Genomic DNA, 72,089 nt, shown 5'->3' on the forward strand with positions numbered 1-72,089 from the left:
GGCAAACAACAGGCAGAAAACCCTGACACTGACTGCCTATCAGCATTTAGGGGACATGTACATACAACGCTATAAGAGAGCTCATCTTGAAGCCACGCGTACCCCTCTGAGAAAGCGTATGTGAAACGCAACCGCGTCAGGGGATTTTTTGTATTTTAATCAATCCTCCAGTTGTTAAAAACAAATATTAGAAGCTCTTGCTGACTTAGTTTAAAACTTATTTTTTTAGCGCTGCGGAATCTGTTGGCGCTCTACAAATAACCGATAATAACTATAAAATACTTTCTGCCGTAGTGGGGTATGCTCTTAGTTACACTATGAGCGGGTAACATCGGTAATATTGTGTTTTGTCTGAAGGAACCATTGCAAGCAAGCTTACGATATAAGCTGCACTAGAGATAGATAAGACATTTAAGAGTAGACACAGTTTTCAGTGCTAACACTGGCACATTTATTAATCTCTTATTCAACTGATTGTTGTCAACATTGGTTACTATTTAATTTATATATATACACTGGTGGAGTGTTTTTAAGTGTGTGTGAGCAACAAGCAGCTCTCATGGTAAAACACATATTTCTTTTTTTTTTTTCAAGGAGAATCTAAATACAAATTTTCACGTCTGTAACATCGTCTGTTTTTGAAATATAGGTATCCCCATAAATCAGCCCCCCCCTTTTGACCTCCCTTAAGTGGATTTTGGGGAAATGGCAAAACACGTATTTCTTTATTTTTCAAGGAGAATCTAAATAAAAATTTTCACATCTGTAACATCGTCGGTTTTTGAGATATAGGTATCCTCATAAATCAGCCCCCCCTCTTTTGACCCCCCTTAAGTAGATTTTGGGGTAATGATAAAACATGTGTTTCTTTATTTTTCAAGGAGAATGTAGATAGCAATTTTTACATCTATAACATTGTCGGTTTTTGAGATATAGGTATCCCCATAAATCAGTCCCCTCTTTTTACCCCCCTAAAGTGGATTTTGGAGAAATGGTAAAGCACATGTTTCTTTATTTTTCAAGGAGAATCTAAATACCAGTTTTCATGTCTGTAACATTGTCGGGTTTTCAGATATAGGTATCCTCATAAATCAGCCCCCCCCCCCCTCTTTTGACCCCCCTTGAGTAGATTTTGGGGAAATGATAAAACACTTGTTTCTTTATTTTTCAAGGAGAATGTAGGTACTAATTTTTACATCTATAACATCGTCGTTTTTTGAGATATAGGTATCCCCATAAATCAGCCCCCCCTTTTTACCCCCTTAATTTTAATTTGGGGAAATAGTGAAACACGTGTATCTTTATTTTTCAAGGAGAATCTAAATACCAATTGTCACATCTGTAACATCGTCGGTTTTTGAGATATAAGTATCCCATAAATCAGCCCCCCCTTTTTACCCCCTTAATTATATTTTGAGGAAATAGTGAAACACGTGTATCTTTATTTTTAAAGGAGAATCTAAATACCAATTTTCACGTCTGTAACAGCGACGTTTTTTGAGATATAGGTATTCTCATAAGTCGCCCCCCCCCCCCCTCTTTTTACCCCCATTAAGTGGATTTTGGGGAAATGGAAAATTACATGTTTCTTTATTTTTCAAGGAGAATCTAAATACCAGTTTTCATGTCTGTAACATTGTCGATTTTTGAGATATAGGTATCCTCATAAATCAGCCTCCCTTTTGACCCCCCTTAAGTGTATTTTGGGGAAATGGTAAAATACGTGTTTCTTTATTTTTCAAGAAGAATCTAAATAAAATGTTCATGTCTGTATCATTGTCGGTTTTTGAGATATAGGTATCCCCATAATTCCGCCCCCCCTTTTGACCCCCCTGTCACGGATACCAGACGGCTAAGGCTACCCCCCCCCACCCCCTATAATCTCACGCCTGTTGTTTCTCAGTGGTTTCGGGCTCCTCAGAGCAACCACCATCTCTGGAAGCTGTTTGTTTGCTTTGTTTTGGCTTGTTTTTGTGTTCAGAGAAGAGTTGGTTTATGACCAGGAAAACCCTCCTAGGCTAGCCGGGCTCCTGGAACTCCCGGTCGGCGCCTTACAACGGACACCCGCCTAACCCCTCTCAGGCTGGCCAGGCTCCTGGAACTCCTGGTCAGCCACAGGACAGCAGAACAACCGCTAATTTTACCCCTGGTCGCTCGAGTAACCATGTGCCCCAGAGCTCCGCTCTTTTTGGGGATTAGTAGCCCCTAGGGAGGACAAGAGGTGGGAGAATAACAATGGACTGTAACTCCGGTCCCCAGCAACGAATCATGCTGATTTTTGGACTGTGGCATCTGGGGACCGAGAGCTTTAAAATAACACCATGGAAGTGCCGCTCCACCGGGATCACCCCAAAACCGCCAACCCTAGGTACTGGGATAATGTGGGACTGTGGCTCCTATGGAGGTGCCGGGCTGTCTGGAGGGGCGGGAATGGCAGGAAAATTGTGGGATTGTCCTTTGTGTTATCAAGATGAGCTGTGTGTATAAAAGGAGTGTATGTTTTACAATAAAATCAGTTCTTATTTCACCTGAATGCTAGTCTGTCTAGTTATTTGAGTGAGCTCCAGCTAAAATCACTTTCCTGGGCTACATAGAAATCACTTTCCTGGGCTACATAGCAGCCTGTTCCAGGCAGAGGAAGGACACTCTGGCAGAGCTACCTAGTCTGGGTAGCTGTAGTCTGCCACAGGGTGGGATCCTGAGTACTGGTGCTGTCGGGCATCAGGGGTGGCTACAGGCTGTGGTCACTTGCCAGCTACATAGCTGCAGTCGACAGGGAGGAAGCAGGACCCGTTTGGCGGAGCTACCCAGTCGAGGTAGCCGGGGTATCCATCACATTGGCTGGCAGCGGTGGGATCTGCTTCTATCACACAGTTTCTGCTGACAGAGGAGACGTGCCACAGTAGCCAGTAACAATGGGAACCAAGCTACTAAGGAGAGCAGAGGAGGCGCTGGCCCAGCTGGACAGTCCTAGTTCGTATTGGGACATGCTGGCACAAAAGGACCTTGTCCGCTGGCGAATCTGGAGGGAGACTCTTCAACAAGAGCAGGGCTATCTAGTAACAACCCTCTCCCCTGATGATGAAGATTACTGGCTCCAGTGGAAGTTCTGAGTACCTTGCCTGGGAGGACAGCCCCGGGCAGAATGGCTGTCTGAATTGGATGGACTGGTCCAGGAGGAGATGGTTCTGGATGACAGCAACAGGGCCCTCCAATGGTATGCTATGCAAGTGTGGCCATGGCTGGGTGATGGTGTCCCCACAGAGGGCTTTGGCTACGGCGGCCCTGGATTACTATTTGAACTAATGGCAGAGGACCCAGATTTTGAGAGTCAGGAGGAGTGGAGACTTAAGGACATTTGTGAGTACTGAGGGAGCCTGCTGAGTCTCTCAGGGGTACCCTGGCTGCAAGCCGATTTGGATTATATATGTGGCAAGGAATTGGAGATGGAACAGAGATACAAAAGACTGATAGATTGCGTTAAACAGCATGCCACAGAGCCTGCAGGGAGCTATGATAACGCAGTCTGGGAATCATGGAGGTTGGCCTTAGAGAATTGGCAACAGAGCATAAGCGACAACGAGCTGCTAGATACAGATCAGCAGCCGGGTCCCGAGCTTATGGACTTGGACAAGGGAGAGATGGATGTCGATAATTCTCCCTAGCAGCAGAATCCCTTCCTGGGAGAGAAGACAGTTGGTCTCTCTCCCCAGCGGCAGAGCCAGGAGCTGGGAGAGGAGACAGTCGGTCTCTCTCCCCAGTGGCAGAGCCATCCCCTGGGAGCGGAGGTAGTCGTCCTCCCTCCCCGTAAACAGAACCCCTTCCCGGGAGAGGAGGCAGTCGGTCTCTCTCCCCAGCGGCAGAGCCAGGAGCCGGGAGAGGAGACAGTCGGTCTCTCTCCCCAGCGGCAGAGCCACCCCCTGGGAGCGGAGGTAGTCATCCACCCTCCCCGTAAACAGAACCCCTTCCCGGGAGAGGAGACAGTCGGTCTCTCTCCCCAGTGACAGAACCCCTTTCTGGGAGAGGAGACAGTCGATCTCTCTCCCCAGCAGCAGATCCATCCTTCAGGAGCGGAGGTAGTCGTCCTCCCTCCCCTTACAGAGAAGTCCTTGCAGGGAGAGACGGGTATCGATATCTCTCCCCAGCGGCCAAATCCCTTTCTGGGAGAGGAGACAGTTGGTCTCTCTCCCCAGCGGCAGCACAGTTTCCCATGGAGCAGAGGTAGCAGACCTCCTTCCCCAGCGGTAGATCTCCTTCTCGGGAGAAGAGACAGACAGACTCTCCCCTCAGTAGCTTGGCAGGGTCTCTACCCTTTTCTTGTCCCGGAGTATTTCTCACAGGGGGCAGGCGTTGCATTGGGCAAGGAGGATAAAAGTGTATTCAGTTGGTGCCACATGTTTGGGCACCCGAGCTTTACCTGCCCCACCAAGGAGCAACCTCCCCCTCTGGTCTGGGGTGGGAATACAGCTGGGAAACTGGCACTAGCTTTGTAGGGGGGTGGGGGGTAGCCTTAGTCGTCTGGTATCCGTGACACCCCCTTAAGTGAATTTTGGGGAAATAGTGAAACAAGTGTTTCTTTATTTTTCAAGGAGAATCTAAATACCAATTTTTACGTCTGTAACATCGTTGTTTTTTGAGATATAGGTATCCTTTATAAATCAGCCCCCTTCTTTTGACCCCCCTTTAGTGAACTTTGGGGAAATGATAAAACACGTATTTCTTTTTTTTTTTTCAAGCAGAATCTAAATACCAATTTTCACATCTGTAACATCGTCGGTTTTTGAGATATAGGTATCCTCATAAATTAGCCCCCCACATTTTGACCCCCCTTAAGTGAATTTTGGGGAAATGATAAAACACATGGTTCTTTATTTTTCAAGGAGTATCTAAATACCAATTTTCATGTCTGTAACATCGTCTTTTTTTTTAGGTATAGGTATCCTTAATAAATTAGCCCCCCTCTTTTGACCTCCCTTAAGTGGATTTTGGGGAAATGATTTTTGATGTTTCTTTAATTTTCAAGGAGAATCTAAATACCAATTTTCACGTCTGTATCATCATTGGTTTTTGAGATATAGGTATCCCTATAATTCAGCCCCCCCTTTTGACATCCCTTAAGTGAATTTTGAGGAGATGGTTAAACACTTTTTCTTTATTTTTCAAGGAGAATCTAAATACCAATGTTCACGTCTGTAACATTGTTGGTTTTTGAGATATAGGTATCCCTATAAATCAGCCCCCCCCCCCCCTCTTTTGACCTCCCTTAAGTGGATTTTTGGGAAATAGTAAAACACATGTTTCTTTATTTTTGAAGGAGAATCTAAATACCAATTTTTACGTCTGTAACATCGTTGGTTTTTGAGATATAAGTATCCTCATAAGTTGGCACCCCGTTTTTTTCCCCGCTTAAGTGGATTTTGGGGAAATGGTAAAACAAATGTTTCTTTATTTTTCAAGGAAAATCTAAATACCAGTTTTCACGTCTGTAACATTGTCGGTTTTTGAGATATAGGTATCCTCATAAATCAGCCCCCCTATCTTTTGAACCCCCCTTAAGTAGATTTTGGGGAAATGGTAAAACACATGTTTCTTTAATTTTCAAGAAGAGTCTAAATACAAATTTTCAAGTCTGTATCATTGTCGGTTTTTGAGATATAGGTATCCCCATAAATCAGCCCCCCTTTTAAGCTCCCTTAAGTGGATTTTGGGGAAATGGTAAAACAAGTGTTTCTTTGTTTTTCAATGAGAATCTAAATACCAATTTTCATGTCTGTAACATTGTCTTTTTTTTTAGTTGTAGGTATCCTTAATAAATTAGCCCCCCTTTTTGACCTCCCTTAAGTGGATTTTTTTTTTTTAAGGAGAATTTAAATATAAATTTTCACGTCTGTATCATCGTTGGTTTTTGAGATATAGGTATCCCCATATATCAGCCCCCCCTTTTAAGCTCCCTTAAGGGGATTTTTGGGAAATGGTAAAACATGTATTTCTTTATTTTTCAAGGAGAATCAAAAATACCAATTTTCACATCTGTAACATCGTCGGTTTTTGAGATATAGGTATCCTCATAAATCAGCCCCCCTCTTTTGACCCCCTTAAGTGAATTTTGGGGAAATAGTGAAACAAGTGTTTCTTTTTTTTCAAGGAGAATCTAAATACAAATTTTCACATCTGTAACATCGTCGGTTTTTGAGATATAGGTATCCTTTATAAATCAGCCCCCCCTTTAAAGCTCCCTTAAGTGGATTTTTGGGAAATGGTAAAACATGTATTTCTTTATTTTTCAAAGAGAATCAAAAATACCAATTTTCCCGTCTGTAACATCGTCGGTTTTTGAGATATAGGTATCCTCATAAATCAGCCCCCCTCTTTTGACCTCCCTTAAGTGGATTTTTGGGAAATAGTAAAACATGTGTTTATTTATTTTTCAAGGAGAATCTAAATACCAATTTTTACGTTTGTAACATTGTTGGTTTTTGAGATATAGGTATCCTCACAAGTCTGCACCCCGCTTTTTCCCCGCTTAAGTGGATTTTGGGGAAATGGTAAAACAAATGTTTCTCTATTTTTCAAGGAGAATCTAAATACCAGTTTTCACGTCTGTAACATCGTCGGTTTTTGAGATATAGGTATCCTCATAAATCAGCCCCGCTGTCTTTTGCACCCCCTTAAGTGGATTTTGGGGAAATGGTAAAACACATGTTTCTTTTTTTTTTTTCAAGAAGAATCTAAATACAAATGTTTAAGTCTTTATCATTGTCGGTTTTTGAGATATAGGTATCCCCATAAATCAGCCCCCCTTTTGACTCCCCTTAAGTGGATTTTGGGGAAATAGTAAAACAAGTGTTTCTTTGTTTTTCAATGAGAATATAAATACCAATTTTCACGTCTGTAACATTATCAGTTTTTGAGATATAGGTATCCTCATAAATCAGCCCCCTGTCTTTTGACCCCCTCCTTAAGTGGATTTTGGGGAAATGGTAAAACACTTGTTTCTTTATTTTTCAATGAGAATCTAAAAACTAATTTTCATGCCTGTAACATCATCGGTTTTTGATATATAAGTATCCTTGTAAGTCGGCCCCCCTCTTTTGACCCCTCTTAAGTGGATTTTGGGGAAATGGTAAAACATGTGTTTCTTTATTTTTGAAGGAGAATCTAAATACCAGTTTTCACATCTATAACATTGTCGTTTTTTGAGATATAGGTATCCTTTATATATCAGCGCCCCTCTTTTGACCTCCCTTAAGGGAATTTTGGGGAAATGGTAAAATGCGTGTTTCTTTATTTTTCAAGCAGAATCTAAATACAAATTTACAAGTCTGTATCATTGTTGCTTTTTGAGATATAGGTATCTCTATAAATCAGCCCCCCCTTTTGACTCCCCTGAAGTGGATTTTGGGGAAATGGTAAAACAAGTCTTTCTTTATTTTTCAAGGAGAATCTAAATACCAATTTTCACGTCTGTAACATCGTCTTTTTTGGAGATATAGGTATCCTTTATAAATCAGCCCCCCTCTTTTGACCTCCCTTAAGTGGATTTTGGGGAAATGGTAAAACACGTATTGATTTATTTTTTCAAGGAGAATCTAAATACCAATTTTCACGTCTGTAACATCGTTGGTTTTTGAGATATAGGTATCCCCATAAATCAGCCCCCCTTTTGACCCCCCCTTAGATGGGTTTTGGGGAAATGGTAAAACACATGTTTCTTTATTTTTCAAGAAGAGTCTAAATACAAATTTTCAAGTCTGTATCATTGTCGGTTTTTGAGATATAGGTATCCCCATAAATCAGCCCCCCTTTTAAGCTCCCTTAAGTGGATTTTGGGGAAATGGTAAAACAAGTGTTTCTTTGTTTTTCAATGAGAATCTAAATACCAATTTTCATGTCTGTAACATTGTCTTTTTTTTTTTAGTTGTAGGTATCCTTAATAAATTAGCCCCCCTTTTTGACCTCCCTTAAGTGGATTTTGGGGAAATGATAAAACACATATTTTTTTTTTAAGGAGAATTTAAATATAAATTTTCACGTCTGTATCATCGTTGGTTTTTGAGATATAGGTATCCCCATAAATCAGCCCCCCCCCCCCCCTTTTAAGCTCCCTTAAGGGGATTTTTGGGAAATGGTAAAACATGTATTTCTTTATTTTTCAAGGAGAATCAAAAATACCAATTTTCACATCTGTAACATCGTCGGTTTTTGAGATATAGGTATCCTCATAAATCAGCCCCCCTCTTTTGACCCCCTTAAGTGAATTTTGGGGAAATAGTGAAACAACATAATTTATGCTTACCTGATAAATTTATTTCTCTTGTAGTGTATCCAGTCCACGGATCATCCATTACTTATGGGATATTAACTCCTCCCCAACAGGAAGTGCAAGAGGATTCACCCAGCAGAGCTGCTATATAGCTCCTCCCCTAACTGCCATTACCAGTCATTCGACCGAAAACATGCAGAGAAAGGAAAACCATAGGGTACAGTGGTGACTGTAGTTTAATGGAAAAATTACCTGCCTTAAAGTGACAGGGCGGGCCGTGGACTGGATACACTACAAGAGAAATAAATTTATCAGGTAAGCATAAATTATGTTTTCTCTTGTTAAGTGTATCCAGTCCACGGATCATCCATTACTTATGGGATACCAATACCAAAGCTAAAGTACACGGATGACGGGAGGGACAGGCAGGCTCTTTATACGGAAGGAACCACTGCCTGAAGAACCTTTCTCCCAAAAACAGCCTCCGAAGAAGCAAAAGTGTAAAATTTGTAAAATTTGGAAAAAGTATGAAGAGAAGACCAAGTTGCAGCCTTGCAAATCTGTTCAACAGAAGCCTCATTCTTAAAGGCCCAAGTGGAAGCCACAGCTCTAGTAGAATGTGCTGTAATTCTTTCAGGAGGCTGCTGTCCAGCAGTCTCATAGGCTAACCGTATTATGCTACGAAGCCAAAAGGAGAGAGAGGTAGCCGAAGCTTTTTGACCTCTCCTCTGACCAGAATAAACGACAAACAGGGAAGACGTTTGTCGAAAATCCTTAGTTGCCTGTAGATAAAATTTCAGGGCACGGACTACATCTAGATTGTGTAGCAGACGTTCCTTTTTCGAAGAAGGATTAGGACACAAAGATGTAACCACAATCTCTTGATTGATATTCCTGTTAGTGACCACCTTAGGTAGGAACCCAGGTTTAGTACGCAGAACTACCTTGTCTGAATGAAAAATCAGATAAGGAGAATCACAATGTAAGGCAGATAACTCAGAGACTCTTCGAGCCGAGGAAATCGCCATTAAAAACAGAACTTTCCAAGATAACAACTTGATATCAATGGAATGAAGGGGTTCAAACGGAACCCCCTGTAAAACATTAAGAACTAAGTTCAAACTCCATGGTGGAGCAACAGTTTTAAACACAGGCTTGATCCTAGCTAAAGCCTGACAAAAAGCTTGAACGTCCGGAACTTCTGACAGACGTTTGTGTAAAAGAATGGACAGAGCTGAAATCTGTCCCTTTAAGGAACTAGCGGATAAACCCTTTTCTAAACCTTCTTGTAGAAAAGACAATATCCTCGGAATCCTAACCTTACTCCATGAGTAACTCTTGGATTCGCACCAATATAAGTATTTGCGCCATATCTTATGGTAAATCTTTCTGGTAGCAGGCTTCCTAGCCTGTATTAAGGTATCAATAACTGACTCAGAAAAACCACGTTTTGATAAAATCAAGCGTTCAATTTCCAAGCAGTCAGCTTCAGAGAAATTAGATTTTGATGTTTGAAGGGACCCTGGATCAGAAGGTCCTGTTTCAGAGGTAGCGACCAAGGTGGACAGGATGACATGTCCACTAGATCTGCATACCAAGTCCTGCGTGGCCATGCAGGCGTTATTAGAATCACTGATGCTCTCTCCTGTTTGATTCTGGCAATCAATCGAGGAAGCATCGGGAAGGGTGGAAACACATAAGCCATCCCGAAGGTCCAAGGTGCTGTCAAAGCATCTATCAGAACCGCTCCCGGATCCCTGGATCTGGACCCGTAACGAGGAAGCTTGGCGTTCTGTCGAGACGCCATGAGATCTATCTCTGGTTTGCCCCAACGTCGAAGTATTTGGGCAAAGACCTCCGGATGAAGTTCCCACTCCCCCGGATGAAAAGTCTGACGACTTAAGAAATCCGCCTCCCAGTTCTCCACTCCCGGGATGTGGATTGCTGACAGGTGGCAAGAGTGAGACTCTGCCCAGCGAATTATCTTTGATACTTCCATCATTGCTAGGGAGCTTCTTGTCCCTCCCTGATGGTTGATGTAAGCTACAGTCGTGATGTTGTCCGACTGAAACCTGATGAACCCCCGAGTTGTTAACTGGGGCCAAGCCAGAAGGGCATTGAGAACTGCTCTCAATTCCAGAATGTTTATTGGTAGGAGATTCTCCTCCTGATTCCATTGTCCCTGAGCCTTCAGAGAATTCCAGACAGTGCCCCAACCTAGTAGGCTGGCGTCTGTTGTTACAATTGTCCAGTCCGGCCTGCTGAATGGCATCCCCCTGGACAGATGTGGCCGAGAAAGCCACCATAGAAGAGAATTTCTGGTCTCTTGATCCAGATTCAGAGTAGGGGACAAGTCTGAGTAATCCCCATTCCACTGACTTAGCATGCACAATTGCAGCGGTCTGAGATGTAGACGTGCAAAGGGTACTATGTCCATTGCTGCTACCATTAAGCCGATCACCTCCATGCATTGAGCTACTGACGGGTGTTGAATGGAATGAAGGACACGGCATGCATTTTGAAGCTTTGTTAACCTGTCTTCTGTCAGGTAAATCTTCATTTCTACAGAATCTATAAGAGTCCCCAAGAAGGGAACTCTTGTGAGTGGAAAGAGAGAACTCTTCTTTTCGTTCACCTTCCATCCATGCGACCTTAGAAATGCCAGTACTAACTCTGTATGAGACTTGGCAGTTTGAAAGCTTGAAGCTTGTATCAGAATGTTGTCTAGGTACGGAGCTACCGCAATTCCTCGCGGTCTTAGTACCGCCAGAAGAGCACACAGAACCTTTGTGAAGATTCTCGGAGCCGTAGCCAATCCGAATGGAAGAGCTACAAACTGGTAATGCCTGTCTAGAAAGGCAAACCTTAGATACCGGTAATGATCTTTGTGAATCGGTATGTGAAGGTAAGCATCCTTTAAATCCACTGTGGTCATGTACTGACCCTTTTGGATCATGGGTAAAATTGTCCGAATAGTTTCCATTTTGAACGATGGAACTCTTAGGAATTTGTTTAGGATCTTTAAATCCAAGATTGGCCTGAAAGTTCCCTCTTTTTTGGGAACCACAAACAGATTTGAGTAAAACCCTTGTCCTTGTTCCGACCGCGGAACCGGATGGATCACTCCCATTAATAAAAGATCTTGTACGCAGCGTAGAAACGCCTCTTTCTTTATTTGGTTTGTTGACAACCTTGACAGATGAAATCTCCCTCTTGGGGGAGAGAATTTGAAGTCTAGAAGGTATCCCTGAGATATGATCTCTAACGCCCAGGGATCCTGGACATCTCTTGCCCAAGCCTGGGCGAAGAGAGAAAGTCTGCCCCCCACTAGATCCGTTCCCGGATCGGGGGCCCTCGATTCATGCTGTCTTAGGGGCAGCAGCAGGTTTCCTGGCCTGCTTGCCCTTGTTCCAGGACTGGTTAGGTCTCCAGCCTTGTCTGTAGCGAGCAACAGCTCCTTCCTGTTTTGGTGCAGAGGAAGTTGATGCTGCTCCTGCTTTGATATTACGAAAGGAACGAAAATTAGACTGTCTAGCCTTAGGTTTGGCTCTGTCTTGAGGCAGGGCATGGCCTTTACCTCCTGTAATGTCAGCGATAATTTCTTTCAACCCGGGCCCGAATAAGGTCTGCCCTTTGAAAGGTATATTAAGCAATTTAGATTTAGAAGTAACGTCAGCTGACCAGGATTTTAGCCACAGTGCTCTGCGTGCCTGAATGGCGAATCCGGAATTCTTAGCCGTAAGTTTAGTTAAATGTACTACGGCATCTGAAATAAATGAGTTAGCTAACTTAAGGGCTTTAAGCTTGTGTGTAATCTCATCTAATGGAGCTGATTCAAGTGTCTCTTCCAGAGACTCAAACCAAAATGCTGCTGCAGCCGTGACAGGCGCAATGCATGCAAGAGGTTGCAATATAAAACCTTGTTGAACAAACATTTTCTTAAGGTAACCCTCTAACTTTTTATCCATTGGATCTGAAAAGGCACAGCTATCCTCCACCGGGATAGTGGTACGCTTAGCTAAAGTAGAAACTGCTCCCTCCACCTTAGGGACCGTTTGCCATAAGTCCCGTGTGGTGGCGTCTATTGGAAACATCTTTCTAAATATCGGAGGGGGTGAGAACGGCACACCGGGTCTATCCCACTCCTTAGTAACAATTTCAGTAAGTCTCTTAGGTATAGGAAAAACGTCAGTACTCGCCGGTACCGCAAAATATTTATCCAACCTACACATTTTCTCTGGTATTGCAACTGTGTTACAATCATTCAGAGCCGCTAACACCTCCCCTAGTAATACACGGAGGTTTTCCAGCTTAAATTTAAAATTTGAAATATCTGAATCCAGTTTGGATCAGAACCGTCACCCGCAGAATGAAGCTCTCCGTCCTCATGTTCTGCAAATTGTGACGCAGTGTCTGACATGGCCCTAATATTATCAGCGCACTCTGTTCTCACCCCAGAGTGATCACTCTTACCTCTTAGTTCTGGTAATTTAGCCAAAACTTCAGTCATAACAGTAGCCATATCCTGTAATGTGATTTGTAATGGCCGCCCAGATGTACTCGGCGCTACAATATCACGCACCTCCCGAGCGGGAGATGCAGGTACTGACACGTGAGGCGAGTTAGTCGGCATAACTCTCCCCTCGTTGTTTGGTGAAATATGTTCAATTTGTACAGATTGACTTTTATTTAAAGTAGCATCAATACAGTTAGTACATAAATTTCTATTGGGCTCCACTTTGGCTTTAGCACATATAGCACAGATATCTTCCTCTGAATCAGACATGTTTAACACACTAGCAAATAAACTAGCAACTTGGAAATACTTTTCAAGTAATTTACTATAATATGAAAACGTACTGTGCCTATAAGAAGCACAGAAAAAGTTATGACAGTTGAAAATTAATAAACTGAAAAGTTATAGCATCAAATCTTTGTAAAAAACACAATTTTAGCAAAGGATTGCTCCCATTAGCAAAGGATAACTAACCCTGATAGCAGGAGAAAAAAAAAAAAAAATACAGAAATAAACGTTTTTTTTTTTTTTATCACAGTCAACTACAATCTCACAGCTCTGCTGTGAGTGATTACCTCCCTCAAAACAAGTTATGAAGACCCCTGAGTTCTGTAGAGATGAACCGGATCATGCAGGGAAGACAATAAACTTCTGACTGAATTTTTTGATGCGTAGCAAAAGCACCAAAAAAGGTCCCTCCCCCTCACACATAACAGTGAGAGAGATCAGTAAACTGTCATAAATTAAATAAAACGACTGCCAAGTGGAAAAAAATAGTGCCCAAAACATTTTTTCACCCAGTACCTCAGAAAATTAAACGATTTTACATGCCAGCAAAAAACGTTTAACATTAATAAATTGAGTGTTATTAAAAAGCCTGTTGCTAGTCCCTGCAAATTAGGCTAAAGTTTTATGCATACAGTATAATTCCAGTGAAGTGCCATTCCCCAGAATACTGAAGTGTAAAATATACATACATGACAGCCTGATACCAGTTGCTGCTACTGCATTTAAGGCTGAGTTTACATTATATCGGTATGGCAGAATTTTCTCATCAATTCCATTGTCAGAAAATAATAAGCTGCTACATACCTCTTGCAGATTAATCTGCCCGCTGTCCCCTGGTCTGAAGTTTACCTCTCCTCAGATGGCCGAGAAACAGCAATATGATCTTAACTACTCCGGCTAAAATCATAGAAAAACTCAGGTAGATTCTTCTTCAAATTCTACCAGAGAAGGAATAACACACTCCGGTGCTATTATAAAATAACAAACTTTTGATTGAAGGTATGAAACTAAGTATAATCACCACAGTCCTCTCACACATCCTATCTATTCGTTGGGTGCAAGAGAATGACTGGTAATGGCAGTTAGGGAGCTATATAGCAGCTCTGCTGGGTGAATCCTCTTGCACTTCCTGTTGGGGAGGAGTTAATATCCCATAAGTAATGGATGATCCGTGGACTGGATACACTTAACAAGAGAAAAGTGTTTCTCTTTTTTCAAGGAGAATCTAAATACAAATTTTCACATCTGTAACATCGTCGGTTTTTGAGATATAGGTCTCCTCATAAATCAGCCCCCCTCTTTTGACCCCCTTAAGTGAATTTTGGGGAAATAGTGAAACAAGTGTTTCTTTTTTTTCAAGGAGAATCTAAATACAAATTTTCACATCTGTAACATCGTCGGTTTTTGAGATATAGGTATCCTTTATAAATCAGCCCCCCCTTTAAAGCTCCCTTAAGTGGATTTTTGGGAAATGGTAAAACATGTATTTCTTTATTTTTCAAAGAGAATCAAAAATACCAATTTTCCCGTCTGTAACATCGTTGGTTTTTGAGATATAGGTATCCTCATAAATCAGCCCCCCTCTTTTGACCTCCCTTAAGTGGATTTTTGGGAAATAGTAAAACATGTGTTTATTTATTTTTCAAGGAGAATCTAAATACCAATTTTTACGTTTGTAACATTGTTGGTTTTTGAGATATAGGTATCCTCACAAGTCGGCACCCCGCTTTTTCCCCGCTTAAGTGGATTTTTGGGAAATAGTAAAACATGTGTTTCTTTATTTTTCAAGAAGAATCTAAATACAAATGTTCAAGTCTTTATCATTGTCGGTTTTTCAGATATAGGTATCCCCATAAATCAGCCCCCCCTTTTGACTCCCCTTAAGTGGATTTTGGGGAAATAGTAAAACAAGTGTTTCTTTGTTTTTCAATGAGAATATAAATACCAATTTTCACGTCTGTAACATTATCAGTTTTTGAGATATAGGTATCCTCATAAATCAGCCCCCTGTCTTTTGACCCCCTCCTTAAGTGGATTTTGGGGAAATGGTAAAACACTTGTTTCTTTATTTTTCAATGAGAATCTAAAAACTAATTTTCATGCCTGTAACATCGTCGGTTTTTGATATATAAGTATCCTTGTAAGTCGGCCCCCTCTTTTGACCCCTCTTAAGTGGATTTTGGGGAAATGGTAAAACATGTGTTTCTTTATTTTTGAAGGAGAATCTAAATACCAGTTTTCACATCTATAACATTGTCGTTTTTTGAGATATAGGTATCCTTTATATATCAGCGCCCCTCTTTTGACCTCCCTTAAGGGAATTTTGGGGAAATGGTAAAATGCGTGTTTCTTTATTTTTCAAGCAGAATCTAAATACAAATTTACAAGTCTGTATCATTGTCGCTTTTTGAGATATAGGTATCTCCATAAATCAGCCCCCCCTTTTGACTCCCCTGAAGTGGATTTTGGGGAAATGGTAAAACAAGTCTTTCTTTATTTTTCAAGGAGAATCTAAATACCAATTTTCACGTCTGTAACATCGTCTTTTTTGGAGATATAGGTATCCTTTATAAATCAGCCCCCCTCTTTTGACCTCCCTTAAGTGGATTTTGGGGAAATGGTAAAACACGTATTGATTTATTTTTTCAAGGAGAATCTAAATACCAATTTTCACGTCTGTAACATCGTTGGTTTTTGAGATATAGGTATCCCCATAAATCAGCCCCCCTTTTGACCCCCCCCTTAGATGGGTTTTGGGGAAATGGTAAAACACGTGTTTCTTTATTTTTCAAGCAGAATCTAAATACCAATTTATACATCTGTAACATTGTCGGTTTTTGAGATATAAGTATCCCCATAAATCAGCCCGCCCGTTTGACCCCCCTTAAGTGGATTTTGGGGAAATGGTAAAACACATGTTTCTTTGTTTTTCAATGAGAATGTAGATACCAATTTTCACGTCTGTAACATTATCAGCTTTTGAGATATAGGTATCCTCATAAATCAGCCCCCTGTCTTTTTTGGAGATATAGGTATCCTTTATAAATCAGTCCCCATTTTTGACCCCAATTAAGTGGATTTTGGGGAAATGGTAAAACACGTATTTATTTATTTTTTCAAGGAGAATCTAAATACCAATTTTCACAGCTGTAACATCGTTGGTTGTTGAGATATAGTTATCCCTATAAATCAGTCCCCCTTTTTGACCCCCCTTAAGTGGATTTTTGGGAAATAGTAAAACACGTGTTTCTTTATTTTTCAAGGACAATCTAAATACCAATTTTAACATCTGTAACATCGTCGGTTTTTTAAATATAGGTATCCCCATAAATTAGCCCCCCCTCTTTTGACCCCCCATAAGTAGATTTTTGGGAAATGGTAAATTACATGTTTCTTTATTTTTCAAGAAGAATCTAAATACAAATTTTCAAGTCTGTAACATTGTTGGTTTTTGAGATATAGGTATCCTCATAAAAAAGTTCACTTCCCTTTTTTTACCCTCTTAGGGTCGTAATTTCCAAAAATCCTTCCTTAGTTGGTGCCTACTTCATAAAAACAATGTACCTTCCACATTTCACGTTCCTAGGTTAAACGGTTTGAGCTGGGCGTTGATGAGTCAGTCAGGACTTCTCCTTTTATATATATTTATACCTATATATATAGGGCGTTGATGAGTCAGTCAGTCAGGACTTCTTATATATATATATTTATACCTATATATAGGGCGTTGATGAGTCAGTCAGTCAGGACTTCTTATATATATATATATTTATATCTATATATAGGGCGTTGATGAGTCAGTCAGTCAGGACTTCTTATATATATATATTTATATCTATATATAGGGCGTTGATGAGTCAGTCAGTCAGGACTTCTTATATATATATATATTTATATCTATATATAGGGCGTTGATGAGTCAGTCAGTCAGGACTTCTTATATATATATATTTATATCTATATATAGGGCGTTGATGAGTCAGTCAGTCAGGACTTCTTATATATATATATTTATATCTATATATAGGGCGTTGATGAGTCAGTCAGTCAGGACTTCTTATATATATATATATTTATATCTATTTATAGGGCGTTGATGAGTCAGTCAGTCAGGACTTCTTATATATATATATTTATATCTATTTATAGGGCGTTGATGAGTCAGTCAGTCAGGACTTCTTATATATATATATATATATATATATTTATATATATTTATAGGGCGTTGATGAGTCAGTCAGTCAGGACTTCTTATATATATATATTTATATCTATATATAGGGCATTGATGAGTCAGTCAGTCAGGACTTCTTATATATATATATATTTATATCTATTTATAGGGCGTTGATGAGTCAGTCAGTAAGGACTTCTTATATATACATATTTATATCTATATATAGGGCGTTGATGAGTCAGTCAGTCAGGACTTCTTATATATAAATATATTTATATCTATTTATAGGGCGTTGATGAGTCAGTCAGTCAGGACTTCTTATATATATATATATTTATATCTATTTATAGGGCGTTGATGAGTCAGTCAGTCAGGACTTCTTATATATATATATGTAACAGCAGGGTTTGTAATATTGTAATGCACACAACCAAAAAGTATTTCAATGTGAAGCTCCTTTTATGAAGAGTGTTATCAGCTCTACAGGATACTTCAAAGGTTGCCATAGCAACCACTGCTGGATCGGCTCCGTCAGGAATGCAAGCAGAGCAGCCCAGATCTTTTTTTTATTACGTTTGACAGCTCTCTAAAACAAGAAGATAATTTTAATAGATTAATATTTGAAAAGTTTTTATCCTAAAAAGTCAGCCTAAGATAAAAAAACGACTATAACTAAGGATGGGCAAATGTTTTGCAACTATCAAAAAAATGAAACCAATTTTAACACATTTGTTTGTACAACATTTTAATATTTATTTAGTGCAATAATATTTCTAATGCTTTCTTTAAATGTCAGTCAATTTGATTTAAATGATGTAATATTCTAATTAGAAAAACATGTAATTAATATATTTGTAATAATATTTCTAATGCTCTCTTTAAATGTAATATTCAAATGATGCAATATTCAAAATAGAAACATTCAAATTGCTATACTTGTATCTATTATGTATCAATTTACTAAATTCCCTACCACAGGAATTATTGAACTTCTGAATAGTATTTGTTACATTTAATGTTATATTTGAAATTTTGAATGTGGTTATTTGATCTAATTATGAACATTCAAAAATTAAAGTAACATTTGAAAACCGGAAATAACATTCGATTACCAAATTTTAAAGGATTTTCATTCTTATCAACATTCAATAGTCCAGAATGAATGTGCACGGTACTATTTGTTCTACCAAACCGATTACACTTGCAGCACACTCGCCCAACCCTGCTCCCAGCGTTATTGTCAAATAGGGACACTTTTCTTGTATAAATTCCTTTTTTCTTCAGCGATTACTGTCACAAACTGTAACTTTATCGTGATATAGCTAGATTATACTGCATAGTCATGGAATAAAAAAATTATCAGTGTGCGTGTTTACAGCCTTCTGTCACGCAAGTCAAAAGAAAACTTTCATGATTCAGATAGAGCAGAAATTTTAAACAACTTTCCAATTTACTTCCATTAACAAAAAATGTCTTTTTATATTTATACTTTTTGAGTCACCAGCTCCTACTGAGTATGTGCAAGAATTCACAGAGTATATGTACATGCATCTGGGATTGGCTGATGGCTGTCACATGATACAAGGGGAGTGGAAATTTACATAACTTTGAAATTTGTCAGAAAAAAATCTACTTCTCATTTGAAGTGCAGACTAATTGCTATTGCATTATCTTTTTGTTATGCATTTGTTAATTGTGCAGATCTACTGTATTTACTGATCCTTTAAAGGGACATTGTACACTAGGATTTTCTTTGCATAAATGTTTTGTAGATGATCTATTTATATAGCCCAATCTGGCAGTGTTTTTGTAAAAATGTATAGTTTTGCTTATTTTTAAATAACATTGTGCTGATTTTTATACTCCTAACCAAGCCCCACAGTGTCAGATGTATACACACGTTTACAGACTCATGCTGGCTCCTGTTTACGTTACCTATCTGTTTTCCCAGCCCTTTTCAGTGGGTTTTTACCAGACAAACCTCATCAACAGTGCTAAACTGGGAGCCTCTCAGTAAGTTTTTAAAAGGTTGTATACTGGATTTTAATATCAGGGGCCCGATCCGATATAAATCGTCGCCCGCAAAAGCCAGCAACGCCAAATTTTGCGCTGGTTTGGTATCACATATACGGCGTAACCTAGAAGTTACGCTCGTATATTTCTGCCTTCGGCTGTAGTTTTTTGGCCCATAGACAGGTATACCAAACCAGCGCAGTTTGGTATCCAATATACAGCGTAAGGACTTACGTGGCGAAAATGGAGAAATTCTACTCCATTTTCACCTCGCCACAAATTGCAGGCGTAGTAAGCCTTGCACTGTCTATTGGAGCCCCGTAACTCCCTAAACTAGCTGCTAAATAAAACCTAACGCATGCGCAATGTCTATCTACCTGTCAACCGCGATCCCCCGCCCCAATCCCTAATAAAGTATTTAACCCCTAAAACGCCGCTCCCGGACCCCGCCGCCACCTACATTAAATGTATAACCCCCTAATGTGAGCCCCTTACACCGCCGCCATCTACATTATCTACCCCCTAATGTGAGCCCCTTACACCGCCACCATCTACATTATCTATCCCCTAATGTGAGCCCCTTACTCCGCCGCCACCTACATTACCTACCCCCTAATGTGAGCCCCTTACACCGCCGCCATCTACATTATCTATCCCCTAATGTGAGCCCCTTACACCGCCGCCATCTACATTATCTACCCCCTAATGTGAGCCCCTTACATCGCCGCCACCTACATTAACTACCCCCTAATGTGAACTCCTACCCCGCCGTCAGCTACATTAACTACCCCCTAATGTGAGCTTCTACCCCGCCGCCAGCTATATTAAAATTATTAACCCCTAATCTAACCCCACTATACCACTGCCACCTATATTAAATTATTAACCCCTAATCTTTTTTATTTTGGGGGGCTTTATTATTTTATTAGGGGGCTTAGAATAGGTGTAATTAGCTTAAAATTCTTGTTATCTTTTTTTATTTTTTGTAATTTAGTTTAGTGTATTTAATTGTATTTTAGTTTAGAGATTTGTAGTTTATTTAATTTATTGATAGTGTAGGTGTATTTGTAACTTAGGTTAGGATTTATTTTACGGGTAAATTGGTAATTATTTTAACTAGGTAGCTATTAAATAGTTATTAACTATTTAATAGCTATTGTACCTAGTTAAAATAAATACCAAGCTACCTGTAAAATAAATATAAACCCTAAAATAGCTACAATGTAATTATTAATTATATTGTAGCTATCTTAGGGTTTATTTTATAGGTAAGTATTTAGATTTAAATAGGAATATTTTAATTAATAATATTAATATTAATTAGATTTATTTTAATAAGAATTTAGTTAGGGGTGTTAGAGTTAGATAGGGTTATTATACTTAATATATATATATATATATATATATATATATATATATATATATATATATATATATATATATAATATAATAACTATATTAACTATATTAACCATAATATAATTAGGGTTAATAGACATAATATAATGTGATACAGAGGGTTAACAGCGCTTACAAATCTTCCTAAATATATATATATAGATGGATATGAGTCTCTGGAAGGTAAAATAGATGTATATATAAAGTCCTTAATTATAATGTAGAGGTGTGAATCCAAGTGTAATAGGAGTGCATTAGATACCCTTACCAAAAATTACTTTTACTTTTATACCCTCAATATTATGAAGTATGTTTACAGCACAGAGGATTAAAGGTGATCTCTTATCAGATTCACAAGATGTTGTGAATCTAATAAGAGATCACCTTTAACCCTGTGTGCTGTAAACATACCTCATAATATTGAGGGTATAAAATGTGAGTGTAACATTTGTCTATTTTATAGTTTTATTGAATAAAAACGGTATTACACTATCCTTGCTTTTTTGTCTTTCTGGGTACACATACGGACAAGAAAGTTCATACCAAGACTACAAAGCACAGCTCCAAGAGGCAACAAGCACAGGAAGTTTCCTAGAGAGACCAGTACAGAAGGATCTAAATTTCCTTCTACTCCAAGAGGCAGACGAAAACACAGAATATATCATCCAGATACACCCTCCAATGCGGCAAACTTACCTCATACAATTGGGGTAATTTTTGGTAAGGGTATCTAATGCACTCCTATTACACTTGGATTCACACCTCTACATTATAATTAAGGACTTTATATATACATCTATTTTACCTTCCAGAGACTCATATCCATCTATATATATATATATATATATATATAGGAAGATTTGTAAGCGCTGTTAACCCTCTGTATCAAATTTTCTAATAATTAACCTGGACTTAGTCTTCAGTTAATTATTTGCCCCTAATAGCTGACTTACTTGGTCTTCATATATCTGACTAGCGCTATTTCAGGAGTAATGCTTGTCTCCACTCAGATCTCTGAGTGGATACATTCTACTCACCTTTGTATATATAATATAATAACTATATTAACTATATTAACCCTAATATAATTAGGGTTAATATAGTTAATATAGGTGGCGGCGGTATAGTGGGATTAGATTAGGGGGTAATGTATTTAATATAGGTGGCGGCGGTGTAGGGGGATTTAGATTAGATGCAAAAGAGCTGTTTACTTTGTGACAAAGCACCGCCAAAAGCCCTTTTAAGGGCTGGTAAAAGAGCTGGTTACTTTAGGACAATGGCCCGCAAAAAGCCCTTTTAAGGGCTGGCAATAGAGCTGTTTACTTTGGGGTAATGCCACGCAAAAAGCCCTTTTCAGGGCTGGCAATAGAGCTGTTTACTTTGGGGTAATGCCACGCAAAAAGCCCTTTTCAGGGCTATTTGTAGGGTTAGACTTAGGTTTAGTGGTAGGGATAGTTTAGTATTTTAGGGGTTAATTAATTTAATATAGGTGGCGGCGGTATAGGGGGATTAGATTAGGGGTTAATTAATTTAATATAGTTGGCGGCGGTATAGGGGGATTAGATTAGGGTTAATAAATGTAATATAGGTGGTGGCGGTGTAGGGGGATTTAGAATAGGGGTTAATTAATTTAATACAGCTGGCGGCAGGGTAGGGGGATTTAAATTAGGGGTTAATAATTTTAATATAGCTGGCGGCGGGGTAGGGGGATTAGATTAGGGGTTAATAATTTTAATATAGCTGGCGGCGGGGTAGGAGCTCACATTAGGGGGTAGTTAATGTAGCTGGCGGCGGAGTAAGGGTCTCACATTAGGGGGTAGGTAATGTAGCTGGCGGCGGAGTAAGGGGCTCACATTAGGGGGTAGGTAATGTAGCTGGCGGCGGAGTAAGGGGCTCACATTAGGGGGTAGGTAATGTAGCTGGCGGCGGGGTAGGAGCTCACATTAGGGGGTAGGTAATGTAGCTGGCGGCGGTGTAAGGGGCTCACATTAGGGGGTAGGTAATGTAGCTGGCGGCGGTGTAAGGGCTCACATTAGGGTGTAGGTAATGTAGGTGGCGGCGGTGTAAGGGGCTCACATTAGGGGGTAGGTAATGTAGCTGGCGGCGGTGTAAGGGGCTCACATTAGGGGGTAGGTAATGTAGCTGGCGGCGGTGTAAGGGCTCACATTAGGGGGTAGGTAATGTAGCTGGCGGCGGTGTAAGGGGCTCACATTAGGGGGTAGGTAATGTAGCTGGTGGCGGTGTAAGGGGCTCACATTAGGGGGTAGGTAATGTAGCTGGCGGCGGTGTAAGGGCTCACATTAGGGGGTAGGTAACGTAGCTGGCGGCAGAGTAAGGGTCTCACATTAGGGGGTAGGTAATGTAGCTGGCGGCGGAGTAAGGGGCTCACATTAGGGGGTAGGTAATGTAGCTGGCGGCGGGGTAGGAGCTCACATTAGGGGGTAGGTAATGTAGCTGGCGGCGGTGTAAGGGGCTCACATTAGGGGGTAGGTAATGTAGGTGGCGGCGGTGTAAGGGGCTCACATTAGGGGGTAGGTAATGTAGCTGGCGGCGGTGTAAGGGGCTCACATTAGGGGGTAGGTAATGTAGCTGGCGGTGGAGTAAGGGGCTCACATTAGGGGGTAGGTAATGTAGCTGGCGGCGGAGTAAGGGGCTCACATTAGGGGGTAGGTAATGTAGGTGGCGGCGGTGTAAGGGCTCACATTAGGGGGTAGGTAATGTAGCTGGCGGCGGTGTAAGGGCTCACATTAGGGGGTAGGTAATGTAGCTGGCGGCGGTGTAAGGGGCTCACATTAGGGGGTAGGTAATGTAGGTGGCGGCGGAGTAAGGGTCTCACATTAGGGGGTAGGTAATGTAGGTGGCGGCGGAGTAAGGGTCTCACATTAGGGGGTAGGTAATGTAGCTGGCGGCGGTGTAAGGGGCTCACATTAGGTGGTAGGTAATGTAGCTGGCGGCGGAGTAAGGGCTCACATTAGGTGGTAGGTAATGTAGCTGGCGGCGGTGTAAGGGGCTCACATTAGGTGGTAGGTAATGTAGCTGGCGGCGGAGTAAGGGGCTCACATTAGGGGATAGGTAATGTAGCTGGCGGCGGTGTAAGGGGCTCACATTAGGGGGTAGGTAATGTAGCTGGCGGCGGTGTAAGGGGCTCACATTAGGGGGTAGGTAATGTAGGTGGCGGCGGGGTCCGGGAGCGGCGGTTTAGGGGTTAATAACTTTATTAGGTGGCGGCGGGGTCCGGGAGCGGCGGTTTAGGGGTTAATACATTTTTTATTATTAGGAGAGTGAGGGGGGATAGCGGATAGAGGGTTAGACGTGTCGGGCTATGTTTTGGAGGCGTGTTAGACAGTACGGGAGATTTTATAACTTAGTCAGGTTTTGTAGGCGCCGAAAGTTTCTAAAGTGCCGTAAGTCACTGGCGACTTCAGAAATTTGTACTTACGCAGATTTCTGGACATCGCTAGTTTGTCAGACTTACGGCACTTAAGCATCTGACGGCGCCGTATATGGGATAGCTCGAGTTGCAAGCTGAAACTACGGGCGGCGAGGGTTCCCTCGCTTGCGCCGCAAACTACGATCTATATCGGATCGCGCCCCAGTATCTGTGCATATTCTTCTTTATAGTAGTGTCTATTACATGCAGTTATATAACATTGGTGTATAATGTCCCTTTAAGTCCAGGAGGCACTAAAGTAGCGAGTTCAGACTGCATATTTGATTTATTGTTCTGAATTCCTTTTGGGGGGAAAAATGTATTTTTAGTGTTTTTTTACTCTCAAGTTTATTAACCCCCTGTGTTAATAAAAAAAAAAAAAACTCTGACACGCCTCCTACTGCTTTTTTTTACAATTACAGGCTCCTTGAGACCATAGGAATTAAATTATGTTTTTTATCGGGCCCAAGATAATTTAGCGCTCCACTTGTAATCTTGCCCTAATGCTTTATAGCGGTTAACATTATATTACAATGATCAGTCTCTTTAAGAAGCTTCCTGTTTAACGCTCAGACCAATATGGTTTATATTACAACTATTGCAAAAATGTTGGGAGTAATGAACATTGATGTTAAACAAAGAGCATGAATTATATCAGTGCATCACATGACCATTCTAACGCCAGATACCGCCTCACAGAAGAAGCTATCACACATTAACAGACATATTACTAAACACACATATCTGCAGCCAGCCATTGCAGACCTCTTGGTGCTATCTCCGGTTATCATGTCAGACTTTACTACCCAGAGTGATTATGAAAAAGAGTTTGACGCAGAGCTGTATCTGGAAACATATTTTCATCTGGGATCAGGAAGCCTGGCTGACGATTTCATACGATTTTCTGTTGGAAATTTCCATAAGATTTTCACATCAGGTATGCAAAGTTCTCATAAAAACCACTGTGATCTTATCTTTACTCATATCTCTGTAAGGTTTCAGAGTAAAGTCTGCTCTTTCTTTTACATTAGGAATTTACCGTTAATCAGTTCCAATAGCAGCCTCCTTTGTCCATAAGAAAATATTTTAAGAATAAGTTATAAGAAAGTTGCATAGTTAATTGCAGTCTGTCCTTGGGGAATATTGTCCTGGTCTCAGTGCTGGCTCTAAAATGGATCCTTGTGGGACCATGGGGAGGACTTTTGATAGTAGCAGAACACAGGAAGTGTAGGGTGACCTTAAAGGTATAGTAAAGTCAAGATTAAACTTTATGATTCAGAGAGAGCATGCAGTTTAAAATAGCTTTGAAATGTACTTCTGTTATCAAATTTGAAGCAATGAATGAAGCACATTTGCTAGCAGAAGAAAATTGGAAAGTTTTTTAAAAATATATGCTCTATCTGAATCATGAACAAAAAGTGGGTTTCATATCCCTTTAAAGGGACATTATACACTAAATACATTTTATATGCATAGTAATGAGGTTATTCCCGTCTCATCTAGTTTATTTCAGTGTTAATGTGTTTGCACATGTGCAGCAAGTCTCCTTCAGATACCTGCAGTGTCATCTAGGTTCCAAAATAGCCCCACCCGTAATAAGAGTAAAGTGCATGAAATGTATTTATTGTTTAGTGTCCCTTTAAATAATATAGTTAAGCCAAAGTCACTTGTACTTATTTATGTATCTCTTTTACCTTTATGACGATTTAATGCATGTTATGGTTGGGTTTAAAATGTAGTCAGCACAGTCCCGACTGGTTTGTATTTGACTGTTGTTAGTAGACTTGTGCACAGCTGAAATTAAAAATTTTGCCTGAGATTTTCATAATGAATATTTAGCGAAATTAGTTTCCCTGAATATTTGTTGCTGGCGCTATTTAATATTTGTTTTGTTTCAAACAAAACGAAAACTGAATATGAGTTAAACAATTGCATTAGTTTTCATGAAACAAAAGTAACTGTACCAAAGCTACAGGCGTATAAAAGCTGTAGCTTTATAATTACTTTCTGCGCACTGGAGAGCACGCTAACCTCTTCCATGACAGAACCCCGGCCGTCCTAATAGGACCTTCTCCTTTAGTGCAGGCCCTGGGAGCCGCCGTGCTAAGCCTCCTGTTAGCATTACCAGGGTTCTGTCATGGAAGTGGTCTGGGTTAGCTCTTCAGCGCACAGAAGGTAAGTATTAAACCCTAAAAAAATTTTTTAAGGAAACTAATGAATACTGATGATTTCCATTAGTATTTTTTTAATTTTATTTAAAAATAATCACCTAAATTACAAGATTTGCGGTACAGCTATACCTCTAAAAAATTGGCCTTTGCAGGCGGAATGGCAGGTCATCCGTTTTACAAGTCGCTGCGGTACGGTTATACAGCTATCGTTTTAGCCTGTACCGCAACTCTCCATTCTGCACTCAAACTACTACTATAAAAGGCCAAATGTGTTTGTCCGAAGCTGTCATGCGCAGTAGAGACAGCATGAGGACAAACACACCTGGCCTTACAGTCCCTAAGTTTCTGCAGTGCGAGCAGAAGTGGGCATGGCCGAGCGTGGGCGGGGGCGTGGCTGAGCATGAAGGGGGCGGGGCAGAATGTGAAGGGATGTGAAGGGGGCATGGCCGACCGTGAAGGGGTGGGGCCGACCGTGAAGGGGGCGGGGGCAGGTGGCCCGTGAAAGGCCGTGCAGACTGAGACTCTGAGAGCTCAAAACAGCGCAAAAGAGGGGAGAGAGAGTGGGTAGGGAAAAGATAAGAAAGGTGAGAGAGAGATCAAGAGGGGAGAGAGAGATCAAGAGGGGAGATAAAGAGAGCACAAGAGAGGGAGCAAAAGAGAGGGAGAGAGACAGCAAAAGAGAGGGGGAGGGAGAGCAAAAGAAAGGGGAGAGATCAAAAGAGAGGGGGAAGAGAGAGAGAGAGGGGGGAGGGGGAGAGAGAGAGGGGGGAGGGGGAGAGAGAGAGGGGGAGGGGGGGAGAGAGAGAGGGGGGAGGGGGAGAGAGAGAGGGGGGAGGGGGAGAGAGAGAGAGAGGGGGAGAGAGGGGAGAGAGAGAGAGGGGAGAGAGAGGGGGGAGAGGGAGAGAGAGGGGGTGAGAGAAAGGGGGGGAGGGAGAGAGAGGGGAGGGAGAGAGAGGGGGAAGAGAAAGGGTGGAGGGAGAGAGAGGGGAGGGAGAGAGAGAGAGGGGAGAGGGAGAGAGAGGGGAGGGGGAGAGAGAGAGGGGAGGGGGGAGAGAGAGAGGGGAGAGAGAGGGGGGAGAGGGAGAGAGAGGGGGTGAGAGAAAGGGGGGGAGGGAGAGAGAGGGGAGGGAGAGAGAGGGGGAAGAGAAAGGGGGGAGGGAGAGAGAGGGGAGGGAGAGCGAGAGAGAGGGGAAAGAGAGGGGAGGGGGGGAGAGAGGGGAGAGGGAGGGGGAGAGAGAGGGGAGAGAGAGGGGAGGGGGAGAGGGAGGGGGAGAGAGAGGGGAGGGGGAGAGAGAGGGGAGGGGAGAGAGGGGGGGGAGAGAGAGGGGAGGGGGAGAGAGAGGGGGAGAGAGAGGGGGGGGGAGAGAGAGGGGAGGGGGAGAGAGAGGGGAGGGGAGAGAGAGGGGAGGGGAGAGAGAGGGGAGGGGAGGGGGAGAGAGAGGGGGAGAGAGAGGGGAGGGGGAGAGAGAGGGGAGAGAGAGAGGGGAGAGAGAGAGGGGGAGAGAGAGGGGAGAGAGAGGGGAGAGAGAGAGAGAGAGAGATAGAGAGGGGGGGGAGAGAGAGGGGAGAGAGAGAGGGGGGGAGAGAAAGAGAGGGGGAAAGAGAGAGCGGGGGAAGAGAGAGAGAGGGGGGGAGAGAGAGAGGGGAGAGAGAGGGGAGAGGGAGAGAGAGGGGAGAGGGAGAGAGAGGGGAGAGAGAGAGATAGAGGGGAGAGAGAGAGATAGAGGGGAGAGAGAGAGCAGAGAGAGAGGGGGGAGAGGGGGGGAGAGAGGGGGGAGAGAGAGTGGGGAGAGAGAGAGGGGAGAGAGAGAGCGCAAAAGAGAGGGGGGAGAGAGAGCGCAAAAGAGAGGGGTGAGAGAGAGAGAGCGCAAAAGAGAGGGGGAGAGAGAGCGTAAAAGAGAGGGGTGAAAGAGAGTGCAAAAGAGAGGGGGAGAGAGCGCAAAAGAGAGGGGGAGAGAGAGCGCAAAAGAGGGGGGGAGAGAGAGAGCTCAAAAGAGGAGGGGAGAGGGAGAGCGCAAAAGAGGGGGGAGAGAGAGAGCACAAAAGAGGGGGGGAGAGAGAGAGCGCAAAGAGGGGGAGAGAGAGCGCAAAAGAGAGGGGGAGAGAGAGAGCTCAAAAGAGGGGGGAGAGAGAGAGCGCAAATGAGGAGGGGAGAGAGAGAGCGCAAAAGAGGGGGGGAGAGAGAGAGCACAAAAGAGGGGGGGAGAGAGAGAGCGCAAAAGAGGGGGGAGAGAGAGAGCGCAAAGAGGGGGAGAGAGAGCGCAAAAGAGAGGAGGGAGAGAGAGCTCAAAAGAGAGGGGGAGAAGAGAGCTCAAAAGAGAGGGGGAGAGAGAGCGCAAAAGAGAGGGGGAGAGAGAGAGCTCAAAAGAGGGGGGAGAGAGAGAGCGCAAATGAGGAGGGGAGAGAGAGAGCACAAAAGAGGGGGGGAGAGAGAGAGCGCAAAGAGGGGGAGAGAGAGCGCAAAAGAGAGGGGGGAGAGAGAGCTCAAAAGAGAGGGGGAAAGAAAGCACAAAAGAGAGGGGGAGAGAGAGCAAAAGAGAGGGGGAGAGAGAGAGCACAAAAGAGGGGGGAGAGAGAGAGAGTGCAAAAGAGGGGGGAGAGAGAGCGCAAAAGAGAGGGGGGAGAGAGAGAGCTCAAAAGAGAGGGGGAGAGAAAGCGCAAAAGAGAGGGGGGAGAGAGAGAGAGCAAAAGAGAGCAAAAGAGAGGGGGAGGGAGAGAGCGCAAGGGGTGGGACCGCTGTACCCATAATCCACCATCCACCCACATTGCTACTACTAATAAATCTATTAACCCCTAAACCACCGGCACCCCACATCACTACTAATAAAACAAACATATTAACCCATAAACCGCCATCCCCTGCATCGCCAATACTATAATAAAGCTATTAACCCCTAAACCGCTGACCCCCCACATCACAACTACTAAAATTAACCCCTAAACCACAAGCACCCCACATCGCGACACACTAAATTAAACTATAAACCCCTAAACCTAACACCCGCTAACTTTGATTAAAGTTACAATATAACTACCTTAAAATAAATAAAAACTTACCTGTGAAATAAAAAAAAACTAAGATTAAACTATAAATAAACCTAACATAACTATTTTAAAAAACTAAAATAAAGTAAAAATAAAAAAAAACAAAATTACAAATTTTAAATCCTAGCTACGAAAAAATAATAAAAACTAACATTACAAAAAAACCTCTAAAATTACAAAAAATAAAAAAATCTAAGATTACTAAAAATAATAAATGAAATTATCCAAATTAATAAAAATTAAACCTAATCTCATACAGCTATAAAAACAAAAAAGCCACCCCAAAATAATTTTGGGTTCTAACATGCAAATATTATATTTCAGATTTCAGTACTGTACAATGTTTCTGAGGGTACTATGCTTACAGAAGTATTAAACATAATGTAAAACTACCTTTAGGTTTCACATATAAGTTGTATTAATACATAAAAATATTGTCTAAATGATATAAGATATTGTTGTTTACACTTGGTTCCAACTTTTGTCCCATTTTACAGATGCAAATATACAAATATTCCGAAAACCAAACTATTCCGGTCCCTAGCAGTTTAGATAAAAGTCTTTCCACCTGTATAGACAAGGGCACAATACTTCCTTCATAAAGCCTGCCCAAAAATTCCTGCCCTTCGCCACCCCCAAAAAAAACAAAACATTGAACTAAGTACTTGACCTCATTGTGTAACAAGACAAAATAAATATGTGTTCTTTGGATAGCAAAAGAAGCAGGATAATTAACCAAAATCCCACACAAACATATATAACACAATCATTTATTGAGAAACAACTAGAGAATTTGATAAAAGATAGAAAGATAAAAAGCATGTTAAACTATTAGATTAATAACAGACAATTAGAAAATCACAGCAATCACCAAATATACTGTGCATTGTACACAATAGTAGATCATTATCCTAAGATGGCTGGTGCATCCTTTAACACATTCTGGGTTAATACTTCTTAGGCTTAGTGTAACAAAATCTATCAAACTACTGGATTTACACATTTTTAGAACAAGACATAAATGAATACCTAGTTTATAGATAATTCCCAGCACCAGTAAAAAAAAACCTCAGAAACACTTAAAATATCAAGGTAATTCTGCAACTTCTGAAATATTAACACTATCCTTATACAAACTACAGCACTGATCATCTCCTGATATCTCTCCCTCTTTACTCAACCAGATTTCCAACTGCCTCTCTGCAATTTACTCTTGGATGTCTTCACACTACCTCCAACTCACACTACCTCCAAGACATCCAACACCTGACATTTCTTTGATGGTTGGAGATTCTATTCTCAACACCTCACACCAGGGGCGCAATCAAATATACGGCGCAGGTTTCATCGCAAGCGTGGGAACCTGCGCCGCCCGTAATTTCTTTTTTTTTTTTTTTTTGAAACAAGCTTTATTGAAAACAAAAATTGTGCATACAGTAAAAGACATATCATTACACACATCCTTTGCTTGCGTTTTAACAATTGTGTTCTACTATATATTATTTAAGGATATATCTGATTATAATCTGTAACTCCATGCATGCATAGTATTTTAAATATCTTTGCTTACCAAGCCTGCTATATTTTTTTCCTTTTTTTTTTATTATCTAATACTCTCCTCCTTTCACAGTTTCCTAACTTATCTACCTAAAATAACTACAGAAAAAAAAAAAAAAAAAAAAAAAAAAAAGGGGGGGGGGGGTGGGTTCATGTGTGTTGGAGGGATAGGGGAGGGAAGGGGAGGGAAGGTTGGGAAGTGTGTTTTGAATTTGCTTTTGCTAGATCTATTTTGCTCAGAGACCAGTGCCTCTCCACGTGGCCAGCATCATTTCGTGTATCTCTATTTGTTTGACTTTAAAGTAGTGGAATCTCTCTAATATGAGTAGCTCATCTACTGTGTGACTCCACTCCTCAAGTGACGGGACAATTCCCGACTTCCATTTCCTCGGTATTAATTTTTTAGCTCCTGTGAGCATTATAAGCATCAGAGCTTGCGTATGTTGTGTTTTTACTTCTGGTAAATGAAACAGAAGGGTCGCCTCAGGCGTGTTTGGTATGGTTATTTGCAATCTGTCTGACATAATGTTAAGCACTCTGTCCCAGTAGTCTTTTATTTTTGGGCACTCCCACCAGATGTGCAAGAGTGTACCATGTTCTCCACAGTCTCTCCAGCACATGGGGCTGGCTGTCTGGTAACATCTGTGTAGTCTTGTTGGTGTTAAGTACCATCTATTAGTGAGTTTTAAATGAATTTCCTGAACATTAGCGGAGATGGATGAGCGCTTAGTTAATTTAAAAGACTTAAGCCATGTGTCCTCGTCAATGTCTCTGCCTAGGTCCCTTTCCCATGCCTTTGTGTATGAGGGGAGAGCTGAGCCAGGGGGTGCTGATAGAAGTTTATATATCAATGAGATCAATCTCCGTATTGGTTTGTTTGTCGTGCATAGTGTTTCAAATGTAGTCAGGGCTCTCATGAAGTTCTCTTTATTCTTGTGGTGTGTTAAGAAATGTTGGAGTTGGTTGTATCTCAGCCAAGAGTGAAAAATTGTACCATATTTTTCTATCATATCTTGTTGGGGTAGTAGTTTCCCGCCCGCCATTGCAAAATGTAAGGAGCCTTCACGAAGGCTGTAGGGCTTACTCATTTGTGTTCCCAGTTGACAGTATGGGAGATCTGGGTTTTCGATAATAGGTATGAGCGGTGAATGTTTTGATGAGATATATGTGTTAGTGTTGACTGTCTTGTCCCATATTCTTAGAGTTTCTGCTATGATAGTATAATTATTGGTGATTTTCGGGCGATTTGTTGGCAGTGTGAATGCTAGGACACTTACATTATTGAGACCAAGGAGCTGGCCATCAAGTTTCACCCATGCTTTGTGGTTGTAATTATGGGCCCATTCCACAACTCTTTGTAGGAAAATGGCCTGTCTGTAGGATGCCAGTTCTGGGAAGCCTAAACCTCCTTTATCTCTAGTCATGTATAGTGTTTTTCTTGGAACTCGGGGTTTTATATTATTCCATATGAATTGTTCAAGTATTTTTTGTAGCTGTGGGAGGAAGTTTTTAGGGATGGAGATTGGGAGTGTTTGTAGTATATATAATATACGTGGCAGGATGTTCATTTTTATGACTCCAATTTTACCTAGCCACGATAGGGGTTTATTCTTCCATGAGGAGAGATCTCTAGTTATTTCATTTTTCAGTTTAAGGTAATTTGATTTAAAGAGGTCATGGGGGTCCTTAGTGAGAAGGACTCCCAAGTATTTTAGTTGGGAGGTAGCTATAGGTATGTGGTAGGTTTCGCATAAGTGTGATAGCTGCGCTTGTGGCGCCGTTATATTGAGGATTTCCGATTTCGTGATGTTTAGATGAAAGTTAGAGAGGGAACCGTATGTTGTAAGGTCTTCTAAAAGATTTGGGAGAGAGACCTCGATGTTGGTGAGGGTGTATAGTATGTCATCAGCGTATAACGCTTGTTTATATTCGCTATCTTTTATTACGACTCCAGTGATGTTAGGATTATTTCGAATTCTTTGTGCTAGTGCTTCAATTGATAGGGCAAACAAAAGTGGGGAAAGGGGGCAACCTTGTCTCGTCCCGTTTGTGATACTAAAAGCATCTGAAAGGGTTCCATTCACCCTCACTCTTGCATTCGGATCGGAATACAAAGAGAACACCAGGTTCGTAAACACATCTCCAAATTTCATAGCCTTCATAACCCGACGCAGGAAGAGCCAATCGACGCGGTCGAAGGCCTTCTCTGCGTCGGTTGAGAATAGTACCATTGGTACCTTCTCATTGCGTGCGTGCTCTATGAGCTGTACTACCTTACAAGTATTGTCCCTAGCCTCCCTTCCTGGGACGAAGCCCACTTGGTCTGTGGAGACCAGGGCCGGCAAGTATTTATTTAGACGCAGCGAGAGTATTTTGGCCAGGATCTTAATATCAGTATTTAAAAGTGATATAGGCCTGAAGTGCTCAGGAGCAGTGTGAGGTTTACCCGGCTTTGGGATTACCGATATGTAGGCTTCAAGCATTGGGCGGGAAAGTTGTGGATCTTTGATTAGGTTGTTGAAGAGTTGGAGCATTTTAGGGGCTAGGATGCTAAAAAAAGTTTTGTAGTATTTGATCGAGAGCCCATCTGGACCTGGGCTCTTGCCGTTTGGGAGATCCTTAATCGCTAGTGACAACTCTTCTTGGGATATGGGTAAGTCTAGTGTGTCAGCGTCTTCTTTTGAAAGACATGGTAGGTCTAGGGACGACAGGTAGGCGTCTATAGATCTCTTTCTGTTTAGGGTTTGTGTGTGAGTGTCGGGCCTCTCGGTAATGTTGTATAGGGCCTTGTAATATTGGTTAAATGCGTTAGCTATTTGTTTATTGCTTTTTATTTTAGCACCCTCTTTGTCTGTAATACTATAAATGTGTGAGCGAAGTTGCTGTCTCTTAATAGAACGGGCCAATAGCCTTCCTGGTTTGTTGCCATTTTCATGGTATTGTTGTTTAATGGAGAGCATCTTGCTTTGGTATGCATCTGCGAGGTGCTGGTTGAGTTCTGATCTGGCGCTTTGAAGGTGTTGTTTAACCTCGCTATCTGCCGTGTTTTGCTTATGCTTTGCTTCCAGGGTCGCAACTAAGTCTAGCAGTGATTTGTGTGCGCCGCCCGTAATTTCACCTTGCACATCGGGTTATTCATAAAGTGCCGTAAGTCTGATAAACTAGCGATGTCTAGAAATTAGCAATTAGCAATACAAATTTCTGGAGTCGCCAGTGACTTACGGCACTTTAGAAACTGCCGGCGCCTCCCAAAAATAAGGCTGGCACGTAAAACCCCTATATCCGCAATCCCCCCCCCCTCTCATTACTAATATTAAATGTATTAACCCCTAGACTGACAACCCCCCACAACGCAATATGCTTATTTAAACTATTAACCCCTATATCCGCCATCAAACCCACACCACAGGTAATAACTCAATTATTAACCCCTAAACCGCCATAGCCCACATAGCCTATTAAATGTATTAACCCCTAATCTGCCACCACCAACGTCGCCGCCACTATAATAAAGTTATTAACCCCTAAACCTAAGTCTAACCCTAACACCCCCCGAACTTAAATATTATTTAAATAAATCTAAATAAATGTACTTTTATTAACTCAATTATTCCCGTTTAAAACTAAATACTTACCTATAAAATAAACCCTAAGATAGCTACAATATAATTAATAATTAAATTGTAGCTATTTTAGGATTTATTTATATTTTACAGGCAACTTTGTATTTATTTTAACTAGGTAGAATAGTTATTAAATAGTTATTAACTATTTAATAGCTACCTAGTTAAAATAAAGACAAATTTACCTGTAAAATAAATCCTAACCTAAGTTACAATTACACCTAACACGACACTATCATTAAATAAATTAAATTAATTAACTACAATTAGCTAAAATGAAATACAATTAAATAAAATAAACTAAAGTACCAAAAAAAACAAACACTAAAGTACAGAAAATAAAAAAAAATGACAAAAAGTTTAAACTAATTAACCTAATCTAAGTCCCCTAATAAAATAAAGAAGCCCCCCAAAATAATAAAATTCCCTACCCTATACTAAATTACAAATAGCCCTTAAAAGGGTTTTTTGCGGGGCATTGTCCCAAAGTAATCAGCTCTTTTACCTTGAAAAAAAAAAATACAACCCCCCCCAACATTAAAACCCACCACCCACACACCCAACCTTACTCTAAAACCCACCCAATCCCCCCTTAAAAAACCGAACACTAACCCCTTGAAGATCACCCTACCTTGAGCCGTCTTCACCCAGCCGGGCAGAAGTCTCATCCGATCCGGGCAGAAGTCTTCATCGAATCCTGGCAGAAGAGGTCCTCCAGCCGGGCAGAAGTCTTCATCCAAGTGGCATCTTCTATCATCCAAGCGGCATCTTCTATCATCCAAGATGGCATCCCTTCAATTCCGATTGGCTGATAGAATTCTATCAGCCAATCGGAATTGAAGGGACGACATCTTGGATGGCGTCATTTAAAAGAACCTTCATTCTTCAGTTGGACGTCGAACGAAGAGGATGCTCCGCGTTGGATGTCTTCAAGATGGAGCCGCTCCTCGTCGGATGGAAGATGATAGAAGATGCCGCTTGGATGAAGACTTCTGCCCAGCTGGAGGACCTCTTCTGCCCGGATTCGATGAAGACTTCTGCCCGGATCGGATGAAGACTTCTGCCCGGCTGGGTGAAGAGGGCTTAAAGGGACAGTTCACCCAAAAAACTTTCTCCCCTTTAAATTATTCCCAATGATCCCTTTTACCTGCTAGAGTGTATTAAATTGGTTGCAAGTAGCTCCTTTACTCATATTTCAGCATTTGAAATAGCTGATTTAGCTTGTGGTTTCCCAACCTATACTGAAAGTTTTGATACTGGCGTATACGCTATTGAATAGCCTAAGTAAACACAGCCAGCAGAAGAGATTACACCCTCAGTGGGGGGCATGATAGTTAAGTAATAAAATGATAATTTTCCATTGTTCTCTCTATGTATTGAGCTTTGGTGTTCCAGACAAATATAAGATAAGGAAACAAGTCTGTGTACATAAAAGTGATAACATAATGAGATCTGATATTACCTGAAGCTCAACCCATTGTAATAGGCTGTGGTTTCAAAGCACAAAACCAGCTACTTCAGATACACAAATAAACCCGAAAATGCAGTTTCTCAAATATTTTATACTCTGCAGTTGGTATTACAAGTCATTTAAAATACATTTATGGAAAAACAATTTTACAGTGTACTGTCCCTTTAAGGTAGGGTGATCTTCAAGGGGTTAGTGTTCAGGCTTTTTAAAGGGGGATTGGGTGTTTTTAGAGTAAGGTTGGTTGTGTGGGTGGTGGGTTTTAATGTTGGGGGGGTTGTATTTCTTTTTTTACAGGTAAAAGAGCTGATTACTTTGGGGCAATGCCCCGCCAAAAGCCCTTTTTTTTTTTTTAATAACTTTATTTATATACAGAATCCGTTACATACATGGTAGAAAGCAGAGATAATCTCAGCTTGAAACATAGTAATGGCATGAGGAAAGTACAAAAAACAACGGTTTACAAAGTGACTGTCATGTGTTGGTTCACCATGTAGAGGTATGGATTCACATTTTCTTATATATTATAACAAAACACTCGTAGAAAGAAAAGAAAATAATAAAAAAGAAAAAAAAAAAACAACATACAAATAACAAAGGTAAGGTAAAATAAAAACATCTTACCTGGAGCGCTCTGATTCAGTCCGCCCCCCCTGGACAAGAAACAGGAACAAGGAGGGGAGAGAGAAGCGATCCATAAGAGGAACCCTATCAAAGAGTGCCTTAAAGTAGTAAAGTGTTGTGGCTAACCAGGTTATAGTTAAAAAAAAAAAAAAAATTACATTTAGGGAGCTGGGAAAAGCCAATTGCCTTTAAGGTTTTCATTTAATATAAAAAGGCTGTTCCTGAATGGGTAGATGACCCTTTCCCGGACTGCCCTCGGCAAATGTAGAAGATAGGTGTCCCATTTAAATATGAAGCGCTTTATACGCCTTTCTGGGTCTCCCTTCACGTCTGCCTGTTCGATTAACATTTGCAAGTGTATTCTTCTAAGTAGCTTTTGAAGGGAGGGGGATTTATTTCCAGCCCATTCCGCCAGGATTACTTGTTTTGCCAAGATTATCGCTGTGGATGTTAGGTTATCAAAAGGGGGTGGGCTGTCATTTGATATTAGGAAGATAATACGTTGGGCTGAGAGTACTATCTGGGATCCTGTAACTTTCTTAAGCCAGTACGAAATTTTGAGCCAGAAGCTCTTTAACTTGGGGCAGTTCCATAGCAAATGCACCCAATCTGGTGAGGTAAAGCTACATTTAGGGCAGGTATCGCTAACTCCAGGAATCCATCTAGAACGTAAATGTGGGGTTATGTAAGCCTGATGTATAAATTTTAGGTGTGACTCCCTCAAATTCGCGGAGATCGTAACTGTCTGTATTTTTCAAAGACTTGCCTGAATGAGCTCTTCATTTACCAGCAAGTCATTAAAACCCTCCCATTTTGAAGTGAGTTTACACAGAACAGAGTTCTCAAAGTGTCTGAGGATAAGATTATAGGTATGTGTGATCTTATGGGACCCCTGCTTCGCCAGCGCACACAGGTTGTCAATGTTGGTAGGATCTTTGGGAAGGCGCCCGTCTGATTTTAACTTAGTGATGTAATGCCTGCACTCAAAATAAGCGAAGCTATGGGAGTGTGGTAAATCAAACCTATCCTTCAAATCCTGAAAGGGGATAATTTCAAAGGTTAGAGGGTTAAGGATTTGCTTAATACTAAAGAGTTTGTGGGCATGCCAAATTTGGAATGCCTTTGTAGTGTAACCGGGAAGAAAGTCCAGGTTACCCTGAATTGGCAAATATTTACTGACTGACTTATCTATCCCCCACATCCTAGTCAATTTGGCCCAGGCCCTAAGCGGATCCCTGTATAGTATATGACGCTGTATCTGTGGAGGCAATGAGGTAAGATTTGCGTGGGGCAGGAAGGCCAGGCTCAGTGGTTTGACAAAGTTGTCTTCTGGAGTGGGGACAGTGAAGTGATTACCAACAACTAACCAATCCAAGACCAGCTTGGTAAGGGTGGCCCAGTTATACCATGCTATATTCGAAAAACGTAGTCCTCCTCCATCCAGAGACATAGTCAGGTAGTCTATCCCTATCCTATGTTTCCTTCCCCTCCAGATAAAATGTCCTGATGCAGACTGTAAAGACTTAATGTCCTGTTGGGTGAGAAGAAGAGGTAGCATCTGTAGAGGATATAAGAGTTTGGGTAGAGCCACCATTTTGAGAAGGTGAATTCGGCCCGTAAGAGATAGGGGCAGATTATGCCAATCCGAGAGTAAGGCTTTTATGTTGCTAATGGCACTTGTCAGATTCAAATGGTATAGTTTGTTGGGGTTAACATGTAACTGGATACCCAGGTATTTAAAGGAACCCTCTGTTATTTTAAGTGCAGTATTTGCCAGGGAGATTTTTTGTTTGTTTTGTAACCAGGTTAGTTCCGATTTATTAACATTAATTTTGTAGCCCGTAAATGCGCCAAAATTGCCAATAATTTCTAATAAGGGATTCAGGTTAGTAGCAGGATTACCTATATATAACAGCAGGTCATCTGCATACAACGAAAGATGTTGCTTGTGGTCTAAGATATTAAGCCCGACACATTTTTGTCGGATGTGGCATGCAAGGGGTTCTATGGCTAAATCAAACAACAATGGGGAGAGAGGGCACCCCTGTCTCGTGCCTCTCTGCAGTTCAAATGAGGGGGAAAGCTTGCCATTAACTATTAAAGACGCCTTAGGGCTTGTGTATAACCGCTGGAGAAAAGCTGTGAAATTGCCCGAAAGGCAAAATTTCTCTAATGACGTGTGTAAATGGTCCCATTCTATCCTGTCGAACGCCTTCTCTGCGTCGAGGGCAAGGAGACAGGCATCCTGTAAATCAGTGGGGCTAGAGGAATGTAAGTTATACCAATAATGGGAGGTGATCGCCAGTGTCTTTCTGATGTTGGTCACTGATGATCTCCCCTTCACGAATCCGGTCTGATCTGTGTGTATAAGTGAAGGAAGAATCTGCGCCAATCTGTCAGCTAAAATTTTGGTTAGCAGTTTGTAATCCCCATTTAATAGCGAGATTGGGCGGTATTAGGAGGTGTCTGTAGGGTCTTTGTCAGATTTGTGGATAAGACAGACATTTGCTTCCGCAAATCTAGCATCTATTTGGGAGGAGCCTTCTAGATATGTAGTGTATAGAGAAGATAAGGCAGGGGCTATGTCGTTCACTAGTAATTTGTAATACTCTGCTGGCAGGCCATCAGGGCCCGCCGCTTTCCCAGGCTTAGCTCTGTTTATGGCCTTGATTACTTCTTGGGGGAGGATATTGGCACTAAGTAGCGAGTTTTGCTCATCCGAGAGGGTAGGGACATGTGTGGTGTTCCAAAAGCTCTGCTTAGCTTCCATATCAATCTCCTGGCTAGTGTATAAGGAGGTGTAATATTTAACGAATTCTGACAGAATCTCTTTATTGTTTGAAGTTAAGTGTGTCTGGGACTTTATGGCCATAATATGAGATTTGGGAGTGTAGAGTTTAACTAGGTTTGCTAACAACTTTCCTGTCTATGTACATCAAAGTTAGCGTTTTGCTGGGCTAGGTGTGTATCCCTAGCCATCTTAAGATCATAATAGCGTTTTTTAGATGTGGGAGTAGGATCTGCGAGGTACCCGTTATATGCCTCAGTAAGATCTGTTAAAAACGCCTCATCAATTCTTCTGATGCTTTTATTATGGTATGCTGTAAAGGAGGTTATGATTCCCCTCATGACTGGCTTAGAGGCATGCCAGAACAAGTTTGGGTTATTTTTGTGTTGATCATTGTCTGATGCATAGTTTGCCCACGCAGACTTGAGGTGTTGGCGAAAGTTTATGTCATTGTATAAGTAAGAGGGAAATCTCCAGGATTTTTTTGGGGGTTTAACAGGAGTAGGCCGGAGTATGAAATGGATTGGGGCATGATCTGAAATTGTGATATGTTCTATTGTTGGATGCTGAATTTGCGATGTTATCATGGAAGAGGTGAGGAAGTAATCAATTCTTGAGAGAGTGCTGTGCGTCTTAGATAAACAGGTATAGTCTCTCTCCAATGGGTTTGTAACTCTCCACACATCAACAAGACCCAATGTGGCCTTAAAGTTATTTATCAGTGAAACTTCTCTCTTGTATCTGGTGTGCGAGTGTTTCAAGGGGCCAACTAATGCTGGATCTTTGAACCTGTCTAAGGGAAGGGCCTGGACCAAATTGAAATCTCCTCCCAAAATAATAGGAGCAGTGTAGGTGGCCAGCTTAGCCAGAAGTGCTGACCAAAAGGAAGGGCAAAATTCATTGGGACCATAAACATTGCATAAAGTATATTCAAGGGTTCCCACTTTTAGGTTTGCTAGTATGTATCTGCCCTCCTTATCAATTTCCACCTGTGAAAAAGAGGCAGGAAGGCCCTTTCTCACCAACATTGCCACCCCTCTCTTTCTACCCTCAGTAGGGGAATATAAAATGTGACCCACCCAGCGGACTCTTAGCTTTTCATGTTCGTCAGGGGTCAATTTGGTTTCCTGGAGTAGCACTATGTCAGTGTGTAGCCTCTTAAGCTGTTGCAAAATCATACTCCTTTTTGCCGGGGACGTAATGCCCCCAACATTCCAGGAGACTATTTTAAGGTTTAAAGCCATACAATTTTAGAATGAATGGAAAGCCTAACATAAAAGGGGAACAGACTATGCAAACATACATATTCATCTGGGCTGCTAAGCTAAGACGCATTAGGGCTTGAGCATTACTGGCAAAGCGTGGAGCAAGTGTGTGGGTTGTGAGTGAGAAAGTGATGTGGTTAATCTCTAAAGGTTGACTCACCGATAGCAGAGAACCTAGGATCTCTCTCCCCAATCTCATGTCCATGAGGGGCAGGACCCCGGGCGCATCAGAAGTTGTAAACGGGCTAAGCAAAAAAGAAGACAAAGTTAAGGGTGAAGAACTCATGGATTCCAGGAAACTATTAATCAAAACACTCTTGTAATTCAACCGCTCTACATTTTCAACACATAGCAGTAACAGTATTTTTAAAGAAACTCCATCGGGCTTATATATAGTATTATTTAGAGCATACCACCAGGTGGCCCATGGGAGGGAAGTAGGTATCTCAAACAGGTGCCAAACTGTGTAGAGGCCAGATAGGGCCGTATCCATGAGCTGGAGTAAGGTGTGTCCCCATAGGGCTCGGTATAATATTTGTGCAGCTGTGTAGTCTGCTGCAGGAAAGGGGTCTGCTACAGCAGAGTAAACATGTAAGATAGCATTAGGCATCAGCATCAGGGAGAGACCTGAGACAAAAGGGGGATTATTTTCATATGGTTCAGGATTGTATGGAAAAGTTACATAGCTCCTTACAGTAACAAACACGACTACAAGTGATGTAGGACCCACAGCTTGAGAAAAGAGGTGACCTTTCCCTGTGAAACCCTCTCGATAACTAAGGTCCAGACGTTGTCGCTCCCATAGAGTTATTAACCTGAGGGACAACCAAACCTGCAAACAGTATTTAAGATAATAATTATAGAAAAACAAAAGCTTCCAACATGAGTTCAGAACATTATAACAGTATGATACCACAAAAACAGAGCAGAAATAAAATAAAAAAGGTAACTTCAGGACCATTTGTCCTGCATGAGATAGACCAAACATCCAGGCTGGAGATGGGGCACCACTGCGCCTATTGTTGCAAAGACTGCAACCAAGCAGATTTGGGAAAGACCAAGAGCTGTTACTGAAAAACGTCTCAGCACCGCAGCACGCCATACACCAGCCTAGACTTTGTAAAACTGTGAGGAGAAAAAACTGGCAGCAACTTGTTTCCTGTAAATAGAAAACAGCATACATCTTAAAATATAACACAGGCTTATGAGAAAGGCATTGTTACTTAGTAGTGGCCTATCAGCCATTGTCCAGTCCCCGCTCAGTGGCCAAATAGGCCTGGGCTGCTGCCGGTGTGTGGAAGAATTTTGGGCCTGAAGTGGTCTGAACCTTCAGTTTAGCAGGAAACAGGAGGGCGAACTGGCGGCCCTGTTCATGTAGGTTAGAACAGATGGATGCGAAGTCCTTCCGCCGTCTGGTTACCTCCATTGAAAAGTCCTGGAACAGCAGAAGCCGGCGATCTTCATATTTGACTTCTTTGGTAGCTCTGTAGGCTCGCAGGATGGCCAGCTTGTCCTGGAAATTCAGGCATTTAAAAATCACTTGGCGTGGCTTCTCTCTGGAATTTTCCAGGTGTCTATCTGGACCAATGTGGTGTGACCTCTCAATGTCCAGAGGTAGACAGTCCGGGGGCATACCCAGAAGTTTAGGGAAGGTTAAGGCAGCGAATTCAAGTACATCCTTATCCCTTATGGACTCCGGGACTCCTACAATACGCAGATTGTTCCGCCTGCTGCGGTTTTCCAAATCCTCCACCTTGTCTTGTAGAAGCTGGTTCTGCTTTAAGAGGCGTTTTAAAGACACATCTGATTCCAGCTGTCTATCTTCAACATCAGAAATTCTTTGCTCTGCAGAAGACAAGCGTGTCGAAAACAGACGTACCTCACTAGTTAGTGTGTCTACTCCAGCTTGTAACGTGTCCATTTTCAGCAGGAAAAAAACGCTTTAAGTTCCTGCAATAGGGATATGTGGCTTCCCGCAGGACCTCCTTCATTTTCTATAGGTGAGGCATTAGCAAGAGTCTCTGTGGTGCTTTTCTGTTTTTTTTCTTGATTTTTAGTTGCTCTGTGACTCATGGTATCCTTTGTAGGCGGGGATAGCCTGTGAAAGTACTCGTCAACTTTCATAGAATAGACAAAAAAAAAAAAAAAAGTTGGCTTGGCTGTAGTGTTAAGTATAGGCCACCAGATGGCGCTATTGCTCTATATGTAAGACTGTAACTCTGCTGGGAGCAGGGATGGGATGCAGGAACACATGCAGATGGAAGAGCAAAAAGGAAAAAGAACCATGCAGTTCTGTAGCGGTGTCAGCGCAATCCAAAGTGTAGTTTAAAAGTAACACAGTCACTTCTCATTACATACCCCCTGCCTGCTTTAAGGCCAGTACAAAAGAGTAAGCATGTAGGAATTTGTTCCAAGGTGTTGAAAGAGTTAAATCTGAGCAGTCTCTAAGTGATCAGGGGTGGTAAGAGCAAAGGTGAATATAAGTAGTAACCTATGAGCAAGCTTTCAAGAGAAGATTCCCAAGATTCTACAATATGGTGCTTAATAATGTCATCTTGTTTCATATATGCAGTCTCACACACTTTATGTCTTGGTCAGGCTTCTCTCCCCTCTTCACTATTGCATTCAGGTCTATTTTTCTCTCCCAGAGGGGGGTAAACACTCACCACCAAAGGCCACCGTTGTTCAAATTATGCACCACCCGGGCAAAAGGTGTATTTAATGTCTCAGGAGAAGAGGACTGAAAACCAGGGGCAACTCCGGAGCTGCTCACCAAGATGGCGTCCGTTCGCGCCTTTCCAAATCTCCCACCGGGGACCAGGACCGATATTAATGTCCTGCGTGTTCAGCAATCAGCCAGATGACTCCTGCGGGACATCATACCGCAGTCCTGGCAAGAGGTACACACGGGGGCAATCCGGCAGACAGCAATATCAGGTAGTTTGCGATCTGTGTCTGGAGCTCCGTTAGGTTGCTGCCGCCGCGTCACCCCGCCCACCGGAAGTCGCCAAAAGCCCTTTTAAGGGCTATTTGTAATTTAGTATAGGGTAGGGACATTTTTATTTTGGGGGGCTTTTTTATTTTATTAGGGGGCTTAGATTAGATTATTAATTATATTGTAGCTACCTTAGGGTTTATTTTATAGGTAAGTATTTAGTTTTAAATAGGAATAATTTAGTTAATAATAGTAAATTTATTTAGATTTATTTAAATAATATTTAAGTTAGGGTGGTGTTAGGGTTAGGGTTAGACTTAGGTTTAGGGGTTAATAACTTTATTATAGTAGCGGCGACGTTGGCGGCGGCAGATTAGGGGTTAATACATTTAATAGGCTATGTGGGCTTTGGCGGTTTAGGGATTAATACTTGAATAGGTTTATTGCATTGTGGGCTATGACGGTAGAGGTAGTTTGCGATGTTGGGGTTGGCGGATTTAGGGGTTACTAATTTAGTTATTACTTGCTGTGTGGGTTTGATGGCGGATATAGGGGTTAATACACTTTATTAGTTATTGCAGTGGGGGATTGCGGTTGACAGGTAGATAGACATTTGGCATGCGTTAGGTGTTAGTTGATTTTTGCAGGCATTTTAGGGAGTTATGGTGCTCCCATACTCAGCGCAAGGTTTGCTACGGCTGCCTTTTATGGCGAGATAAAATGGAGTGAGATTTCTCCATTTTCGCCACGTAAGTCCTTGCGCTGGATATTGGATACCGATTTGTGACGCGGTTCTATGTTAGCCTATGGGAGTAATAATTGCGGGCGACGGGTGAAATATACCCGGGTAACTTGTATGCTACGCCGTATATGTAATACCATAATCGCGTAAAATCTGGCGGCGGGGGATTTTGCGGGCGACGCTGCATATGTAATGGAGGCCCAGGTCCGCTGTCTTGGGATCACACTAGATTCAGAACTCACATTCAACCCACATATACAAGCGCTTACCAAATCCTGCAGTTCACACCTACGCAACAGTTTCAGAATTCATCCCTTCCTTACTCAAAAAAATACAAAAATACTTATTCATTCCCTCATTTTGTCACGCTTTGATTATTGCAATCTACTCCTAAATGGCCTTCCAAAACACTGCCTCTCCTCCCTCCAATCTATTATGAATGCTTCTGCTAGACTCATCCACCTAAGTCACCGATCTACATCAGCTGCTCCGCTCTGCCAGTCTCTACACTGGCTCCCCATACACTCCAGAATACAATTTAAAGTATTAACCCTAACTTACAAAGCACTCAACAGTCTAACTCCCAACTATATTTCCTCTCTTATCGTGAAATATTCCCCATCCCGTCCTCTTCGATCAACCTCTGACCTACGTCTCTACACTCCTGTTATCGCTACGTCCCACTCCCACCACCAAGACTTTGCATGTGCTGCTCCTGTCCTCTGGAACTCTCTACCCCGCTCCATAAGACTGTCTCCTACCGTGTATAGCTTCAGACGCTCCTTGAAAACCCACCTATTCAGAGAGGCTTACCATCTCTCCTCCATCTCTCATCCTAACCAAACAAATACATGAACTGCCTGACTCACTGCTGCATCTCTATGTAAAAAAGGAAGATATTTTACCTCACAATCTCCTCAGCTCAGCAGAGTAAGTTCTGTGTAAAAAGTTATACTCAGCTGCTCCCAGCTGCAGGTAAAAATAAATAAGAAATGAACAGCAGCCAATCAGCATCAGCAGTGCTGAGGTCATGAACTCTTTTACTGTTATCTCATGAGATTTCACTTAAAGGGACATTAAACCCAAAAAAATTTCTTTAATGATTCAGATAGAGAATACAATTTTAAACAACATTCCAATTTACTTCTATTATCTAATTTGCTTCATTCTTTAGATATCATTTGCAGAAGAAATAGCAATGCAGCCACCAATCAGCAACATCTGAGACTATCTAGATACGATTTCCATCAAAGATATCAAGAGAATGAAGACAAAGGGGCCTAGTTATCAAGCCGTCAACCTCAAATACGCTGGAATTCCGCAGCGTATTTGTGGCGAGGCTGATTCGCCTTAGTTATCAAAGGCTAGAGACCGGCAAAAGTAGAATTTTGTGACGTAAGCTTCGATCCGCCGGACTCAGTCTGACACAGATCGATTCTTACGTCACTCCAGATGTTCCGCACACAAGTGCGTCACAATCTGACTACTTTTGCTATTTATCAAAAAACTAGCAGGTACGCTCGGCACTTTTCCGGCCCAGCGTACCTGGTTTTCAATCCGCCGCCCTGGAGGCGGGGGATCCCATAGGAATCAATGGGAGTCTGACCATAGCGAAAGTACAAGTTCGCTGCTACCAGACATCCCATTGATTTCTATGGGAGCTGTCTACACCTAACACCCTAACATGTACCCCGAGTATAAACACCCCTAAGCTGTCCCCCCTACACCGCCGCAACTAAATAAAGTTATTACCCCCTAAACTGCCGCTCCCGGAGCCCACCGCAAGCTACTCTATACATATTAACCCCTAAACCGCCGCTCCCGGACACCGCCGCAACCTACATTATACCTAGTAACCCCTATCCTGCCCCCCCTATACCGCCGCCCTCTATAATAAAGTTATTAACCCCTATCCTGCTGATCCCGCACCTCGCCGCAACTAAATAAATAGTTTAACCCCTAAACCTCCGCTCCCGGACCCTGCCGCAACCTATATTAAATTTATTAACCCCTAATCTGCCCCCCCCACACCGTCGCCACCTATAATAAATTTATTAACCCCTATCCTGCCCCCCTATACCGCCGCCCTCTATAATAAAGTTATTAACCCCTATCCTGCCGATCCCGCACCTGGCCGCAACTAAATAAATAGTTTAATCCCTAAACCGCCGCTCCTGGACCCTGCCGCAACCTATATTAAATTTATTAACCCCTAATCTGCCCCCCCTACACCGTCGCCACCTATAATACATTTATTAACCCCTATCCTGCCCCCCACTACACCGCCGCCACTGTAATAAAATTATTAACCCCTAAACCTAAGTCTAACACTAACCCTAACACCCCCCTAACTTAAATATTAATTAAATGAATCTAAATAATATTTCTATTATTAACTAAATTAATCCTATTTAAAACTAAATACTTACCTTTAAAATAAACCCTTATATAGCTACAATATAAATAATAATTATATTGTAGCTATCTTAGGATTTATTTTTATTTTACAGGTAACTTTAAATTTATTTTAACTAGGTACAATAGCTATTAAATAGTTATTAACTATTTAATAGCTTACCTAGCTAAAATAAAGAGAAGTTTACCTGTAAAATAAAAACTAACCTAAGTTACAATTACACCTAACACTACACTATACTTAAATAAATTATTCCTATTTAAAACTAAATACTTACCTGTAAAATAAACCCTAAGATAGCTACAATGTAATTAATAATTACATTGTAGCTATTTTAGGAATTATATTTATTTTACAGGTAACTTTGTATTTATTTTAGCTAGTTAGAATAGTTATTAAATAGTTATTAACTATTTAATAACTACCTAGCTAAAAGAAATACAAAATTACCTGTAAAATAAATCCTAACCTAAGTTACAATTAAACCTTACACTACACTATCATTAAATTAATTAAATAAATTAACTACAAATAACTACAATTAAATACAATTACATAAACTAACTAAAGTACAAAAAATAAAAAAAGCTAAGTTACAAAAAAAAAAAAAATAGGTTACAAACATTTAAAAAATATTACAACAATTTTAAGATAATTACACCTAATCTCAGCCCCCTAATAAAATAACAAAGCCCCCCAAAATAAAAAAATTCCCTACCCTATTCTACATTAAAAAAGTTCAAAGCTCTTTTACCTTACCAGCTCTTAAAAGGGCCTTTTGTGGAGCATGCCCCAAAGAAAACTGTTCTTTTGCCTGTAAAAGAAAAATACAACCCCCCCAACATTAAAACCCACCACCCACATACCCCTAATCTAACCCAAACCCCCCTTAAAATAACCTAACACTAATCCCCTGAAGATCATCCTACCTTGAGTCGTCGGCGTCGGCGCTGAAGAAGTCTTCCATCCGGGCGATGTCATCTTCCAAGCGGCGATGTCATCTTCCAAGCGGCGCTGAAGAAGTATTCTATCCAGGCGATGTCATCTTCCAAGCGGGGTCTTCAATCTTCAATCTTCATCCCGCCGACGCGGAACATCCTTCCTTCCCGACGGACTACCGACAAATGAAGGCTCCTTTAAGGGACGTCATCCAAGATGGCGTCCCTTCAATTCCAATTGGCTGATAGGATTCTATCAGCCAATCGGAATTAAGGTAGGAAAAATCTGATTGGCTGTTTGAATCAGCCAATCAGATTGAAGTTCAATCCGATTGGCTGATCCAATCAGCCAATCAGATTGAGCTCGCATTCTATTGAACTTCAATCTGATTGGCTGATTCGATCAGCCAATCAGATTTTTCCTACCTTAATTCCGATTGGCTGATAGAATCCTTTCAGCCAATTGGAATTGAAGGGACACCATCTTGGATGACGTCCCTTAAAGGAGCCTTCATTTGTCGGTAGTCCGTCGGGAAGGAAGCATGTTCCGCGTCGGCAGGATGAAGACTGAAGATTGAAGACCCCGCTTGGTAGATGACATCGCCCGGATAGAAGACTTCTTCAGTGCCGCTTGGAAGATGACATCGCCCGGATTGAAGACTTCTTCAGCGCCGACTGGAGGATCACTTCATCGGATGGAAGATTTCTTCAGCGCCCCTTGGAGGATAACTTCTGCCGCTCCGGATCTCCTCTGCTCGGCTGAGTGAAGACGACTCAAGGTAGGATGATCTTCAGGGGATTAGTGTTAGGTTATTTTAAGGGGGGTTTGGGTTAGATTAGGGGTATGTGGGTGGTGGGTTTTAATGTTGGGGGGGTTGTATTTTTCTTTTACAGGCTGAATTCTTTGGGGCATGCCCCACGAAAGGCGATTTTAAGGGATGGTAAGGTAAAAGAGCTTTGAACTTTTTAAATTTAGAATAGGGTAGGGCATTTTTTTTTATTTTGGGGGGCTTTGTTATTTTATTAGGGGGCTTAGATTAGGTGCAAGTAGTTTAAAATTGTTGTAATATTTTTAAAATGTTTGTAACATATTTTTTTTTGTTTTTTGTAACTTAGCTTTTTTTATTTTTTGTACTTTAGTTAGTTTATGTAATTGTATTTAATTGTAGTTATTTGCAGTTAATTTATTTAATTAATTTAATGATAGTGTAGTGTTAGGTTTAATTGTAACTTAGGTTAGGATTTATATTACAGGTAATTTTGTAACTATTTTAACTAGCTAAAATAAATACAAAGTTAACTGTAAAATAAATATAATTCCTAAAATAGCTACAATGTAATTATTAATTACATTGTAGCTATCTTAGGGTTTATTTTACAGGTAAGTATTTAGTTTTAAATAGGAATAATTTATTTAAAGGGATACTAACCCCTCATATTTTCTTTCATGATTCAGATAGAGCATGCAATTTTAAGCAACTTTCTAATTTACTCCTATTATCAATTTTTCTTTGTTCTCATGTTATCTTGATTTGAAAAAGCAGTAATAAAAGGTTAGGAGCCGGCCCATTTTTTAGTTCAGCACCTTGGTAGAGCTGCTGATTGGTTTGCTACATTTAGCCACAAATCAGCAAGTGCTACCCATGTGCTGAACAAAAAATGGTCTGGCTCTAAAGCTTACAGTACTGCTTTTTCAAATCAAGATAGCATGAGAACAAAGAAAAATTGATAATAGGAGTAAATTAGAAAGGTGCTTAAAATCTCATGCTCTATCTGAATCATGAAATAAAAAAATTGGGTTTAGTATCCCTTTAAGTATAGTGTAGTGTTAGGTGTAATTGTAACTTAGGTTAGTTTTTATTTTACAGGTTAATTTCTCTTTATTTTAGCTAGGTAAGCTATTAAATAGTTAATAACTATTTAATAGCTATTGTACCTAGTTAAAATAAATTGAAAGTTACCTGTAAAATAAAAATAAATCCTAACATAGCTACAATATAATTATTATTTATATTGTAGCTATATTAGGGTTTATTTTAAAGGTAAGTATTTAGTTTTAAATAGGATTTATTTAGTTCATAATAAAAATATTATTTAGATTTATTTAATTAATATTTAAGTTAGGGGGTGTTAGGGTTAGTGTTAGACTTAGGTTTAGGGGTTAATAATTTTATTACAGTGGCGGCGGTGTAGTGGGGGGCAGGATAGGGGTTAATAAATGTATTATAGGTGGCGACGGTGTAGGGGGGGCAGGATAGGGGTTAATAAATGTATTATAGGTGGCGACGGTGTGCATAATTATTAGGCAACTTCCTTTCCTTTGGCAAAATGGGTCAAAAGAAGGACTTGACAGGCTCAGAAAAGTCAAAAATAGTGAGATATCTTGCAGAGGGATGCAGCACTCTTAAAATTGCAAAGCTTCTGAAGCGTGATCATCGAACAATCAAGCGTTTCATTCAAAATAGTCAACAGGGTCGCAAGAAGCGTGTGGAAAAACCAAGGCGCAAAATAACTGCCCATGAACTGAGAAAAGTCAAGCGTGCAGCTGCCAAGATGCCACTTGCCACCAGTTTGGCCATATTTCAGAGCTGCAACATCACTGGAGTGCCCAAAAGCACAAGGTGTGCAATACTCAGAGACATGGCCAAGGTAAGAAAGGCTGAAAGACGACCACCACTGAACAAGACACACAAGCTGAAACGTCAAGACTGGGCCAAGAAATATCTCAAGACTGATTTTTCTAAGGTTTTATGGACTGATGAAATGAGAGTGAGTCTTGATGGGCCAGATGGATGGGCCCGTGGCTGGATTGGTAAAGGGCAGAGAGCTCCAGTCCGACTCAGACGCCAGCAAGGTGGAGTTGGAGTACTGGTTTGGGCTGGAATCATCAAAGATGAGCTTGTGGGGCCTTTTCGGGTTGAGGATGGAGTCAAGCTCAACTCCCAGTCCTACTGCCAGTTTCTGGAAGACACCTTCTTCAAGCAGTGGTACAGGAAGAAGTCTGCATCCTTCAAGAAAAACATGATTTTCATGCAGGACAATGCTCCATCACACGCGTCCAAGTACTCCACAGCGTGGCTGGCAAGAAAGGGTATAAAAGAAGAAAATCTAATGACATGGCCTCCTTGTTCACCTGATCTGAACCCCATTGAGAACCTGTGGTCCATCATCAAATGTGAGATTTACAAGGAGGGAAAACAGTACACCTCTCTGAACAGTGTCTGGGAGGCTGTGGTTGCTGCTGCACGCAATGTTGATGGTGAACAGATCAAAAGACTGACAGAATCCATGGATGGCAGGCTTTTGAGTGTCCTTGCAAAGAAAGGTGGCTATATTGGTCACTGATTTGTTTTTGTTTTGTTTTTGAATGTCAGAAATGTATATTTGTGAATGTTGAGATGTTATATTGGTTTCACTGGTAAAAATAAATAATTGAAATGGGTATATATTTGTTTTTTGTTAAGTTGCCTAATAATTATGCACAGTAATAGTCACCTGCACACACAGATATCCCCCTAAAATAGCTATAACTAAAAACAAACTAAAAACTACTTCCAAAACTATTCAGCTTTGATATTAATGAGTTTTTTGGGTTCATTGAGAACATGGTTGTTGTTCAATAATAAAATTAATCCTCAAAAATACAACTTGCCTAATAATTCTGCACTCCCTGTAATGTAGGTTGCGGCGGTGTCCGGGAGCGGCGGTTTAGGGGTTAATACATTTATAAGAGTTGCGGCGGGGTCTAGGAGCGGCGGTTTAGGGGTTACTAACTTTATTTAGTTGCGGGGGGCTCCTGGGACTCCGGTATAGGGGATAGAACAGTGTAGTTTAGTGTGGGTGCTTAGTGACAGGCTAGCAAGAAAGCTGTAAAAAAGCTGAAGAGCAGTGAGATCGGATGAGTGATAACTCTCACAGTCCGCTGCTCATCGCCCCGTACTTGGTGCGTGGCTTTTTGACAGCTTTTTTGATAACTTAGATGAATTTTTGCAGGTCCGCGGCGGCGATGTGAGGCGAGCTTAGGCGGGCGTATTGGGCCGGCGAAGGCAGGTAAAGTAGACACGTTGATAACTACCCCCCAAATAGATTAGTGAAGTATATTAGTATTTTTTTAAAAATCGCATGCTCTTTCTAAATCATGAAAGAAAACATTTGGGTTTAATGTCCCTTTAACTCTCATGAGATTTCATTGTAAACTTCCTTAAACTGAATAGGGAAATAAGATGAGTGTGCACGAAAGCTCACTCCCTTAGCTGTCCCGGGACAGACATGCTGATTTGCTGCTTAAAGTCCGTTGCAATGGGGTTTCATGTCATATATAGTACATAGATAATGTTAAAACTGTATTCTGACAATTTAATGTTCTCTTTTATAAAAGGTGCTGTGAAGGGAGACAAACTTATTGATATCGGCACAGCTCCTTCCATTTACCATCTTCTTTCTGCCTGTGAATCCTTTAATGAGATCATTGCTACATGGTACACCAACCGAGATCTTCGAGTGCTGGAAAAATGGTTGAAAAAGGAGCCAGGAGCATTTGATTGGTCTTCTATTGTGAAACATGTTTGTGAATTAGAGGGAACAAGGTATCGCATCCAATTCTAAAAGTGGTTCTGTAATCTTAGCTCTGATAAATACCAATAAAAAGCAAACCCTATTTAGTAATAAGTCAGACATTAAATTACTGATTTATATTTAGAAATATTCACCGTGTCCTCCTCTGGGCATTGCAAGTAGGGACAGGTAAGTATTTGGCCACATTTGTTAAAGATAAAGATTGTTAGTTGTATTTGTTTATTCAAAAAAAAAAGTTAAAGGGACAGTCAACACCAAATTGTTATTGTTTAAAAAGAAAGATAACACATTTACTACCGATTCCCCAGCTTTGCACAACCAACATTGTTATATTAATTTACTTTATAACATTTAAACCTCTAAATTTCTGCTTGTTTCAAAGCCACTACAGACAGCCTCTTATCACATGCTTTTTTTTTTTTGCTTTTCACAACAGGGGAGTGCTAGTTCATGTGAGCCATATAGATAACATTGTGCTCACGCCCGTGGGTTGTGGCTGACACTGCACTAATTGGCTAAAATGCAAGTCATGTGATCAGAGGGCTGTTAGAGAAGGCTTAAATACAAGGTAATCACAGAGGTAAAAAGTGTATTAATTTAACCCTGTGTGCTGTGCAAAACTGTGGATTGAGTAATAAAGGGATTATACAGTATATATTTTTAAACAATAAACATTTTAGAGTTGACTGTCCCTTTAAATGTTTATGGGACATTCAAAATTTATTTTTGAAAAACAAAAAAACTGTTACCTTACATTTAGTAAATGAATTAATTACATATTAAGATACTAACGTCTAATGATAGTTTAGTTCTCATACACTTCACTGTACTATTGGTTTCAATAGACAACTGTACTTATTTAACATTTAATTGCGACCTCTGCACCCCCTGTAGTTTCGCCCCTGTGTGTTGCCTATTTTCATGCATAACAACACAAAGAAGTAACTACAGTTTATATTTATTATTTTGGTCCACCAAAAAAAATGAAAACAAATATATATATATATCTTAGTGATCATGGGTTTAAACTGAAAAACAAATACAATGGGCTCCATGTACGAAGCAGCGAAAGTTGCTCTGGAGCCCTTGCAGGGCAGGTTTGCAATGTAAGAAACAGTTGTCATTAGACCGCTGCTTCTTACAACCTACGTCACCTCTGAGGTGGTGAGGGGAAATCACTGAGTGCTCGCTCGCTCTCAGTGATTGACAGCTCCTTCGGTCATGCGAATGAAGGGGCGGGCATTACACACTCCGATGAGTGTATAATGATACATACGGGCAAGCGGATCAACAGATCTGTTGCCCGTCTGTAATGAAGGTGGGCGGACAGCTTCACAAGTTGAGTCCTGTTTTCCATGTTGTATCCATAAGATCCTATATAGAACTGTGTAAATAGTGGGTTAAACAGATTAACCAGCAATTTAGAGAGGCAAGGGGTAGAGATGTGACACTGAAACCATTAACATTATGATGATTTGTATATGTTGAACTTACAAACGTTAATTGTGTTAATATTAGACGTTTTATTGCAGCGATTCTGACCGTATTGTTACCTCAATAGATCTGAATAAATACTTACTTAGAAGTAGCACACACCATTGTTTTAAACTGTTTTCTATTTTATTTTATTGTATATCATAATCAGTAATCTCAAATATACCCATTTGTTCTAGAATGTTAATCCATAACAGGATCCTAGAATTTCAATCTACATATTTTTTTAAAATAATAGTAACAGTTACCAACTGCTTATTGCAAAGTTAAAGGGACATAAAGCCCAGATTTCTTCTTTCATGATTCAGACAGAGAATACATTTTTAACAACATTCCAATTTAATACCACTTCTATGATCAAATGTGCTTCATTCTCCTGGTATCCTTTGTTGAAGGAGCAGCAATGCATTACTGGGTGCTAGGTGAACACTTTAGGTGAGCCAATGACAATCAGCAGATTTGTGCAGCCACAAATCAGCAGGTAGGTACCAGTAGTGCATTGCTGCTTCTGAGCCTACCTAGGTATGCTTTTCAACAAAGGATTCCAAAAGAATGAAGCAAATAATAGAAGTACACTGTTAAGTTGTTTAAACTTGCATGCTCTATCTGAGTCATAAAAGAAAAAAACTGACTTCACTGTCCCTGTAAAGTATACATTTATGGCTATTAAATACACAAATAATAATAATAATAATATATTTCCAACAAATGTCCAGTGACAAAGGTGCCAGATTTAGGTACGATTGCTGTTTTTCCTTTCAGAGGGTTCTTTTGAGTTTTGACCACCTTTTATAAACTTGCATGCTCTATCTGAGTCACGAAAGAAAAAAAGATGACTTCATGGTCTCTATAAAGTAGTCCTAGAATTTGGACCAACTAATAGGTTAAAGGGTAACTGCACCTGTGCTTTGGTTCATTCATTCTACAAAACGATGGCCTGTTTGTAGGAGAGCGTGCATTCTCTCCAGTCTACTAGGTAGGGAAAGTTTAAGGGACATGCTAAAGCAAATGTTACATGCTATATAATTCACTAGAGCAGTGATGGCCAACTTCCTAACACATGGGGGCCAATGGTCAATATTTTAGAAGCCTTAAGGGCCACATATAAATTTATGGCTATTAAATACACAAATAATAATAATAATATATTTCCTACAAATGTCCAGTGACAAAGGTGCCAGATTTAGGTACGATTGCGGTTTTTCCCTTCAGAGGGTTCTTTTGAGTTTTGACCACCTTGTTTGCTCACCCACCAAAATGTAAATGCTTTTTCCTGGGGCCACAAAACCTATGGCACACACTTGTAGTTCTGTTTTATCCCAGGGGTTGCAAAAACTAGTACAGAGGGCCAAATGTGGCCCCTAGGCCGCCAGTTGGCCATCCCTACATTAGAGAACTTAAAGGAACATGACATTTTTTTTTTCATATTGCGAATAAAACTAAAAAAAATAGTTTCCAATTTACTTCTATTATCAAATTTGCTTTGATTTCTTGTTATTCTTTGTTAAAGAGATATCTAGATAGGTAGTGTGCACGTCTAGAACACTACATGTCAGTAAATAGTGCTGCAATCTAGTCCTCTTGCATAACATTGTTTCAAAACTGCTGCCATATAGTGCTGAAGACATGGGCACGCTTCTGAACTTACCTTGCGGCTTTTCAACAAAGGATGATAAGAAAACAAAGACAATTAGATAATAGAAGTACATTGGAAAGTGATTTAAAATGGTATCTTCTATCTGAATCATGAAAGGAAAAATGTGTGGTTTAATGTCCATTTAAGTTCAGCATTACTAACCCTAGCTATGGTCGCATTTCCACTGGTTTTCATTTTGCGCACACTAAAAGGAAAAGCATAAGGCAGTTTTCAGCTATCTTTCTAATCTACGGGAGCAAAAAAAAATCTTGAAATGAAAAACTTTTATTTAGGACAGAAGTATCCATATAAAAAAATAAAAACATTATTACCTTTAAAAAATACACACTTTTAGATTTGAAAAGGAAAACATTGACTTTAATGTACCTTAATAAATTGTTAAGTAGATGGAACTCATCTGCCAAAAATAAGCTCTTTTTATTTAATTTACCAATAAATGAAATGTTCATTAAATTATTCTTTAGTAAACTGAATATTTATATACGTATGGTGTGTTTACTGTATTGCAGTGGGAAGGAGAAAGAAAAAGAAGAAAAGCTGAGATGTAAAATCCAGCAGATATTGCATTGTGATGTCAGCAAGACTAATCCATTGGATCCTGTTGTGGTACCAAAAGCAGATTGCCTCACGGCTGCCGTGTGCCTGGAATCTGCGTGTAGGAACCATGATGCTTATGGCAGAGCTTTGAAGAATATCTCCAATTTACTGAAACCTGGGGGTCATCTTCTGATGACTGGAGATCTGGGAGCTAATTACTATGAGGTTGGCCCCAACAAGGTCTTCTCTCTTTCAGTAAATGAGAAGTTCCTGGAGAAAGCCCTCAAAGAAAATGGCTATGCGGTCAGACAACTGCTGGCTTTCGGGAAGCCTGAAGATGCCACGTTTGATACTTCAGATTATGAGGGGTTTTACTTCTTTCATGCTCAAAAAATCTAAATAATTGTTTGTGTTTGGTTATACTTCTGGTTTTCCATTAACTCAAAAATAAATTGATTATATTTTTAAGTCATAAAAGGCTATATGTTATACTATACACTTTTGTATTTTAGACTGAATCATTTTCACAATTTCCATACATTGGGGAAAATTTATTAAATGTCTTGCGGACCTGATCCAACAGTGCGGATAAGGTCCGCAAGACCTCGCTAAATGCGGAGAGCAATACGCTCTCCGCATTTAACATTGCACCAGCAGCTCACAAGAGTTGCTAGTGCAACGCCGCCCCCTGCTGACTCATGGCCAATCGGCCACCAGCAGGGAGGTGTCAATCAACCCGATCGTACTCGATCGGGTTGATTTCCGGCGATTCCTGTCCGCCTCATCTGAAGACTCGCCAGAAACACAGGCCCACATGCTCCGTTTGGAGCTTGATAAATGGGCCCCATTGTGTCTGTCACTCTAACGCCTGGATACTTTAGGAAGTCACAAAGAATTCTAGAGGAAGACACATTTTCCATAGCTATCCTTTGTAGCTATTTATTTAAAGTGTGCATGAGGTCTGTAAAACTTCCAAGATCCACCCAACTGGACTGATCTGTCTCAATGATGTGCCAATTCAGTGCAAGTGGTTGAAACTGAATTTGCAAATTATGTGTTGAATCAATTATTTGCAAGTAAAAGCAGATATGTTAAATGAGAGCCACACTTTATACTGAAGGACTATCAGGTTTGGGCAACTTTCCTTTTCCTATAAATGTCCCAGCTTCCAGAATAAAAACTGGACCTGACCAAACTCTGCCGTGACCCACTCTGCTCCATCAATGATCCAACCAACGCTGTCCACAGAACACGTGGCTCGACTCCTGACTGGCATGGCTATACCCACAGAACACCAATGACTATGTTCATGTTTCCATCTTAGGAGGTATCTGGAAGATGACATTTGGTTAAAGAGACAGTAAACACACAGATAATGCATATTGTTTTATTATGTGTAGGAAAAAAAAAACTTTGCTGCCTATTATTACATTATTTTGGACCCCTTTCTCGTAATCTATGTCTCAAAAAATCTGCCACAGTTGTTTACTGTCCCTTTAAACCATAATTTGAAACACATAACACAAGCGTCAAGCTGATTTAAACAGCTACAGATGATACCCTTATAAATTAATCAGACAGAGGAATACAAGATTCTGCTAAGCACTTTATTTTCAAAGTCCAACGCAGCACACCTTGTTGGTCAGTTCCAGAACCACCAGCTGCCCCACATTTTGTGAGATCATCCTGCAGCTTTACTTATTTATTTGTAAAACCAGACTACCTAAACCCCACCCAATAAATGCCCAACACAATACACAACCCATGTGCCCTCTCTACATAGAAAACATGGAAATGGACTGGACTCTCAAACTGGACCAGGTACACATCCCATGTCACTGCAAAACTCAAAGCTCAGGGAGATCGCCAGTATTTACAGACAGCTGCACAGCTTTCATTGACTAAGTAAACTCCAGATCAAACTGGGTGCAAGAGAAAATTACAAAAAAAATATTAACACAACACATAAAAAGTGTGGCACTCTATTGCAAGCAAAAAGTTTGGAAATGACAGTTACAGCATTTGGCCAAATGGTGATTTGCTCATGACCGCCTCTACATTGCCATAGGCAGCCAACTACTTATTCGACCTGACTCTGTCCTTAAGCCAACTAGCCACACCCAGACTCCCCAAGTTCCCTCTGACTTTGCCTCTAGGCCTCCAATCTTTCAGTCAAAAGGGTGAATGTTGGGAGTTTTTCTTGCATATTGAAAGGATGCTGAGATATGAATCAATTTACAATATCTCTAAATCAATCCCTAAGTTTGCTTAGTCATTGTAGATGAAAGGGCCTTTCCTGGCATCATAAAAGTGTATTAAAGAGTAACAAAGAGTAGGCCAAGGCCTTTTCTAGATTTGTCTCCCATTTATCTGTGAAATAAAAAATTAAACTCTAGGGTTTTCCTAGACAAAAGTAAGGTAAGCTAATAAAGTACAATGTGATTTTGTTAATACTTTTATATGATTAATTCTCTGCCCAAAGATATGCCACTAAAAGATGCTGTTATCTTCATTGGCCTTATCAGCATCTGCAGCTTTAACAACCCCTATATTATTTGATATAGATGATAGACTAAATAATTGTAAAATAAGTAAGGGGGTATAGTTAATCAGTAGCATAGAATAAACAAAGATAAGGGGAATCAAGAAGGTTGGTGAAACCAGTAAAATCAGAGAGTCTGGAGACCATTAGTAAAGTTAGTTCACTGTTACTTTAAAGGGACAACAGAAAAAAACAATTTTCTAGGATCCTGGAACCTTCTAGAACACATCCAAACACATTTATAGAACATTCAAACACATTTTAGCACCCCCCAGACCCTTATTAATGCGGTACTCTATAATGGTGGCTGTGATGAGAGCAGGATGTGATGTCACTAGTATGTGGGCGGGGCTTAGGTCCGGTGTCTGTGTCGCAGTTAGTTTAGTACAATCAACCTGACTAGATGTGTATTGTTATGCTCTGCAATAAAATAGAGTTGTACCATCATTGCTGTGTCCTGCATATGTCCTGCATCTCATGACATGGTGTCAGAAGTTCTGGACTGCGCTTCTGTTCCTGATCGATTGCAATGTCAAAGTTTACCCCACCTGAGCCTTTTGACTTTTCTCAGCCTGCAGCTTGGCCCACATGGCGTCAGCGGTTTCAGCGCTTCAGGATTGCATCCAAACTGAACAAGGAGAGTGGTGAAGTACAAGTCAATTCTCTTTTATACTCTATGGGGAAAGATGTGGAGCCAGTGTTTAATGCTTTTATTTTCCAAGAAGGGGAAGAATTTAACTTTGATATAGTTATGGATAAACTCAGTGCCCACTTTGTGCCCAAAAGAAATGTGATTCATGAGAGAGCTTGTTTTCACAAACGTAATCAGCGTGTGGGAGAATCTGTGGAGTTATTTGTGCGCAGCCTGTATGAACTAGCTGAATTCTGTGAATTTGGTGTTGCTAAAGAAGAGCAAATCAGACACAGAATAGTTATTGGAATTGCAGATGCTGAAGTCTCCCTGAAGCTGCAGTTAGAGCCTGATTTAACGTTAGACGGGGCTATTAGGATGGCCCGCCAGAGTGAACTGGTGAAAAAGCAAAGTGCTGATCTGAGGTCTGAGAGTATTGTGGATGAAGTGCAACAGTCTAGGAAAATTACTAGTGAAAGGCACAGTGTGAGCGGTAGATCTAAAGTACTGAAAAGGCCTAGAAGTGGATGGGCGCAACATGGCCGATGCACACGGTGCTACCGGGCTCATGATCAGAGTGCTATATGCCCGGCCAGAGATAAAAAATGCAGAAAATGTAACAGAATAGGCCATTTTGAAGTGGTGTGTAAAACTGAATACATTAAGGAGATGCAGGTGGACAGTGACCAGGAGGGTCTGGAAGTGTCTTTTGTGGGGTCTGTTGTGGAACGGACAAGCTCAGAGGAAGATTGGAAAGTTACTTTTACTGTAATGGGAGCCAAAGTTGATTTTAAGATTGACACAGGAGCAGATATCACTGTAATGTCTTTTGCTGAATTTATGAAACTGCCTCGACAGCCCCAGCTGGCGAGGGTTACTACAAATGTCCATAGTCCTGGTGGCCGCATTAATTGTGCGGGGAAATTTCTTGCCAGCTGTGAGTACAAACAGAGGAAGTTCACCATGTGGGTGCATGTGATCCGAGGTCAGTGTGTTAACAGTTTATTGAGCAGAAAAGCAGCCTGTGACTTGGGCCTCGTGGCCAGAGTGAATGAGATCTCTGAAGATATGTTTGGCGAGTTGGGCCTACTGAACTGCAAACCTGTCCGTATAGCACTTAAAAGTGACGCAGTCCCATACAGTATTTCTACTCCTCGTAGAATTCCGTTCCCGCTCATGCCTCAAGTGGAGAAAGATCTCATGCGCATGAAGTCTATGGGGGTTATTGAAGAGGTTGTTGAAGCAACTGATTGGTGTGCCCCCATTGTTCCAGTTGCAAAGAAAAACGGAAAGGTGCGCATCTGTGTGGACCTGAAAAGGTTGAATGAGGCAGTGAAGAGGGAGAGATGTGTGCTGCCGATATTGGAAGATATAGCCCCGAAGTTGGCTGGGGCGAAGTTCTTTTCCACATTAGACGCTTCTAGCGGCTTCTGGCAGATCCCCCTGGATCCAAAGTGCCGCAAACGTACTACCTTTATCACACCGGTAGGTCGGTTCTGCTTCTGCAGACTTCCCTTTGGGATATCCTCCGCTCCTGAAATCTTTCAAAGGGAAATGAGTTCTCTCCTGAGTAGCCACGTGGGCACAGCGGTCGTCATGGACGACATTCTAGTGTATGGGTCTACAGTGGAGGAGCATGATCAGCGTTTGAGTTGTGTGCTGCAGGCTATCAAAGAGTCTGGGCTGAAGCTGAATAAAGAAAAATGTCATTTTAGGAAAACTGAATTATGCTATTTTGGGCATATCATCAACGGGGATGGCATCAAGCCGGACCCCGAGAAAATTCGGGCTATTGAACAGATGAAAAGCCCTTCTGATGTACATGAGCTGAGACAGATATTAGGCCTTGTAAATTACGTGGGCAAGTTTCTTCCAGATTTATCTACAGTTTTACACCCTATCACAGAGTTGCTTAAGAAAGATGTTGCCTGGGTCTGGGGACCCTCACAGGAAAAAGCGTTCCTGCATGCCAAGTCACTGCTGGGGTCTGCCCCAGTGCTGGGGTTCTACGACCCTTCAAAAAAGACTGTGGTTAGTGCTGATGCAAGCAGTTATGGGTTGGGGCTGCACTCCTGCAGCTGAATGACAACAAACTACAGCCCATCGCCTACTGTTCCCGCACACTGACGGCTGCGGAGTCAAAATACGCTCAAATTGAGAAAGAGTGCCTGGCTGCAGTTTGGGCCTGTGAGCGCTTTCAGCGTTATCTAGTGGGTTTGGAGAAATTTAGTCTGGAAACTGACCACAAACCGCTAGTCCCTCTAATCAATTCTTATGACATTGACAAAACACCCTTGAGATGCCAGAGACTTTTAATGAGACTGCTCAGGTTCAATGTTCAGGCAGTGCATGTGCCGGGGAAACAACTGGTTGTGGCGGATACACTATCCAGGCTCCCGCTGGCTGCTGCTGAAGAATCCTCCACGGAATCGGATGTGAAAGTGTATGTTGATTCAGTTCTGGCCTCTAAGTCCATTTCTTCATGGAAACTGGAAGAGATAAAGAAAGAGACATATTTGGACACAGATCTGCAAGAAGTTATAAGGTACATAAAAGATGGCTGGCCCGAGAGCCGGGCAGCCTGGATGTCTTTAAATGCTTACCAGCCAGAGAGGTCGCAGCTCACGGAGCTGGAGGGGTTGGTGCTGTTCCAAGACCGCATTGTAATTCCTGTCAGCATGAGGAAGGAGATGTTAAACAGGATTCACGATGGCCACTTAGGCATTACAAAGTGCAGAGAAAGGGCAGCTACAGCTGTGTGGTGGCCTGGGATCAGCTCCGACATTGCAAATCACGTGTCTAAATGTGCCTTTTGCCGGGAACGCCGGCCTACTCAGAGAAGGGAGCCCTTAATGTCTACTCCGCTGCCTGCGGGGCCGTGGCAGAAAATAGCTGCTGATTTGTGTGAACTGCACGGGAAAAAGTTTCTTGTTGTGATCGACTACTATTCCAGGTATTTGGAAATTGCACCCCTGAATGATATCACAAGTCAGGCCATTATCATTCGCCTGAAGAGCTTCTTCGCCCGCTGGGGCATTCCAATGGAGCTGGTGAGTGATAATGGTATGCAGTTCGCTTCTACAGAGTTCAGTGCTTTCAGCAGGGAATATGATTTTGTACATTCCACGTCAAGTCCACATTATCCGCAGGCCAACGGAATGGCTGAAAGGGCGGTTCAAACAACAAAATTCATTCTAAAGCAATCTGAGCCGTACCTAGCCCTCTTGTCATACAGGGTGACGCCCATTCAAGCCACCAGGTTTAGCCCGGCACAGCTGATGCTAGGACGCCAGATTCGCACCACTTTACCCTCAGTGGGTATCTTCAAGCCGCCTGGCCCTGTTCCTCGGGACGAAGTCCTTAGGAGGGATGAAGAGGCCAAAAAGGGTTATCGTTTCTTCTACAACAGGAGACATTCTGTCAGGCCTTTACAGGAACTGAAAGCGGGCCAAAGTGTCAGAATTAAACTGGATGATGAGAAGAAATGGAAGACGCCTGCTACAGTAGTGGGCCGCTCTCCAGAACCAAGGTCTTACACAGTCCTTACAGAGGGAGGGACGGTTACACGCCGTAACCGAAGACATCTTCAGCCTGTACCTGAGAGTCTGGAACCGGATACCTCAGTACCACCGCCGGTGGGATCCCCTGTTCTAAGAGAGGTGCCTTCCCCTCAGCAAGATCACAGTGGGGATATATCTTTGCCTCCAGCAGACTCTTGTTCACCATCTTCTGTATCAGAGGACAGTTCATGCAAAGTTACATCAAGCGGAAGAGTGGTGAATCTTCCGGCCCGATACAGGGACTGACTCTAGCTAGAACAGTGACCGGAAGTATGGGCAGAATAATCCCATGGTCACTGTGGACTAGGGTAGTCTACCCCGATGTCCAAGTCAGGATGTAATTTATTTGTTCATGTTTTCTAATATATCTGTTTTTATAATGTTCAAAAACAAAAATGTTGTGCAGTGACGTGCACTCATAGGAGGCAGGTGAGGCAGTGCCTCCCCTGGCCAAATGGTGCATTACAGCCTTATTTATCAAATTAATAATAAAATAAAAAAATTTTCATTTTTTTTTTTTTAATCTTAAAAGGTGACCCCCCCACCCCTCCACCAAATTCCTTATTTTATTTCCATTTTTGTTAAAAAAAAAACACGTTATATAATACATTACATTCATTCATATTGTGCAAGAAAGAAGAGGCGAGCTATCCTTTCATTGCGCAATATGAATGTAATGTGTTGTATATGGGCCGCTGGAGACTGCCACCCAGTGGGGAATATAGCTATGTGCAGCAGTCTCTTGCGGCCCATATACTGCTCCCACCGGAGGCTAGCCTCCGGAGCCCTCAGCCCTGCCTGCCCGCGCCTCAATCTGTCTGCTGATGCGCATTGCTCTGAGTCTGTACGACCAGACTGGTGGGGTGGACTGTCTGTGAGTGATCAGCTGAGCTGAGTTTGCACTTTGCGGCACAAGTTAAGTAAGAACATGACTGTCATAGGTGACTGAGTCTGAGAGACTGACAGACAGACGGTGTGGTGATGATCGGATTTAGATTAAGAACAACTGAGTGACTTGAAAAGTTGAAATTTAATTTATTGATTACAGTAAGTGTGTTGCGAGTGCGAAGTAACTGAGTCACTTAGTTCTGCCAGGCAGCCACCCATTTTATATTTGCTGCGTGCTCACTGCTCAGTGCTTTGTTTGTTTTACTTAAATACTTCTCTATAGCGCCCCCATCCTGTCCTCCCCTGTTCTCCCCTCCCTCCAAGCAGAGTGAGCTGTCCCATGCAGTGTATTCTGGGGTGCAATAAATATATATCAGACCGGGAAATCTGCAGCACCAGCAAGTCAGTGGGACACTACAGTGATACTACAGCCCCTTTCCTATTGCTGCTGAAGTTATGCACAGACAATTTTATTACCTCCTCCAGTTATGTTTCTCTCTCTTATGAGGGAAGGGCAGGCAGCTGCAGACAGACAAGCAGAGCGCAGGCTTTGATAAAAGGAGGTAATGCAGAGGAGGGAATGCTGAGGAGGGAATGCAGATCAGTGAGCAGAAGGATAAAGCTGCAGGTGTAGCCAGTTCCTGTTTCACTCCTGAATGATCTACAGCAGAAAGTGAGTAGCACACTTATCTGCACAGCCTCTTCCCTATTGCTGGAGTTGACAGAGCAGAGATTCTATTTCCTCCTCTTATCGGCACTGACATTTGTTTTGGCATGGGGGAAGGGCAGACAGCTGCAGTCAGCTGCAAACAGAGTGCAAACTAAAATTATTGAATGTTTAACTATATGCTGTCTGATCAAGCTGCATGTGTAGCCAGTTCCACTTATTGCTGTAAGTAAATAATCTTTAACTCCCCTTTCCTAGCTTCATTAGTACACAACTGTCAGGCACAATAAAGAGACAGCACACTGTACCTGGGTAAAAGCATTAGAGGGCTGACATTTGTAGGGTTATAGTTAATTTAGAAGTGTTTTGCCAGCGTACTGCTGCCACTGCCATCTTCCCCCAGCTTCTCTATGTTCCCTTTGCTGCCTCCTCCTCATCACTCTCACTCTCTAGAAGATTGCATGAATATCAGGAGCAATTACAGTCTGGTAATAATCACATTTTGTGCAAGTGGGTAGGAAGGCTTAACTATTTATTGTGTTATCAAGACTTTTGCTTCGATACTGACGTGCTCAATCCTCCCTCTTTTCCATTGCCCTATTTTGTTTCACATGGGATGGTCATACATATTCACTGTATTTTACTTTTCATGTCTGTCCCTTATCTGAAACTGAAAGATCCACATGCTGATTTCTGATGAGCTTCCATGCTGATTTCTGATGAGCTTCCATGCTGATTTCTGATGAGCTTCCATGCTGTGTGTATCTCTGATCTCCACTGTCTATGGGATTGTGCTCTAAATGTGTGGGGGGGTTTTTATAATTAAAAGAGGTGCTCTAATTTAAAAGTTGTCTGGAAAGTGGTCCTTCAGATGCTGTTAGGTGCCCTAGAGGTGTTTTAATTAATGTCCTTGAGGTGCAGTGTAAACAGGAGTGCCCTAGCAACGCTGTGATGAAATTGTGTCCTACAAGTAAAATAATAATAAATATGCTCTAGAAGTTGTATGAATACTACAAAGCTATTTATATTTTTATTTTGTAACATTATCCCTTATGTTTCCCTCCTGCTAGGGCTAAATTAAACTACTAGCGTCATATATGGGTGTTTGGGGCAGCAAAGCATATAAGGAACAACCGTGACTATGGTTGCTACACCTGTAACTGTCTTACATGATTGTTCTGCAGTAAAATCACCCTGCAAATAGTTTCAGCCCATTATAATGGGGACTCGGGAGAGAAGATATAGGAAGCTGGGTGTAGATTTTGTATCTTGTTGCTAGGGAGCTGGCACTGTGCTCTTAGAAAGGAAAAAATCATGGAATTCCTGATGATAAATTTGGTAGTCAGGACCATAGGAAAGAAGTGTATACCTACATTGGCAACTGATATAATAGATTTAAAGGGATACTAAACCCAAATGTTTTCTTTCATGATTCAGATAGAACAGCAATTTTAAGCAACTTTCTAATTTACTCCTACTGTAAATTTGTCTTTGTTCCCTTGCTATCTTTATTTAAAAAGCAGGAATGTAAAGCTTAGGAGCCTGCCCATTTTAGGTTCAGCACCCTGGATAGCCTTTGCTTATTAGTGGCTATAATTAGCAAACCAATAAGCAAGCATAACCCTGGTTCTGAACCAAAAATGGGGCGGCTCTTAAGCTTTACATTCCTGATTTTTAAATAAAGATAGCAAGGGAATGAAGAAAAATTGATAATAGGAGTAAATTAGAAAGTTGCTTAAAATTGCATGCTCTATCTGAATCACAAAACAAAAATTTGTATTTAGTGTCCCTTTAATAACAATGTATTTTGTGTTAAAAAAATGTAGTTTTCATGATATGTGGGGCACATTTAGTTTCATGTCCCTTGTTGTAATAGAACAAATTGATACCTTGGGTGATCTTACATAAAGTATTGTTACAAGAAAAACAAATCGCTTTCTGTAGTCTTGTCAGGGCCGGCTCAACCATGGGACCAAGTGGGCCTAATGAACCCAGGCAGCACTTAAAGGACCAGTCAATACAATATATTTGCATAATCAACAAATGCATGATAAGAAGACAGTACAATAGCACTTAGTCTGAACTGCAAATGAGTAGTAGATTTTTGTTAAATAAATTGCAAAGTTCTGTCTATTTCCACTCCCCCTGTATCATGTGACAGCCATCAGCCAATCACAAATGCATATACGTATATGCTGTGAATTCTTGCACATTCTCAGTAGGAGCAGGTGACTCAAAAAGTATAAATATAAAAAGATTGTACACATTTTGTTAATGGAAGTAAATTGGAAAGTTGTTTAAAATTGCTGCTCTATCTGAATCATGAAGTTTAATTTTGACTTGAGTGTCCCTTTAACAAGGGGCAGCACATTAGTGACTGAGTCAGTCATTGTCAGTCCCACACCACTCGTGTCCTCTGGCTCCATAGGGGAAATGGCAGGCTCCCAGCAGCATAATCTCATTGTGTGCAAAGACACAGAACCAGTCAGGGGCAACACTCAATGTGGGACAAGTGCATCTCTTCCCTAATTTCCTTCTCACTTACCCTGCAATTATGCATAAGCATTGGTTGCATGCAGCCAGGCAGGCTTAGTAAGGTCAGCAGCCAGGCTAGTAGGTTGATATGTTAATCAGTAATGTTATTATTGGGGGGGGGGCGTCATTGCATTCTCGGACCCAGGCAGCACAATATCTTGAGCCAGCACTGCGTCTAAGGCAGCACTTGTGTGTGTGTGTGTGTGCGGTCAGGGTGCACTGCCCGCCGTGAGATAAGATTGAGTCATTGAAAGTTTTAAACTTTAACTGTATTATTGTTTTTGTATTATTGTAACTGCGAATGTGCGTGCGTGAGGAGTTATAGGTCCCCAATATATCCAATGCCAATCCATGATGGTGGTAGTACAGCCATGTACTGTAGTGTAGCTCAGTAAGCATAGCAAGGCTACAGTGAGAAACTTATCCTGGATTCCTGAATCCTGATATATCAGCAATTTAAGCATTCATTGTCCCTTCTGTCTGTCCAGTTTGTATTTGAATCATTTGAAATTGACATGAGGGAAAGTTTATGTTAATTTTATTTTACACGTCAGGGGGATTCTATGTTTCTGTCAGCGATGTGTGACCATAGTTAGTCTGGTCAGGCCGTGCTTTGTAAAATGTCTGCCACAGCATTTGTCTGTGCCTATCCCTGATCACCAGCTGCCACTGGTTCACAACATTTTTATATTTACTGAATAATGAAGGAATCTATAAGCATCATTTGCAGCATTACAGTAAAAAGTATGTTTTAAACATATTTTAATGGGCCTGGATTTCTAGATATCATAATCAGAGCAAGCATTTTGTTATCTGGCAAGAGTTTCTGTTACAATCCTTTAGACTAAAATCAGATGTTTACTAAGTTGACCAGTTTTCAAAGACACCTTTTAAAGGGAGATGAAACCCATATGTTTTCTTTCATGATTTAGAAAGAGCATGCAATTTTAAATATCTTTCCAATTTACATCTAATATCTGTTTTTCTTCATTCTTTTGATATCCTTTGTTGAAAATCATATCTAAATATGCTCAGTAGCTACTGAGCATATTTAAATATGATTTTCAACAAAGGATATCTGATTTTCTTCATTCTTTTGATATCCTTTGTTGAAAATCATATCTAAATATGCTCAGTATCTACTGAGCATATTTAGATATGATTTTCAACAAAGGATACCTGCTTTTCTTCATTCTTTTGATATCCTTTGTTGAAAATAATATCTAAATATGCTCAGTAGCTACTGAGCATGTTTAGATATGATTTTCAACAAAGGATATCAAAAGAATGAAGAAAAGCAGATATCCTTTGTTGAAAATCATATCTAAATATGCTCAGTAGAAAATGATTGGTGGCTGCATATAGATACCTCATGCGATTGGCTCGCCCATGTGCATTGCTATTTCTTCAACAAAGGATATCTAAAGAATGAAGGCGTATCCGATTCCTAGCCACTGCCTCACCAGCCTCTGAAGTCACCGCACATCACTGTGTTGTATACCCTGTTGGTGTACCTTGTTATTTATTATATGCAAATGTATGCTTTGCCTTTGAAAAAGGGGAAGATGTGATGAGAGCAGGATGTGATGTCACTAGTATGTGGGCGGGGCTTAGGTCCGGTGTCTGTGTCGCAGTTAGTTTAGTACAATCAACCTGACTAGATGTGTATTGTTATGCTCTGCAATAAAATAGAGTTGTACCATCATTGCTGTGTCCTGCATATGTCCTGCATCTCATGACAGTGGCTGCCAGCACTGGTTCCGGTGCTCATACAATATGGCCATAAACAGTAGTAACTCTGAACAACAGAAAGGATATTTTTTTATTTTATACACAGATGCTTAATTGCCAATGCTGTGCATATAGAAAATTATAAAAATCCAACTAAATTATTAAGTTGTGTAGGTGTAATATAATGAAGAGATAATGCAAAACACAGAACTCACCACCTATCACATTTAGCACACCGTAATTCTACAATCTATAACTGCATCTTGTTACCATTAGAAACAGTATAGATGCAATAAGCCTTGGTGGAATGAATTATATGCATTGTAATAGAGAGATGACCATCTCCACATTCACTAAAGTTAAAGTGAATGTAAACTTTCATGATAAAGTGCCCAGCTTTTAAAAAAACTATTAAAAACAGGGGCACTTTCATTCATGAAAGTTTACATTGCACCAGATTTTACAAATACGTTCTCCTGAAACCCCGGATCGACGATCCCCCCACCTGCATCTTCCTGCTGTACTTACACAGCAATGACAAAACCGGCTTCCTCCAATCACGGCGTGGCCTCACCAGATGCACGCTCCTAGGGAGGAAGCCGTGATTGGAGGAAGCCGGTTTCGTCATTGCTGACGAAGTACAGAGGACCTGCATGCGGGGGATCAGCGATACGGCTTTTCAGGAGAAGAAGGTACATATTGGTAAAATCCACTGCAAAGTAAACTTTCATGAATGAAAATGCCCCTGTTCTTAAAAGGTTTTTTTTAAAAACCGGGCACTTTATCATGAAAGTTGACATGCACTTTAATTTTACATCACAAATTGACCATACGCCAAGCCTTCATTAGTGTTCATAAATAAGGTCAGGCAAGTGTTAGAATCCATTTAAATAATGTAGAAAAACTCTGCACACAGTTGGTTGTATTACATATTGTTTGGGTCATCCTTTGAAATAGAGCAGAAACATCATTATAAACATCAGTAAAAACGATCAGACAAATACATTAAAAAAGGGAAAAGCTTGATGATGGAATTATAGAAGGTAACAAAAAAGATAAGACACAAGTTTTACACCAGTGCCTTTATACATCAACATATGCTGTAGTCATGAATTATTGCCCCATGCAGCAGTGTGATTTGTAGACTCTATGGGGCCGATTTATTCAATTTTAGACAGACATGATCCGCTGTAGAGGACATGTCCACCTGACATCGCTAGATGCCAACAGCATACGCCAATCGGCCACTAGCAGGGGGGTCAATCATCCCGATCGCATTTGTATCCTCAGAGGTGGCGGATGAGTTAAAGAGCAATGGTCTTTCAACCGCTGCTTCTTAACTTTTGTTTGCGGCGAGCAAGAAGGCTCACGTGGAAACCGCTGCATTCGTGACTTCATAAATCGCCCTCTATATCTCTTCCTGTTCTTCCGAAGTACTTATTAGTCAGACATGGGTCATGTGTAGTCCCCAGAGGATAGATAGCACAACACAGGGAATCACAGTGGCTCTGCAATATTCTTTACAGATGTGATAGCGATAAGAATTATTTTAGCACTAGTATTTTTTTTCTGTAGGTGGTTTTTGGAAAGTATTACTAAATTTACACACAAAATCTTACACATACCTGGCTTTTTAGGCAGGTATGCTTCTAATACTAGTTTCTTACATTTGTATGTAATATTCTGTCGTTTTAAACAGAAACCTTAGTATATGTTACCTAATAACTGCATGTAATAGACACTACTATAAAGAAGAATATGCACAGACCTGGGGCCCGATCCGATATGCAGCGTCGCCCGCAAAAAGCTGGCAACGCCAGATTTTGCGCTAGTTTGGTATCCTATATACGGCGTAACATAGAAGTTACGCTCATATATTTCACCCTTCGGCCGTAGTTTATTTGCCAATAGACTGACATAGAAAACACGCGCAATTTTGTATCTAATATACAGCGCAAGGCCTTACGTGGCGAAAATGGAGAAATCTTACTCCATTTTCACCTCGCCACAAAATGCACCCGTAGCAGACCTTGTGCTGAGTATTGGAGCACCGTAACTCCCTAAAATGCCTGCAAAAAAAAACCTAACACCTAAAGCATGTGCAATGTCTATCTACCTGTCAACTGCAATCCCCCATCAATATACCTAATAAAGTGTATTAACCCCTAAACCGCCGCTCCCGGACCCCGCCACCACTAAATAAAGTGTTTAACCCCTAAACCATCACTCCCGGACCCCGCCGCCACGTACATTAAATGTATTACCCCCTAATCTGACCCCCCTACACCGCCGCCAGCTACATTAAATGTATTACCCTCTAATCTGATCCCCCTACACCGCCCCCAGCTACATTAAATATATTAACCCCTAATCTGATCCCCCTACACCGCCGCCAGCTACATTAAATATATTAACCCCTAATCTGATCCCCCTACACCGCTGCCAGCTACATTAAATATATTACCCCCAAACCTAAGTCTAACCATAACACCCCCTAACTTAATTATTCTTTAAATAAATCTAAATAATATTAATATTATTAACTAAAGTATTCCTATTTAAAACTAAATACTTACCTATAAAATAAACCCTAAGGCCTAGATTTGGAGTTCGGCGGTAGCCGTCAAAACCAGCGTTAGAGGCTCCTAACGCTGGTTTTGGGCGCCCGCTGGTATTTGGAGTCAGTGATTAAAGGGTCTAACGCTCACTTTTCAGCCGCGACTTTTCCATACCGCAGATCCCCCTACGCCATTTGCGTATCCTATCTTTTCAATGGGATCTTTCTAACGCTGGTATTTAGAGTCGTTTCTGAAGTGAGCGTTAGAGCTCTAACGACAAGATTCCAGCCGCCTGAAAATAGCAGGAGTTAAGAGCTTTCTGGGCTAACGCCGGTTCATAAAGCTCTTAACTACTGTACCCTAAAGTACACTAACACCCATAAACTACCTATGTACCCCTAAACCTAGCTCCCCCCACATCGCCGCCACTCGATTAAAATTTTTAACCCCTAATCTGCCGACCGCCACCTACGTTATACTTATGTACCAATCGGAACAGCCAATAGAATGCGAGCTCAATCTGATTGGCTGATTGGATCAGCCAATCGGATTGAACTTGATTCTGATTGGCTGATTCCATCAGCCAATCAGAAAATTCCTACCTTAATTCCGATTGGCTGATAGAATCCTATCAGCCAATCGGAATTCGAGGGACGCCATCTTGGATGACGTCCCTTAAAGGAACAGTCATTCGTCGTTCAGTCGTCGGTCCGGATGGATGTTCCGCGCTGGAGGTCTTCAGGATCCTGCCACTTCGCTCCGGATGGAAGAAGATCGAAGATGCCGCTTGGAGAAGATGTTTGCCGGTCCGGATGTCCTCTTCTTGCCGGATAGGAGGAAGACTTTGGAGCCTCTTCTGGACCTCTTCAGCACCGGATTATGGATCGCCAACCCCCGCTTGGGTTGGATGAAGATCTTGGAGCCAGGACGGATCGGTGATACCTGGATGGTGAAGACAAGGTAGGAAGATCTTCAGGGGATTAGTGTTAGGTTTATTTAAGGGGGGTTTGGGTTAGATTAGGGGTATGTGGGTGGTGGGTTGTAATGTTGGGGGGGG

The 72,089-nt window shown here is 41.3% G+C and overlaps 1 protein-coding gene across 1 annotated transcript; it reads left to right on the top strand.

The window, feature by feature from the left end:
• The first annotated feature begins 24,736 nt into the window (after positions 1–24,736).
• LOC128639272 (nicotinamide N-methyltransferase) lies at positions 24,737–56,397 on the top strand. Its single transcript, XM_053691573.1, has 3 exons — positions 24,737–25,022; positions 52,036–52,243; positions 55,893–56,397. Exons 1-3 carry the CDS (start codon positions 24,752–24,754, stop codon positions 56,317–56,319), a joined length of 906 nt encoding a protein of 301 aa, XP_053547548.1. The 5' UTR covers positions 24,737–24,751; the 3' UTR covers positions 56,320–56,397.
• Positions 56,398–72,089: the final 15,692 nt, after the last annotated feature.

This window comes from Bombina bombina, chromosome 8 (genome assembly GCF_027579735.1).
Source record: "Bombina bombina isolate aBomBom1 chromosome 8, aBomBom1.pri, whole genome shotgun sequence".
Classification (NCBI taxonomy): domain Eukaryota; kingdom Metazoa; phylum Chordata; class Amphibia; order Anura; family Bombinatoridae; genus Bombina; species Bombina bombina.

Coding starts and splice junctions, on each gene's coding strand:
- LOC128639272 (XM_053691573.1), top strand. CDS start 24,752: ATGACCATTCTAACGCCAGATACCGCCTCACAGAAGAAGCTATCACAC. Junction 25,023..52,035: donor CCATAAGATTTTCACATCAG/GTATGCAAAGTT, acceptor CTTTTATAAAAG/GTGCTGTGAAGGGAGACAAA. Junction 52,244..55,892: donor TGTGAATTAGAGGGAACAAG/GTATCGCATCCA, acceptor ACTGTATTGCAG/TGGGAAGGAGAAAGAAAAAG.